Consider the following 72,089-nt stretch of genomic DNA (forward strand, 5'->3'; position numbering starts at 1 on the left):
TCTCATGCTAGATGATTTGCCATGTATTGAGTGCAACTACGCCTTTAGTATTCCTAATGAGATTGCCCCCATAGCATTCTCGTATATATTTGGAGATTCGGACATATTTCCTGTGAAGCATGCTTGTCTTACCCCTTTGCACCATATACCTAGTTCCATGAATATTGCCATTGTTGCATCATATTATTCATGCACTTGTGCTTCTAATGGTTATGTGCAAAATAAGAGAACCATCATGATGGATGATGTGTTTATCTACCATGCGCATACGTTCTTTCTTTTGTTGTGTGCATGTGTAGGATACTTGGACTTCGTGTCAACTTCCGTTTCACATGAGTTGACCATTCGAGCTCTTGAGAGCGAGCCTCATACATTCGACCACGACTCGCTTCTCCAACACCTTTGCTACCTCTTCGGCATTGTGAAGAATGCACAAGGACATGCCTTCAAGGTGACATCTTTCTTGAGCATGGCTATTGCGGATCATACTACTTGTGTTGCTTGCACCATGAGACTTATTGTTCATCATGATATATATGTCGTGTGTGTTGCATCCAATTCTTGGACTACTTGCTCCTCTCATATGTTTGGTTGCAACAATGTCATCACTCACATATGCCATGTCCCATCGATTGATACATGCTTGCCTTGATTGCCTCACACATGATGAACACTTGCTCTTTCTATTGTGTTGAGTGCCACACTATATTCACTACACCCCATGCACATTATGCTTGGATTGTCTTGCACTTGACCCATGTGTTTAGACACCTCATTCTACTTGGTGTTGTGAATGATTCCTATGCCTACCATAGACCTTTTGTTGAGCACATTGCGCATTCTTGCTATGATCTTGAGGTTGATGCTTGTTCACTTGTCACACATATTAGCAACTTTACCTCCATTTGCATACTTGTTTCCATGATGTCCTTGATTGTGCTCACCTTATATGCTTAAATGTCATGCCACACTTCTTTGTCAAACCATATGCTATGCTTGATGACAACACTTGTTGGGTGAATCACCTCTTGAATGCTTGGTTTTGCTCTTATGCCAACCACATTTGTTTTTCCAAGTGCTTGTTATCTTTGCTCCTTTTGAAGGATTTACAAGACGGTACGACATCGGAGAGTGCCCATTTGGAACTACAAGATGATGAATGCTTGGTGATCCTCCACCACTACACGGAAACATCATCTCTTTCCCATGGTGATTTGGATTTCGATCCGAGGTCGGATCTTTCCCAAGGGGGAGGGGATGATGTGGAGCATCCTATGGACATCACCATGTCAAGAGTCCATTTGGCAAGTGACACGTGCCACATCTACTTCATACATACAAAGGTGAATCATCTCCTTTACACGTGTCCACTTGTACCTCTCGAGGATGGTATACTACTTGACCCCTCTCTCGTATGCATACATAGGTGTGAGCGGAGCTACACATTCATCAAGGAGGAGTCCAAGAAGAAGAGAACATCTACGCCATCCAAGAGGGAAGCCTGGAAGCGGAGAAGGAAGCGCCAAGAAGAAGGCAGCAACTCCCAGGCAACCCCGTGCACACGGGCCCCTCCGACCCCGTGCCCACGGGCCTCCCAGGCTGGCGGTCCTGAAGTCCCCGTGCGCACGGGCGTGTACCGTGCCCATGGGACCCGTGTCCACAGGCCCAACGGACCCCGTGCGCATGGGATCTTGCGTCAAGTCTCTGGATACCACGTGCGCACGGGCTCCACTTACCCCGTGCGCACGGGGCCCCCTGTGTGTTGCTGCGGGCTTTGCCCATGTAATCCCCATTTCGCCCCTGCTTACCCCTTCCTCCCTTGGACCTATATATACTCCTTCATCTCCTCCATTTAGACTAAGCTAAGAATAGATCTAAACACTAGATCTTAGCTCATGTATCTCCCCTTGTGGGATTCCTCTTGAGAGAGAGACACTCCATTGGAGTTCAAGGCCTCCATTGGAGAAGATCCCTAGTGGATGAAGACCCCTCTTGAGGGAAGGATCTATCTAGATCATCAAGCCCTCATCTCCTTCATAGGATTTGGGATGAACTCTACCATGTATCTTATTTCCCTTTGATTGTTCTTGTACCTTGTGGATCTTGTGTGATTGATTGTCTAGTGGATGTGTGATTGGACTTGTTCTTGAGTGTTCCTCTTGTTTTCCCTCTTGTGTTCATCTTGTTCTTGGGGATTCCCCCTCCAATTCGTGAAAGATCTCCACTTAGGGTTCCACCCTACACCATTTTGGTATCAGATCCATGGTTTCTCACGAAATTGGAGCCCCCCTCTTTGTTTTCTAGCCTAGTTTTGTTGATTTCGTCCTAAATTCGAAAATTTCGTCCTAGCTCCGCATCAGCGTGGCTCCATCGAGGGCCTGGTACGGCCCAGCTTCAGCATCAACAACTCAAGACCCTCGCGAGGCGGACGACACCAAGACCTCCACGAGGAGCGGCCTCCTTAGGCTGGCTCCTGAGGAGTGGAGGTCTCTATGCAAGCCTCACCTCGTGAGGTTCGGATGACGTGAGCCATGACGACCAAGGCCAGGCGGGCGCGAGTGGGCGTAGTGTACCCATTTCCTCTTTGGTGCTAAGGAGGAAAGCGCAGGGATAGAGTCCCGAGGAATCAACCACTAGTTTCCATTCCGGTGCAACAAGACCAAGACCGCCAGGACGGCAGGACGGAGGTCATTGCCGAGCCCACCATGGCATCACGACCAGAGACTTTTGCAGTCGAAGACTACTTTTGTCAGGATAACATGTACTATTTGTATCCCTTCAAACTTGGCCATTGTGGGATCCCTTCCTGCCTTCATTTGGGAAGAGGACCAAGGCCACTATAAATAGGGCCTAGCCATCACCATAAACCGGATCCGAATCACGGAGATCTTCCTCTCCCACCAGCTCAAGAACACTCTGATACGTCGATTTTGCATCATGTTTTCATACTATTATTTATGATGTTTTTATACATAATAATGCTTTTGCGAGTAATTCTAATGCCTTTTCTCTCATAATTTGCAAGGTACACACAAAGAGGGAGAATTTCGGTAGCTGGACATCTGGACCTGGAAAAGCTATGTCGGGCTACCTATTCTGCACAACTCCAAACAAGCTGAAACTTCACAGAGATTTTTTATGGAATATATGATGAATATTGGAGAAAATAAGTACCACAGGAGGCCCACCTGGGCGCACCGAGGAGCCCAGGCGCACCCTGGTGGGTTGTGCTCACCCAAGCCCACCTCTGGTGCCCATCTTCTGGTATATAAATCATTTTGACCTAGAAACAATAAGGAGAGGACTTTCGGGGCGGATCACCGCCGTCTTGAGGCGGAACTTGGGCAGGAGCACTTTTGCCCTCCGACGGAGCGATTCCGCCAGAGGAACTTCCCTCCCGGTGGGGGAAATCATCGTCATCATCATCACCAACAACTATCCCATCTTGGGGAGGGCTATCTCCATCAACATCTTCAACAACACCATCTCATCTCAAACCCTAGTTCATCTCTTTTGTTCAATCTTGATTACATCTTGTAGTTGATTACTAAATGGTTTATTTGGTGAAAGATTATATGTTCAGATCCATTATGCTATTTAATACCCCTCTGATCTTGAGCATGTTTATCACTTGTGATTAGTTACTTTTTTTCTTGAGGTCACGGGAGAAATCATGTTGCAAGTAATCATGTGAACTTGATATGTGTTCGATATTTTGATAGTATGTATGTTGTGATTCCCTTAGAGTTGTCATGTGAACATCGACTACATGACACTTCACCATATTTGGGCCTAAGGGAATGCATTGTGGAGTAGCAATTAGATGATGGGTTGCGAGAGTGACAGAAGCTTAAACCCCAGTTTATGCGCTATTCTGTAAGGGACCGGTTGGATCCAAAAGTTTAATGCTATGGTTAGGATTTATTCTTAATACTTTTCTCGTAGCTGCGGATGCTTGTGGGAGGGTTAATCATAAGTAGGAGGTTTGTTCAAGTAAGAACAACACCTAAGCACCAGTCCACCCACATATCAAATTATCAAAGTAGCGAACACAAATCGAACCAACATGGTGAAAGTGACTAGATGAAATTCCCGTGTACCCTCAAGAACGCTTTGCTTATTATAAGAGACCGTTTTGGCCTGTCCTTTGCCTCAAAAGGATTGGGATACCTTTCTGCACTTTTGTTACTACTATCGTTACATGCTTGTTACAAATTATCTTGCTATCAAACTACTCTGCTACTTACAATTTCAGCACTTGTAGACATTACCTTGCTGAAAACCACTTGTCATTTCCTTCCGCTCCTCGTTGGGTTCAACACTCTTACTTATCGAAAAGAGCTACAATTTATCCCATATACTTGTGGGTTCTCAAGTCTATTTTCTGGTGCCATTGCCGAGGAGTGAAGCGCCTCTGGTAAGTGGAATTTGGTAAGGAAACATTTGTCTAGTGTGCTGAAATTTATTGCCACTTGTTACTATGGAAAACAATCCTTTGAGGGGTTTGTTCGGGGTATCTTCACCTCAACCGCAACCACAATTAGCTACCCCTCAACCCACTTCACCTACTGAAAATATTGAATATGAAATTCCTTCGGGTATGATAGAACAACTACTAGCTAATCCTTATGCAGGAGATGGAACAGAACATCCTCATATGCACTTGATATATGTGGAGCAAATTTGTGGATTGTTTAAGCTTGCAGGTTTTACCTGGAGATGAAGTTATGAAGAAGGTTTTCCCTTTATCTTTGAAGGGAAAAGCATTGGCATGGTATAGGCTATGCCATGATATTGGATCTTGGAATTGGAATCGATTGAAATTGGAGTTCCACCAAAAAAATTATCCTATGCATCTAGTTCACCGTGATCGGAATTACATATATAATTTTTGGCCTCGTGAAGGAGAAAGTATCGCTCTAGCTTGGGGGAGGCTGAAGTAAATGTTATATTCATGCCCCAATCATGATCTCACAAGAGAAATTATTATACATAATTTTTATGCTCGGCTTTCTCATAATGATCGATCCATGCTTGATACTTCTTGTGTTGGTTCTTTTATAAAGAAGACTATTTAATTCCGGTGGGCTCTTTTGGAAAGAATTAAATGCAACTCTGAAGATTAGGAACTCGACGAAGGTAAAGCGTCAGGTATTAAGCTAAAGTATGATTGTGTTAAATCTTTTATGAATATCGATGCCTTTCAAAAGTTTAGCACTAAATATGGACTTGACTCTAAGATAGTAGCCTCCTTTTGTGAATCATTTGCTACTCATGTTGACCTCCCTAAAGAGAAGTGGTTTAAATATCACCCACCTATTAAAGAAGAAATTAAAGAACTGATACTAACTAAAGAAGAAACTATACTTTATAATGTTGATCCAGTTGTTCCTACTGCTTATATTGAGAAACCGTCTTTCCCTGTTAGAATAAAGGAACATTCTAAAGTTTCAACTGTGGTTAACAAAAGCTATATTAGAACACATAAACCTGATGAACAAATCAAGGTAGAGCCTAGCGTTGCTATGGTTAAAGATCTCCTGGAAGAAAATATTGATGGGCATGTTATTTACTTCTGCAATGAAGCTACTAGAATTGCTAAACCTGATAAAGAAGGTAAACGTAGACCTGTTGTGGGCATGCCTGTTGTCTTAGTTAAAATAGGAGATCACTATTATCATGGTTTATGTGACATAGGTGCTAGAGTAAGTGCCATCCCCTTTACCCTCTATCAAGAAATTATCGATGACATAGCACCCGTTGAAATAGAAGAAATAGATGCCACTATTAAACTTGCTAATAGAGATACCATCACACCACTTGGGATTGTTAGAGGTGTTGAAGTCTTGTGTGGGATAATAAAATACCCTTATGATTTTCTTGTTCTTGGCTCCCCACAAGATGACTTTTGTCCCATTATCTTTGGTAGACCTTTCTTGAACACCATTAATGCTAAGATACATTGTCAGAAACAAACTGTTGGTGTTAGTTTTGGTGATGAATCTCATGAGTTTAATTTTTCCAAATTTAGTAGAAAGCTTCATGAAAAAGAATTGCCTAGTGAGGATGAAATAATTGGTCTTGCTTCTATTGTTGTACCACCTACTGATCCTTTAGCTCGATATTTGCTAGGCCATGAAAATGATTTACATATGGATGAAAGAAATGAAATAGATAAAAATTTCTTTGAACAACGTCCTCTGCTTAAAAAAAATTTGCCTATTGAAACTCTAGGAGGTCCTCCTCCACCTAAAGGTGATCCTGTGTTTGAATTAAAACAATTGCCAGACACTCTGAAATATGCTTATCTTGATGAAAATAAGATATATCCTATTATTATTAGTGCTAGCTTTTCAGAACATGAAGAAGAGAGATTATTGAAAGTTATAAGGAAGCACCGAGCTGCTATTGGATATACTCTTGATGATTTAAAGGGCATTAATCCCACTCTATGTCAACACAAGATTAATATGGAACCTGATGCTAAACCTGTTGTTGATCACCAACGTCGGTTAAATCCGAAAATGAAGGAAGTGGTAAGAATGGAAATATTAAAACTTCTGGAAGTAGGTATAATCAATCCTATAGCTGATAGTAGATGGGTAAGTCTTGTTCATTGTGTCCCTAAAAAAGGAGGTATTACTGTTGTTCCTAATGATAATAATGAACTTATTCCACAAAGAATTGTTACAAGCTATAGAATGGTAATTGATTTCAGAAAATTAAAGAAAGCAACTAGAAAAGATCATTACGCTCTGCCTTTTATTGATCAAATGCAAGAAATATTAGCTAAGCACACACATTTTTGCTTCCTTGATGGATACTGTGTGGTTTTTCGCAAATACCTGTTTCCCAACCTGATCAAGAAAAGACCACTTCCACTTGTCCCTTTGGAACTTATGCTTATAGACGTATGCCTTTTGGTTTACGCAATGCACCTTCTATCTTTCAAAGATATATGACTGCTATATTCTCTGACTTTTGTGAAAAGATAGTTGAGGTTTTCATGGATGACTTCTCTGTTTATGGGAAGTCTTTTAATGATTGTTTAAGCAATCTTGATCGAGTTTTGCAGATATGTGAACAAACAAATCTTGTCTTGAATTGGGAGAAGTGCCACTTTATGGTTAATGAAGGCATTGTCTTGGGTCATAAAATTTCTGAAAGAGGTATTGAAGTGGACAAAGCTAAGGTTGATGCAATTGAGAAAATGCCATGTCCTAAAGATATCAAAGGTATTCGTAGTTTCCTAGGTCATACTGGTTTCTATAGGAGATTTATCAAAGACTTTTCTAAAATTTCTAGGCCTCTCACGAATCTTTTGCAAAAGAATATTCATTTTGTTTTTGATGATGATTGTTTAGAAGCCTTCGAAACACTCAAGAAAGCCTTAATTTCTGCACCTATTGTTCAACCACCTGATTGGAACTTGCCTTTTGAAATTATGTGCGATGCTAGTGATTATGCTGTTGGTGCTATTCTAGGACAAAGAGTTGAGAAGAAATTGAATGTTATTCATTATGCTAGTAAAACTCTAGACAATGCTCAACGTAATTATGCAGCTACCGAAAAAGAATTCTTAGCAGTGGTGTTTGCTTGTGATAAATTTAGATCTTACATTGTTGATTCAAAAGTAATTGTTCACACCGACCATGCTACTATTAAATATCTTATGGAAAAGAAAGATGCTAAACCTAGACTTATTTGATGGGTTCTTTTGCTACAAGAATCTGATTTACATATCACCGACAGAAAAGGAGTTGAGAACCCCATCGCCGATAATTTGTCTAGGCTTGAAAATGTTCTTGATGGCCCACTACCTATTGATGATAGTTTTCCTGATGAGCAGTGAGCTGCAATAAATGTTGTTCATAACACTCCTTGATATGCTGACTATGCTATTACATTGTTGCTAAATATTTATCACCTAGCTTTACATACCAACAAAAGAAAAAATTCTTCTATGATTTAAGACATTACTTTTAGGATGACCCACATCTTTATAAAGGAGTATATGGTATTATTAGACGTTGTGTACCTGAGCATGAATAGGGACAAATCCAACGGAAATGTCCCTCCGAAGCTTATGGAGGGCATCATGCTGGAGATAGAACTGCTCACAAGGTATTGCAATCCGGATTTAATTGGCCTACTCTCTTCAAGGATGCCCGTAAGTTCGTCTTATCTTGAGATGAATGCCAAAGAATAGGTAATATCGGTAAGCGTCAAGAAATGCCTATGAATTATTCACTTGTTGTTGAACCATTTGATGTTTGGGGATTTGATTACATGGGACCTTTTTCTTCCTGTAATGGGTATACACATATTTTGGCTGCTGTGATTATGTTACTAAATGGGTAGAAGCTATTCCAACTAGTAGTGCTGATCACAGCACCTCTATTAAAATACTTAAGGAAGTTATTTTCCCAAGGTTTGGAGTCCCTAGATATTTAATGACTGATGGTGGTTCACACTTTATTCACGATGCTTTTTATAAAATGCTTGCCAAGTATGATGTTAACCATAGAATTGCATCACCTTATCATCCTCAGTCTAGTGGTCAAGTTGAACTTAGCAATAGAGAAATAAAATTAATTTTGCAAAAGACTGTCAATAGATCCCGAAAGAATTGGTCTAAGAAATTAGATGATGCACTTTGGGCTTATAGAACAACATATAAAAATCCTATGGTTATGTCTCCTTATAAAATGGTTTATGGAAAAGCTTGCCATTTGCCTCTTGAGTTAGAACATAAAGCATATTGGGCAATGAAAGAACTCAATTATGATTTCAAACTTGTCAGTGAAAAGAGGTTATTTGATATTAGCTCATTAGATGAATGGAGAACCCAAGCTTATGAAAATGCCAAGTTGTTTAAACAAAAAGTCAAAAGATGGCATGATAAGAGAATCCAAAACCGTGAGTTTGGAGTCGGCAAATATGTTCTTTGTACAACTCTCGTTTCAGATTCTTTGCGGGAAAACTCCTCTCCAAATGGGAAGGACCCTAATGTCATCGAGGGGGTTTATCGTTCCGGAGCCATCAAAATAAATAATGCCAAAAGGTACTAACCCGAAGGTAATTAGTGGGCAACGAATAAAACATTATATCTCAAGTACACCCATTAATGTTGAAAGTAATATTATCCAAACTTTGACACCAGAAGAACACATAAAAGAGTCCTTAAGTAACACTCTAGAATTGTGAAAATAAGGAGGTACATGGTACGGTAAGTAAACGGACTATGAAAAATCCGCAAAAATATTTTTTGTCAGTTTTGGGATATTTAGAAAATTAGGAAAATAAGAAACTTCTAGGAAGCATACCCTGGTGGGCACAAGACACCTGGGCGCGCCTGGCTTGTGCCCGCCTGGGGTACCTTCTAAACTCTGTTTTTCTACAATTTGCTTGTTTCCCAAGATAAAAAATATTTATATACCCCCCGAACCTGTTGACCACCGTATCGCGGAGAAATCTTCTATTCTCTTTTGTTGTTGTTTTCTATCAGATCCCATCTACCATGGCCGCTTCAAGCTCCTCCAAGGACAAGTTATTCAAGAACGTCATCAACCCATATTTGTCGGAGGTGGTGCAGCACCCTCAGGTCATCCAGATAAATGAGGGGGTGCTTCACCTCCGTGATGTGCCCGGTCCTAAGGGGATGTGAACTGTGGAGGCTAGGCTTGAAGCTATGGAACAAGATGTCTTCCGCTGCAAGGGGATGGTGGAGCGTGGACTCAATGCCAATCACCTCATGATCGCGGACCTTTCCCATGACCTCAAGGTGGATGGCAAGCCCATGAAGGACATCGTCTTCACCCTCAACGAGCAAATCAACTTCATCCAAAGCCAAATTTACGATCTCCAAAACCAAGTCTTTGAATATGAGGCAAGGTTTAAAGGTATGAGTTTGGCTGCCAGTTACAGAACCCGTGAGACTCACTCTTCCTCTTGTGATGGTGGACCTCTGTCATGGAAATCCGAGGACAAGATCCATTCTTCATCACCAAAAGAAAATTGAGTATCGGGTATGGCACTCCACTTGGCTCCCGCCAAGCTTGGGAGAGGTGCCCCGGTATCATATCATCCACACTATCTTTTGCCTTTACTTATTTTAGTTTGATCCATAGTTATATTTTGCTTTAGATGAATAAAAGTTTAGTCCGATCCTTTCTTTTCGAGAGTTTGCTTAGTGATATCTCCTTGTAATCGTGTGTGAGATATATAATAAAGTTCAGTTTGAGTTTTTGCTTTATTTACTTTCATGTTGTAATAAAAAGAAAGGAAATAAATAAAATTAAAAGAAATAAATCAAGAAGATCATATGCTAATCTTATGGTAGGTGATTACCACATAAGGAAAAGTGTAAGTAGGAAATTTTATTAGAGATTGACAAACATAGCATTAGTCAATGATGCAACTCATGAAAGAATTAATAAGGGAAGAGAAGATTCACATACAAATATACTATCCAAGAAATCTTTTGTGATTGTGAGCCCCCATCAAAATATTATATGCCAAAATTGTTGACGTTGGACAAGGAAGACAACTTAATGGTTTATGTTTGTTCATATTCACAAAGAAGTCATATTGTCATAGATCCTTTAACATGTGGTGCTTGCCCCTATCTTTGCTAGCCAAAAATTCCGCACAAAGTAGAGATACTACTTGTGCATCCAAAAACCCTTAAACCCAAATCTTATTTTCAAGAGTCCACCACACCTACCTAGGGATTGAGTAAGATCCCACAAGTAAGTTGTCATCGGTGCAATAAGGCAAAAAATTGCTTCTAAAAGTGTGAGATCATTTAGCGTAAGAGAAAATTGAGCGTTGTACAAACTTGTGATGGTGAAGAATAAAAGCGACAGACTGCATAATAAAGATCGCTATCACAATGGGAAATACCACGTGACGTTCTTTTACACTAAGAGGTTGAGCATACTAACAAATAAGCGCATGGCAACCTCTGCTTCCCTCTGCGAAGGGCCTATCTTTTACTTTTATGTATTTACTTTTATGCAAAGAGTCAAAGTTTTCTCTATATTCCTTTTTATTTTCTCCTTTGGCAAGCATCATGTGGTGAGGAAAGATCTAGGCACATATGTCCAGCTGAATAATGGTAGCATGAGTTATTATTGTTGACATCACCCTTGAGGTGAATATGTTGGGAGGCGAAACTATAAGCCCCTATCTTTATATGTGTCTAGTTGAAACGTTTTGCTAATGTGTATGACGTGAGTGTTAGCAATCATAGAAGACTATGTGATGTTTGAGTATGTGGACTTGCCTAATGGCTCCGATATGTGACCCTTCCTGAAAAGATGATGAATTGGAGTTGCAAAGTTGACTGAGAACATAGTTTGTTGGTTTCTAATAGAGTTTCTGCTTTATACTTCGATAGTGTGATGAATTGTCACTTATTCATGAGAAGTCTATGATAAAAGCCTTGTGTTTAAGTTTGTTGTTGTTATAATAATCTACATGATGCTTCTATGTCCGTATTTTGTTTTTATCGACACCTCTCTCTCTAAGCATGTGGACATGTTTTTCGATTTCGGTTTTCACTTGAGGACAAGCGAGGTCTAAGCTTGGGGGAGTTGATGTCCATTTTGCATAATGCTTTCATACTGTTATTTATGATATTTTTATACATAATAATGCTTTTTAGAGTAATTCTAATGCATTTTCTCCCATAATTTGCAAGGTACACACAAAGAGGGAGAATTCCGACAGCTGGACATTTGGACCTGGAAAAGCTATGTCAGGCTACCTATTCTGCACAAATCCAAACAAGCTGAAACTTCACGGAGAATTTTTATGGAATATATGATGAATATTGGAGCAAATACGTACCAGTGGAGGACAACCAGGTCGGCACAACCCACCTGGGCGCGCCAGGGAGCCCAGGCGCGCCCTGGTGGGTTGTGCTCACCCAGGCCCACCTCTGGTGCCCATCTTCTAGTATATAAGTCATTTTGACCTAGAAAAAATAAGGAGGGGACTCTCGGTACGGACCGCCATTGTCTCGAGGCGGAACTTGGGCATGAGCACTTTTACCCTCCGGCGGAGCGATTCCGCCAAGGGAACTACCCTCCCGGAGGGAGAAATCATCGTCATCATCATCACCAACAACTCTCCCATCTCGGTGAGGGCTATCTCCATCAACATCTTCAACAACACCATCTCATCTCAAACCCTAGTTCATCTCTTGTGTTCAGTCTTGTTACCGGAACTATAGATTGGTGCTTGGGGGTGACTAGTAGTGTTGATTACATCTTGTAGTTGATTACTAAATGGTTTATTTGGTGGAAGATTATATGTTCAGATCCATTATGCTACTTAATACCCCTCTAATCTTGAGCATGTTTATCACTTATGAGTAGTTACTTTTGTTCTTGAGGTCACGGGAGAAATCATGTTGCAAGTAATCATGTGAACTTTATATGTGTTCGATATTTTGATAGTATGTGTGTTGTGATTCCCTTAGTGGTGTCATGTGAATGTCAACTACATGACACTTCACCATATTTGGGCCTAAGGGAATGCATTGTGGAGTAGCAATTAGATAATGGGTTGCGACAGTGACAGAAGCTTAAACCCCAGTTTATGCGCTATTTTGTAAGGGACCGATTGGACCCAAAAGTTTAATGCTATGGTTAGAATTTATTCTTAATACTTTTCTCGTAGTTACGGATGCTTGCGGGGGGGGGGGGGTTAATCATAAGTAGGAGGTTTGTTCAAGGTAAGAACAACACCTAAGCACCGGTCCATGCACATATCAAATTATCAAAGTAGCGAACACAAATCGAACCAACATGGTGGAAGTGACTAGATGAAATTCCTGTGTACCCTCAAGAACGAGGGGAACACAAATCGAACCAACATCGTTAGAAGAAAGAGGGGATGCCTTCTGGGGCATCCCCGTGCTTAGTTTCTTGGGATTCCTTGAATATTACCTTGGGGTGCCTCGGGCATCCCCAAGCTTAGGCTCTTGCCACTCTTATTCCTTCATCCATCGTGGTCTCACACAAAACTTGAAAACTTAAATCACACAAAACTTAACAAAACCCTTGTGAGATCCGTTAGTATAATAAAGCAAATCACCACTTCAAGTACTGTTGCAAAATCATTCGGATTTTTTTGCATTGTAGCTACAGCCATTAAGCTAGGCATATAGTGCTTAAGTAATTGATCCACTCGGATCCCAAGGTATATTAAAGACAATTTTAATTAACAATGATTTGTGATTTAGTATTGAGCACAAAGTAATATATATCATGCAACTACGAAGTCTAACTCTCTTCCTATGCACCGGCATGCAATAAAAGAACAACTCATGCACACATAGTAAAGGCCGATACATGGCATAAACAGTTTTTTGCAATTTTATCGTATTGGAAACATAGAGAGGTGGAGATGTAGTTCCTCTTTCGTAATAATTGCAAGTAGGAGCAGCAAGCACATGCATATTATATTTATCAAAATCATCATGTGCAATAGTAGAACGCAACCCATTAATATAGTCCTTAATAAGTGCAAGCTTCTCCGATATAGTGTAGTTGGGAGAATTCAAAAGGATAATAGGACTATCATGTGTGGGTGTAATAGCAACAATTTATTCTTGACATAAGGAACTAGAGAAATTTCATCACCATAAGCATAATTCATATTGGTATCATGGCCACAAGCATATCAAGCATCAAGCTCATCCAAAAGGGATATTTAAAACGAACCCGAGGGATCATAGCATTCATCCTTCAGTAAGCATGAAGGGAAATTAAACATTGTATGGATAAAGAGTTACCCTCATTAGAAAGTAGGCACGGGTGTTGAATCCACTCTTCATTATTTTGTTCTTCGCTCTCCTCCTCATCTTTTTCATCTAATGAGCTCACAGTGTCATCAATTTCTTCTTTGATAGATTCCTGCAAAATATTAGTCTCTTCTTGGACAGCGGAGACTTTCTCAATAAAGTCATTAATATCTGCATTATATTCATAATTCTCATAGAAATATTTAAGTATAGCATAATTTCCAGTTCTATAAACAACATCATCAAAATTTTCACACTTTCCAAACAAAGATTCAATTTCATAAGCACCCTTAAAAGCAACAAATTCTTCTATTTGTTCCACATCATAGTAATCATATATACCATTAGCATAAGAAGACAGGGCTTCATTATCGTTAAATTTGCATGAAAAGGGAAGGTGTGGAGCCTTCATCCTAGAGCAACAAGTATAATCATATCTCAAGCATAAATTCCAAGTATACCAATGCAACATATGAATTTGATCCCATAACGGTTTCCCCTTTTGAGTCAAGCGATAATCCCTAAAGTATTGACGTTGGTCCAACGTGTCTCCCATTATCAGGTTGAATGTGGTTTTCTCAGGATTATCAAAGTAGTGTTTAACATTTTCCACATAACGAGCATCGAGGGTTTTAGGAGGTTCCCCATCTCCATGAGTAGCAAGTACACCTAATTTTTTGGTATTTCATGTTCCATATCCATAACTAAAGATATAAAACAACTAAGAACAACAAATAAAATCTACTTAGTGATAAAGAAAACAAGCACACATGAGAATATTCACCCCACGCTATTGCTCCTTGGCAAGGGCGCCAAAAAAGGGTCTTGATAACCGACAAGTATAGGGGATCAATTGTAGCCTTTCTCAATAGGTAAGAGTGTTGAACCCAACGAGGAGCTAAAGGTAGAAGAAATATTCCCTCAAGTTCTATCGACCACAAATACAACTCTACGCATGCTTAGCGTTTGATTTATCTAGAACAAGTATGAAACTAAAAGTACTTTGTAGGTGTGATGGGATAGGTTTGCAAGATAATAAAGAGCACATAAATAAAACTAGGGGCTGTTTAGATAAAGAAACAACTAAGTTAGTATAGCGAGTGTGGAAAAGTGGTGGTAGGAGTTGCGGAATTGTCCCTAAGCAATTGACTACGTTACTAGACCGATAGCAAGTTTTATGTGGGAGAGGCCACTGCTAGCATATCATCCCTTACTTGGAATTCTATGAACTTATAATTGGAACTATTAGAAAGCATCCACAACTACTAATGTTCATTAAGGTAAAACCTAACCATAGCATTAAGATATATTGGTCCCCCTTCAATCCCGTATGCATCAATTTCTATGCTAGGCTGAAGCTGTTGTCAGCCTTGCCTTCCAATACATATTCCTATCAACATACAACTAACCCTATGGTCTGATCCACACACACGCTCATATGATAGGCACCAAAGGACAGCAACATAACCACAAGCAAATTAAACCAATCATAGCAATTCACCGATCACCGATAGGACAACAAAAATCTACTCAAGCATCATAGGATGGCAACACATCATTGGATAATAATATGAAGCATAAGGCGCCATGTTCAAGTAGAGGGTACAGTGGGTTGCGGGAGAGTGGACCACTGAATATAGATGGGGGAAGGTGATGAAGATGTTCGGTAAGATGACGGAGGTGTTGGTGTAGATCGCCATCACACGATGATTGCCCCGGTGGCATTTCAGCGCCACCAGGAGAGGGGGGAGAGAGCCCCCCTCCTTCTTCTTCCTAGATGGGAGGAGGATTCCCCCTCTGGTCCTTGGCCTGCATGGTGGCAGAGGGGCGGGAGCCCCTCTGAGATTGGATATCTCTCTCTATTTCCTTCTATTTTTGCGTTCTTGGATTCTGGCCTTTCACTGTTTCTTAAATTCCCAGAGATCCATAACTCCGACTGGGCTGAAATTTTAACACGATTTTTATCCGGAAATTATCTTTCTTGCGGCTAAAAAAGGGCACCAACCACCTTACGGAGTGGCCACAAGCCTCCTGGCCACGCCCAAGGGAAGGGGCGCGCCTCCAGGGCTTGTGGGCCCCTCGGGCATCGTCTCGCGTTGATTCGAATTCCCAAAAATCACATATATTCCCAAAAAAACTCCGTAAGTTTTTATCATGTTTGGACTTCATTTGGTATGGATATTCTACAAAACAAAAAACATGCAGCAAACAGGAACTGACACTGGGCACTCGATCAATATGTTAGTCACAAAAATAGTATAAAAAGTTGCCAAAAGTATATGAAAATTGTAGAAGATTGGCATGAAACAATCAAAACTTATAGATATGGCGGAGACATATCATACCACCACTTCTACCACGACACATGGTATAACACCACCCATAACAAATTTGGATCTTATGCATGGATTGACTCACATTATGATTACCTTGTTGCATCTTGTATTTCTATGTCATCCATGATATATGAGCTTGTGCACTTCCTTAGCAAATTTGTTGTGATCTTCCTTGATGGCATATTCATACATAATGATCACATTGCCCACCATCAATTGCATGATAACATAATCAAATGGAGTATCCATTGCCATATTCATGCTATTGACAAACCGTCTCATTATGAGATCATTTTGAACAATGGTAGAATTTTTAGCTTTGTGCACCATGCCAATTACCACAACTTTGTGAGCGCAACAAATGCTTTTGCTCCCATGAATGCTTTTCATATCATTCTATATCATCTTGATACGCTTCATGCGCATTGCCACGTACAATCTTGCCGCAAAGACTCATATTTACTTGATGGACACCTTGTGTGCGCTAACCATTGTATTTCCAAGTGTCGCTTGTGTTTGCTCCTTTTCCACGTATACAACTTTGGAGACACCTTGGAGTACTTGGATTGTGCATGTCTTCAACTCTGTCGAACTACAAGTTTGTCCACGACGACCGTTTCCATGGTGATGAGGATCACGATCCGAGGTTGGATCTTTCCCAAGGGGGGGGGGAGATGATGCGGAGCATCCTACGATCATCCCCTTATACACTACGGCTACTCCCCAAGCCCCAAGAGGACATACGATAAGACCTCAACCATAAGCATTTGACACAAGGTGAACTCGCTCCTCTCCGAACTGTCACTTTCCACATGTGAGACATGGCTACTACCTCAAACATATTTGATATGCATGATCAGGAACCAAGAGGAAGACCATGGGACAGCTAGGAGCATTGGACAAGACGGCGAGGACACCAAGCACGAGGAGCAAGAGAAAGGGCTGATAGAAAGTCACAGCCACCGGACGACTGGTCCATACTGAACATATGATGCCTGGAGGTTCATCCAGCCAGGAGAACTACAACCGAAGGCCAAGTCTACAGCGACCGGATGACCAACCAAGACCGGACGTCCGACCACCTTCAGCAATCGGATGACCGACACCGACCAGAAATCCAAAGCCTCATGTCTAGAGAAGAATCGTCAGAAGTCCGGCCTCCTCCAGACGATTGGATGCTTGTGAGCGACTGGATGACCGACACATGTCGGACGTCCGACTCTGGCTGTGCGCAGCCACTCGGGTTTCCACCCATGTATCCCTCTCCCACTTACCATTTCGTGGCCTTAGACTATATATGCTCCTCCCCCTCCACCATTTGAGGGTTAACATTAGTTTAGCTCATTTCTATGTGAGCTTTGCTCCTTTGCCACTCCTCCTCTTGAGAGAGAGAGTCCACTCCCATGGATTTCAAAACCTCCATGTGAGAAGATCCCTGGTGGATGAAGACCCCATCTAGGGAAGATCCATCTCGGATTCAAGACCTCAACTCCTCACAGATTGGGAAGAACTAGCTACCATTGTATCCCCCTTTGTTGGATTTAAATAATGTATCTGTCTTTGTGTTCTTGGATCTAGCACATGTGTGATTGGATCAAGTCATTTTGAGTGTTTTCCTCTTGGGTGTTCTTCGGGAATCCCCCTCCAAATCGTGAAAGATCAGCCCCTAGGGTTCCACCCTACATCAGGGTCTCCGCTTGAGGTAGTAGCCATGTCTCACATGTGGAAAGTAGTAGTTCGGAGAGGATCGAGTTCACCTTAGTTTCAATAGTCCTTGCTCGAGCTCTAGTCATTGGTCCATGTGGTGTCGTAGGAGATGAATGTAGGTCCATGGGGATAACTATAGGATGCTCTGCATCATTTCCCTTGCCGGCGGCCTTGGCTTTCTTACGGATATGTTCGGCCTTCTTGGCCTCTTCGGCCCTGGCCTTGAGGAATGCAGCCTCGTCATTTTTGGCGGGGTGAACCATTTCATTCTCCACCCTGACAGCCTTCTCCTTCAAACCGGCAAGCCATTCATTCACCTCCTCCTGGGAGGGCTCTATCCCATGGTGTCACACTTCGGCATCTTGGCCAAAATGTCACCCTTGGCGGAGTTGTTGTAGAGTGGTACCACTTTCTCCGGCAAGTGGAATTCACAGCCTCTATTGGACAGCTGGCAGATGAGCAGGTAGTGTTCCATTACCAACAAGTTGTTGCCAGGCCCAGTATGCAGGCGCATCGGGTCGGTGGTGTTCTGGTACTCCCATGCTCTTTGGCCCCTCTGTGCTGCAGTGGGGCAATTCGTTGGCGGGTAAAATCGGCCCCAAGCATCTCTATGGTCAACCCGACAGCTTTGAGGATGTGGATCCTGCGCCATTCTTAGTTTGGCATCGTTGGGTCCAACAATGCTCTAAGTATTCCCTGATGAGGACATCAATACCATTGTTACACCCACAGCCCCTGCTTCTATACATACTGGACCAATCGCTAGAGCTCGCGCACGCCAATTGAATTACCAGGCACTTCCGTTTCTGGGTAACAATTCTAATGTTCATTAGAATATGATGTTGCCTAAATTGGATACTTTTGTGTTGATTACTAATGAAAGTCCTATCATGGACAAGAGGGATGAACACTGGAGTAGAAACAAGCATGGAGATGAAGGCGCGCTTGAAGGGAACCAAAACGGCATTTCTAGTGCAGATTTCAGTACTTTGAAGCCTCCTTGATGACATACAAGGACATGGACGAAATATACAAGATGCCCTGTCATAAATTTCGTCCATAGCTTATAATACGTGATGTGCCACCTTATTTTTGGGCCAGGCCCATGTAATTTCGAAATACTTGAGTATAGGCTATTTTTAGAGTCCCTATGTGTGGGGAAACAAGAGTTAGGGATGGTTTCATACCCCTCCTCCAAGGGTCACAAAATGTCCCCCTCTTCCTCCATATATATAGCCCTTAGGGCATCATTTAGACTTTGGGGCTTGTTTAGATTAAAAGTTTGCCATAGCTGCAACTTTGCATACTTCATTTGTGTTCAACGACTAGACCAAGACGTCACAGAACCCCACTTGAGCAATAAAGCTTTCCTCTTTTATTCATAATATCCAGATTGCAACTTCAGTTTCTTGCTTGTTCTTCGTTTGCTTGCAGGAAATAGACCCTCGTGGTCAGGTTGATCGTGCTCCAGTGTGGTCCATAACCTCTTGGAGTTGGTTTAGCGATTGATAAGGCGCGACGTCCTCACACGTTTGTAGTCGGATCATCAAAGTCTACTCCACCAAAAACAATAGCCAACATCTCATCGAAAGACAGGACACCTTTGCCTCTATCATTCCCCTTCCCAATTCTCTGGGTCCAGAGGTGGCAGAAGGACGGAATTTCATCTTGCTGGTCCTGCTTGATCTAGCACCAATCTGCCCTCCACTCGTTCCACTTGATTTGCACTTTACCGCCAAGATAGTGCTCCTTCATCTGCACTCTTGGGATCCAAGTGACACTCCCAGAGAGAGTGTCGTTCTGAATTCGGGGGATGAAGTAGTGCCAGAACATATCAAGATTGGGTGCTATCCCCAAGAAGTTTTCGCACAGGTGTGCATAAATGGACTTGAAGGTGATGAGGACATCAATACCATTGTTACACCCACAGCCCCTGCTGCTATACATACTGGACCAATTACTAGAGCTCGCGCACGCCAATTAAATTACCAGGTACTTTCATTTCTTGGTAACGATTCTAATGTTCATGAGAATATGGTGCTGCCTAAATTGGATACATTTGTTTTGCTGACAAATGAAGGGCCTAGCTTGGACAAGAAAGATGAACCTTGGAGCAAGTTCAATCATAGAGATGATGGCGTGTGCAAGGGGAACAAGAACGGAGTTACAAGTGATGATTCCAGGACTTTGAAGCCACCATAATGAGTGCATGAAGCCTTGGACGAAATATATAAGATGCCACTTCATAAATTTCGTCCAGAGGCTATCCTAGGTGTTGCGTCACCTTATTTTTGGGCCAGGCCCATGTAATTTCGAAATACTTGATTATAGGCTGTTTTAGAGTCCGTATGTGTGGGGAAACAAGAGTTAGGGTTGGTTTCAGACCCCTCCTCCAAGGGCCACGAAATTGCCCCATCTCTCCTCCATATATACAGCCCTTAGGGCACCGTTTAGACTTCGGGTTTTGTTTAGATTAAAGTTAGCCATAGCAGCAACTTCGCGTACTTCATTTGTGTTCAATGACCAGCCAAAGGCGTCATAGAACCCCACCTTGATCAATAAAGCTTTCCTCTTATAGTTGCAATATCCAAATTGCAATCTTAGTTTCTTGCTTGTTCTTCGTTTGCCTGTAGGAAACAGACCTTCGTGGTCAGGTTAATCGTTCTCCGGCATGGTCAATAACCTCTCGGAGTTGGTTTAGCGATTGCTAAGGCGCGACGTCCTCGCACATTCGTAGTCGGATCGTCAAAGTCGGCTTCCACCAAAACGATAGCCACCATCTCATCGAAATACGGGACACCTTTGCCTCTATCAAGTGGTATCAGATTTCCAGGTTGGCTGGTGAGATTTTACAGTTTTTTTGGTAGTTTCGATCGAGTCTGTTCTTCATACCTATAGTCCATGAAAAAGCCAAAAAAATTAGGGTTAGTTGATCCTATCTGAACCAATCTGAGCCTTTGCATAATCTTTTCTGTATTTGCTTTGTTGAATTTGCGGTTGCATCGTCGTGTCAAGTTGCTGGTCTTAGCGTCTAGTCCTTTAGAGTTTCGAGTTCTGTTCACAAGTTGTCACTCCGCCCCTGCATCATCATCGTCACCGCTGCCATATACCACCACCATTGTCACTGCTACCATATACATCCATCGTCATCACAGCTGCCATATATCACCATCGTCATCACCGCTGCCGTATACCACATATCCACTGCCATCACGATAACCCGAGTCCACCTCCATCACCGATTCACCACCAGTCCGTGTTCCACCGCCCTACATATATCTGCCACCAGTCCGAGTTTCCATCAGATTCTTCTCCGCCACCAGGCCTAGTCCGAGTCCAGTATTTGTTGCTTTGTTTTTGATTTCCATATCACGCCATACTCCGAGTCGTGACAGAGAAGGAATCTCAAACTTCCGTGTTACCCGCAGTAGAAAAATAGTTCCAAGTTCAAAAAAACTAAGTCTGTAAAATTATGGCTAGGCAGTTTTTAGACCATTTGTAGACTTTTTCAAAAAAAAATTGTTGTGGAGCAAAAAAAGAGGAAAAAAGTGCAAAACAAAAAGTGAAAAAAGAAGAAAAATATTCAGAGTGTGCTTCTCCCTTGTTTATGTGCAGCGTCGTGATTTTGTTAGTGTTCTAGGCTCGCGTCTCTAGCACCGTCTAGCCTAGGACCAGCACAGTACCGTCGTTGTGCGTTAATTCAACTTTGCATCTCTGAATTGATTATTGCTGACCCTTTTTGTTACCATATTATAAGCCTTCCCAGCTCCACATACATCTACATCGTGCGTTTGACTCTCCCTGGTAATCGCTCTATCCAAGCTTTGAGAGTTTTGACTACGACGGTTGCCGATCACCGCCTGCTGCTGGGTAAGAACTAGTAAGAATTTGAGATTTTCTTGATGGATTTGTGACACCCACCACCATCTCTTGTTAGTAGACTTTAGGATCATATTCTTGTGTGTTTCTATTGCTACTAACCATGGCAGGCTCAAAAGCCGACGAGACTGACTGGGAGAACATGAAGAATAAGGAGTTGCATGATAAATTTCAGCAAATGATGAGTGGACTGGTGCAAGATGTGCTAAACATATTTGAATAGGCCATGGAGAAGATAGATGGCATGGAGAAGACGTACGAAACAAAGCTCGATAACAAGTTTAATGAATTGCTCGCGCGTCTTCCACCACCACCACCGGATGCACCTAACGTGCAATGCTGATGACGAGGAGGATGATTATGCGGGAGATTACGAGGATGAGGTTGATCAAAATCAGAACTACGTGCAACCACTAGGTCGTCCACATGCAAATAAAAACAATGGTAGGGCTCCCCCTCAGGTACGAGATCATGACCATCTCCCTAAGCTAAAATTGAATATTCCACCATTTGAGGGTAGATACGTTCCTGATATATATCTTACTTGGGAGTTAGAAACCGAACAACGTTTTACATGTTTAGAATGTCCCAACGAGAGACGTGTTGCTGCTGCACTTTGTGCTTTCACTTGTTTTGCTTGTGTGTGGTGGTCTGAACATCGTAGATTATATCCAAATAATATTCCAACTACTTCGGTTGCTTTGAAAACTGCTATGCGTACTCGTTGGGTTCCACCATATTATCAACATAAATTTCTTCAAAAATTGCAGCGTTTAAGACAAGGAAAAAATTATGTAGAGGAATATTATCAAGAATTACAAATTGGCATGATTAGATGTGGTATTGTTGAGGATAATGAAGCTATGCTTGCATGTTTTATGGGTGGATTAAATAGAGAGATTCAGACCATTCTACAGTATAAGGAGTATAATAATATCACTCGTTTATTCCATCTTGCTTGTAAAGCTAAACGTGAAGTGCAGGATCGATAGGCATTGGCGCGAACTAACTTTTCTGCAGGTCGATCTACATCATGGACACCATGTGCATCCTCTACTTCCACTACACCAGCACCTCCATCATGTGCCACCTCTAGTTGTGATACAAGAAAGCAGGCACAACCACCACTATCTGCCAAGAGCACACCTGTCGGGCCTGCGTAGAGCTCTTCTTCTTCCATGGCATCAACAGGGCACACAAGTGATATTATTTGTCGTCGTTGTAAGGGAAGAGGACATTTTGCGAGAGAATGCAAATCTCAGCGTGTGATGATTTCTACTGAGGATGGTGGGTATGAGTCCGCTAGTGACTATGATGGGGAGACTTTGGCTCTTATTACACATGAAGAACACAGTGGAGATGATTCTGATCATGAGACGCAATACATGGCCGCTGAAGATGCTGACAGGTATGAGTGTTTAGTTGCTCAACGTGTTTTGAGTGTGCAGGTTACACAAGCTGAGCAAAATCAGAGGCATAATTTGTTCCATACAAAGGGAGTTGCGAAGGAACGTTCAGTTCGCGTCATCATAGATGGAGGGAGCTACAACAACTTGGCTAGCATGGAGATGGTGGAGAAGCTATCTCTCACCACAAGACCACATCCACATCCTTACTACATCCAATGGTTCAACAACAGCGGCAAGGTTAAGGTAATAGGTACTGTTCGTGTGCATTTTAGTATCTCTACATATGCTGATTATGTTGATTGTGATGTGGTACCTATGCAACCATGTTCCTTATTACTTGGTAGACCATGTCAATTTGATAAAAATTATGTACACCATGGTAGAAACAATCAGTATACTCTTGTTCATAAGGACAAAAATATTACTTTGCTTCCTATGACTCCTGATTCCATTTTGAAAGGTCATGTTAATAGAGCTACTAAAGCAAACAGGAGAAAAATAAGAGTGAAAATCAGATTTTGGCAAACGAATTTGAGCAACAAATGAAACCTAATAATAAACCATCTCGTGTTTCTTCTGAAATTAAATTGAAAAGTGCATGTTTACTTGCCACAAAATCTGATATTGATGAGTTAGATTTCAACAAATCTATTTGCTATGCCTTTGTGTGCAAAGAGGCATTATTTTCATTCGAGGACGTGCCTTCCTCTTTGCCCCCTGCTGTCACTCACATTTTGCAGGAGTTCGCTGACGTCTTTCCACAAGATGTGCCACCAGGATTACAACCTATTCGAGGGATTGAGCATCAAATTGACTTAATTCCCGGTGCATCGCTACCCAACCGTGCACCATACCGTACCAATCCAGAGGAGACGAAGGAGATTATGCGTCAAATACAGGAGCTGCTCAACAAAGGTTATATACACGAATCTCTTAGTCCTTGTGCTATTACTATTATACTAGTGCCTAAAAAGGATGGTACGTCGCGTATGTGTGTTGATTGTAGAGGCATTAATAATATTACTATTCGTTATCGTCATCCTATTCCTAGGCTAGATGATATGCTTGATGAATTGAGTGGCTCTACAATATTCTCCAAAGTTGATTTGCGTAGTGGATACCATCAAATTCGTATGAAATTGGGAGATGAATGGAAAACAACATTTAAAACTAAGTTTGGATTATATGAGTGGTTAGTCATGCCTTTTGGATTAACTAATGCACCTAGTACTTTCATGAGATTAATGAACGAAGTTTTACGTGCTTTCATTGGACGATTTGTGGTAGTTCACTTTGATGACATATTGATTTATAGCAAATCTTTGGAGGAACATTTGGAACATTTACATGTTGTTTTTATTGCTCTACGTGATGCACGTTTGTTTGGTAACCTTGGGAAGTGCACCTTCTGCACCAACCAAGTATCTTTTCTTGGCTATGTTGTTACTCTACAGTGAATTGAAGTTGATAAAGCCAAGATTGAAGCTATTGAGAGTTGACCACAGCCCAAAATGGTCACACAAGTGAGGAGTTTTCTTGGCCTCGCTGGACTCTATAGGCATTTTGTGAGAGATTTCAGCACCATTGCTGCACCTCTCAATGAGCTTACAAAGAATGATGTACCTTTTGTTTGGGGTACCGCACAGGAAGAAGCCTTCACGGTATTGAAAGATTATTAGTTGACACATGCTCCTTTACTCCAACTTCCTGATTTTAATAAGACTTTTGCGCTTGAATGTGATGCTAGTGGAATTGGATTAGGAGGTGTGTTATTACAAGATGGCAAACCTGTTGCATACTTTTTTGAAAAATTGAGTGGGCCTAGTCTGAATTATTCTACTTATGATAAAGAATTATTTGCTCTTGTTTGGACTTTAAAAACATGGCAACATTATTTATGGCCCAAAGAATTTGTTATACATTCTAATCATGAATCCTTGAAACATATTAAAAGTCAAGCTAAACTAAATTGTATACATGCTAAATGGTTTGAATTCATTGAGACTTTCCCTTATGTCATTAAACACAAGAAGGGTAAAGAAAATGTTATTGCTGATGTGTTGCCTCGTCTCAATACTATGCTTTCACAACTTGACTTCAAAATATTTGGTTTGGAGACCATCAAAGATTAGTATGTGCATGATGTTGATTTTAAAGATGTAATGTAGAATTGTAAAGAAGGAAGAACGTGGAACAAGTTTGTCGTTAATGATGGATTTGTGTTCCGTGCTAACAAGCTATGCATTCCAGCTAGCTCCGTTCGTATTTTGTTATTGTAGGAGGCGCGTGGCGGAGGATTAATAGGACACTTTGGCGTGAAGAAGATGGAGGACATACTTGCTACACATTTCTTCTAGCCGAAGATGAGACAGGATGTTGAGCGTTTTGTTGCTCATTGCACTACATGTCAAAAAGCTAAGTTACGACTCAATCCTTATGGTTTATATATGCCTTTGCCTGTACCTAGTGTTCCTTGGGAGGACATATCTATGGACTTTGTTTTAGGTTTACCTTGAACAAAGAAGGGAAGATATAGCATATTTGTTGTCGTGGATAGATTCTCGAAAATGGCACAATTTATACCATGTCATAAAAGCGATGATGCTGTTAATGTTGTTGATTTGTTCTTTCATGAAATTATTCACTTGCATGGTGTGCCAAATACTATTGTTTCAGATTGTGATACTAAATTTCTTAGCCACTTTTGGAGATGTTTATGGGCTAAATTGGGGACTAAACTTCTTTTTAGTACTACTTGTCATCCCCAAACTGATGGACAAACTGAAGTAGTCAATAGAACATTGTCTATTATGCTAAGGGCTGTTTTGAAGAATAATAAGAAAGTGTGGGAAGAATGCTTGCCTCATATTGAATTTGCTTATAATCGTTCATTGCATTCTACTACTAAGATGTGCCCTTTTGAAATTGTGTATGGTTTCCTACCTCGTGCACCTATTGATTTATTGCCTATTCCATCTTTGGAGAAGGTTAATTTTGATGCTAAAGAATGTGCTGAATTGATTTTAAAAATGCATGAGTTGACTAAGGAAAACATTGAGCATATGAATGCTAAATATAAACTTGCTGGAGATAAGGGTAGAAAACATATTGTGTTTGCACCTTGAGATCTTGTTTGCTTACATTTGTGTAAGGATAGATTTCCTAATTTGCACAAATCAAAGCTAATGCCACGTGCTGATGGTCCTTTTAAGGTGTTAGAGAAAATAAATGACAATGCATATAAACCTGAGCTGCCTGCAGATTTTGGGGTTAGTCCCACTTTTAACATTGCAGATTTGAAGCCTTATTTGGGTGAGGAAGATGAGCTTCTGTCGAGGACGACTTCATTTCAAGAAGGGGTGGATGATGAGGACATCAATACCATTGTTACACCCACAGCCCCTGCTGCTATACATACTGGAACAATTACTAGAGCTCGTGCACGCCAATAAAATAACCAGGTAATTTTGTTTCTTGGTAATGATTCTAATGTTCATCAGAATATGATGCTGCCTAAATTGGATACATTTATTTTTCTTACAAATGAAGGGACTAGCTTCGACAAGAAAGATGAACCTTGGAGCAAGTTCAAGCATGAAGATGATGGCGTGCGCAACGGGAACAAGAATGGAGTTACAAGTGATGATTCCAAGACTTTGAGGCCACCATAATGAGTGCACGAAGACTTGGACAAAATATACAAGATGCCACTTCATAAATTTCGTCCGAAGGCTATCCTAGGTGCTGCGTCACCTTATTTTTGGGCCAGGCCCATGTAATTTCGAAATACTTGATTATAGGTTGTTTTTAGAGTCCGTATGTGTGGGGAAACAAGAGTTAGGGTTGGTTTCAGACCCCTCCTCCAAGGGCCACGAAATTCCCCCCTCTCTCCTCCATATATACAGCCCTTAGGGCATCTTTTAGACTTTGGGTTTTGTTTAGATTAAAGTTCGCCATAGCAGCAACTTCGAGTACTTCGTTTGTGTTCAACGACCAGACAAAGGCGTCACAGAACCCCACCTTGATCAATAAAGCTTTCCTCTTATATTCGCAATATCCAGATTGCAATCTTAGTTTCTTCCTTTTTCTTCGTTTGCCTGCACGAAACAAACCTTCATGGTCAGGTTGATCGTGCTCCGGCGTGGTCAATAACCTCTCGGAGTTGGTTTAGCGATTGCTAAGGCGCGACATCCTCGCACGTTCGAGTTGGATCGTCAAAGTTGGCTTCCACGAAAATGATAGCCACCATCTCATCGAAAGACGGGACACCTTTGCCTCTATCAGTAGGTGATAGCATTGGGAGTGAAATCTAGCAAGTGAAATCCATAGGATTGCATGACCTCTACGAAGAAATCTAAGAAAGGTGGGCAGAGCCCACCATAGAAATACCCAGCAAAGAAGTGGAATTGGTTGTCCGCTGGGTCAGGCGACCCCGGGAGGACTTGTGTAGCCGGATGGTTGTCAATCTTGCTTGACCAAACATACATGTATTTCTTGATCAGATCATCGGTCGTCAGCACCGGCGGGAAGATGGCATTCTCCCACCATTGTTTCTCCCTCTTGAGCTTCTTCTTCTCCTCCTTGGGGCCCACTACCTTCTTCACTCTCTTCGAGGCCATGGCGAGTGCGGGCGGGGGTTGAGGAATGATGCGGTGGAGCAGCAGCAAAAGGAGCAAGCTTTCTTTGTTTTTGAGCGAGGAAGAAGAAGTAGGAGGCGGCTATTAGATTGGAAGAGAAAGGGGGTAAATGAGCTTCGAGGCCATGGCGAGTGCGGGCGGGGGTTGAGGACTGATGCGGTGGAGCAGCAGCAAAAGGAGCAAGCTTTCTTTGTTTTTGAGCGAGGAAGAAGAAGGAGGCGGCTGTTAGATTGGAAGAGAAAGGGGGTAAATGAGCAGTGCCTCTCGTGGTTTCCTTTTTATGGGGAAGACGCGAAGGCTGGCTCTTTTCCATCCTACGTGGTTGTGCTTTTCACGCACTACCCCTGGCAGCTGTTTTGTTCCACCTCTCCCACATTTCGTGTTTAATGCGCATCGTGGGGGCGTGGTAAAAGAGAAGATTATGATAGTTATTCTCTGCCACGCATGCCTGTGCACTGTTTGGGCCTAGCCCAACGATGCCTCACATGCGTGCATGGCCCAGGCTTGGGGGCTCCTGTCGGTAAATTAGGGGTCTCTTAGTACCCCCCCCCCCCAGACTTGTGCACATGCAGTTGCAGCCCTCAAGACGACAAGGCCTTGCCGAAGGATAACTCAACCCAAGAATCAACTCTTGGACACCAACACTGTGAAGAATACCTCCAGACAACTGATCAAGAAGTACTAAGTTAGTTTTGAAGATCAAGACTCCGGTTGCCGTCAAGCTTCGCAAAGGTAAGCCAGGACCCGACAAGCTTCTTGCCAAAAAGTTCTCCCTCTCGCCCTTCGGCCGCTCCACCTCATCGACCAGTTGATGGCTTGTCAATATTAGGTGTCGAGAGGGAAAGCGGCCTGAGGGGAGTCAATAGGATGCGTGTCGGCATGTCGCATGCAGATCAACTTTATTGACACCCGTCTGGTGGACGTGTCAAGAAGATAGGCTCATACACATCAATGGCACAAAAGGAGAGACACCTTTTGCCAAAGGATTGCAATCCATTGGCGACGCATTAAATGCCCTTGTCCTAGTCCGGCAGGATATGGTTGGATAGCATGAAGACACCATTCACATATATGTAATGACCATGCTTCCATTGTGGTGACCACTTTTTCATCTATAAAATGAGGCATAGCTACCTTGGCACGGGTCGACACCCTACTCATGTTTGCACAGTAGTTGCACCTTGCTCACGTTTTTCCGGCAAGCTGCTCTCGTAACTTGAGCCACAAGTCAAACCACCCAAAGACAGGAGTAGGGTTTTACACCTCCACAATGGCCCGAACCTGAGAAAACCTCGTCGTGTACTATTGAATTTGCTCTCTGTGCTCGTCGATCACCCTAGCCGAACTGCAAGGGGATCCTCACCGGTCCCATAGATCGTCGTACCCAGACAATATGAGTTTTTCTTGGAGCATCCTGTACCATAGTTTTGGCTTTGTTTGCTTTTTAGTTTGTCACAATCATCATTTGTTGGACACATTTCGAGAGGGACACGCACTTATCATGATTTGTTAGAATACTCTATGTGCTTCACTTATATGTTTCGAGCTAGGCAATTGCTCTAGTGCTTCACTTATATCTTTTAGAGCACTGTGGTGATTATATTTTATAGAAATGATTGCACTCTCATGCTTCACTTAAATCTTTTTGAGAGTCTGTTAAGTAGAAATTGGGAATATGTACGGGTTATAAGACTAGTCCGAGAAGGATATGTATACAAGGGGGATATAATAAAAACTTTCATGTAGATTACTAAATATGAAATGCATGATTTAATGATAGGGATTTTTACATCTGTGCCCCTGGTTCCCTAGCCATACTCATTCATCCCCACGCTCTTAACTTTTCCTCACTTTTCCCCACTCCCTTGCCCGAAACCCTCAGAACTGGTCACAAATAGTGGATGTCGTTGGGTTAGTGCTTTGACCATTAACTCTGACGAGTGGGGCCACGCTGACTATGTCACCCGTTGGACCTGATGAGTGGGGTCGCGGCGGACAGTGCCGCTTTTAGCCCGTTGAGCCGTGGTTAGACTGTTGGGGTGTGTGCATGCTACAACGGCAGAAGCCTGTTATGCATGCACAACATGTCCAGCTAGCGTGCTATGCATGCACGTAGCTACCCTACTTGCATGCGTCGCTGCCCGTCGCCATGATGTGTTGACCGGCCTCTTTTTCCCGCGAGCCGCCACGGATGCAGTGACGGTAGCTGCTGCTGGTTCGTATCATTTCGCATGCGTGTCTCCTCGATGTAGAGCATTGTTTCACACTTTTTGATCCACTCGCATCTATTCAACGTGGCAATTAAAACCTGTTGGCAATTAAAGTGGCATATCGATCGATGCGGCTTGTTTGAACGTATCAAATCCAAAGCGCGGTCGGTGCCACTCCCCTTCCCTTTCCCTTTCCCTATTTAAACCACCACCCCTCCACCTATTCTCCACACATCCATTTGCGTCGCCCCCTTCTCTTCTTCACCCAAACCCAGGGCACTATCAAAGCGAGGCGAGGATGCAGTACAACGGCCCCACCTTCGAGCTCCCACCGACCGTGACGGAGAGACGGTATCCGGCTGGCGTCGTCATGGAGAGGACGCTCCGCATGTGGCGTTCTCACACTTGAGGGGTGCAAGGGGGTTTTCCCAATGGTTCCTCTGTGCGGGCTTCGCCCACCTCCCGGCGAGCTCACGGGTGATGTTCCGACTGGATGATGTGCGTCCAAACTCCAGGACTCCGCCGATAGGGCTCACCGTCACCTTCACCAACAGATTTGATGTGTACTACCTCCTCGACAAGGTGTTTTGGTGCAGATGCAAATTCATCGCATTCACAACCCACAACATCTTCACAAACTTCGACTGCATCTTCCCCACCCACGACGGTATGCACAGCCTCCCCTACTACATCGCCCGAGACAGCATGGAGAGGAGGAGGAGTGAAGAGGAGGCGCAGTGAAGATGGTGGTGAAGGCCCGGTCTTTTGAGCTTGTCTTGCCCTAGGGTGTTAGGGCTTTTTATATTTTATATATTTCTATCTTAATTATTTCGTTGGTTGTACCGTGAACTTTTAATATATGTCGTGTAATCCCATAAGAACTATGTTATGCTTGCTACCCTTATTTGATATGTCGTTGGTTATCTGTGTTTTGCTTGCTATTTCTATTTAATTTGATGTGAGATATCGCTAGATGGATATGGTGATGTACACGAGCCCTTCTGCTAAATCAATCAATGAAAGGGTATCCCTTAATGAAAACCAGCAAGTTTTGGGGTTAGCCTTTTAAAAATGGTTGGAGGGTAGTCCATTCGTCTTGTTACATTCATGGTGTCTCTTTGTGTAGGTCAAGTTTAAATGGCCCATTTAGAGTACGGTCAAGTTTTTGCACGCGCGGATAATGGACTAGTTGAAGTGTCAAAAAGGAAACTAAAGCTAGAAAAATGAGCCATGTTGATGTTGAAAAGAAGAAGAAGAAGAAGAAGAATAAGAAAAGCTAAATTTTTTTGAATTGTTGGTGGCCCTATTTCGTATATTGTATGAACAAAAACAAGCTAATTTTTCAATAGTTTCTGGTCTATGCTATGGTTTAGGGCACCCTATGTTTTATGTAAGAAGTATGCTATGGTTGCTACTTACTATGTTATGGATGTATGCTTGCTACGTGAGATCTCGGTATATGGATATGGTGTCGTAGCCGAGCCGTAGACATCTGCTTCAATTGAATCATCCGCTTCAATTTCTTGTTCATCTTCTTTATTTCCCCCTTCATATCTGCATCCCCAACTATCAGAGCAGCACTTTCAAAAACCAAATTTGTTGGTCCTGACGGCAGATTGAGCTCCCGGGATCGGGCCCCATTGAATTGAATCCGCTTAACGTAGTCATCCAGCCATTCAAAATGTGTGCGTTTCTTCATGATCTGAGACGAAAACATGAACCTTAAATCCTAGATCAAAAAATAATTAAAAGCAAATAGAAAAAGAAGTCAGAGAAAAATCATGAGATCTAACCTGCCCCTCTGGCTTGCTCTCGCATTTCACGAACTCGCACCCATAGTTGCCATTCTTGACCTCCTTCAAAGTCAACCATATCAGTGGTGTGCTGCATGGGAAGTCGGGACATTGCTCCATGGGAAGTGGACCATATTGGGTCCACGAGGGGCGGGAGGCTGAAGTGGAGCTCGACATATCGCCCAAAGTCGCCGGAGAAGAAGAAGCAGAGGAGTGGCTCCTCTCGTCCCGGAGAAGAAGAAGCAGAGGAGGAGTGGCTCCTCTAGTCACTGCAGAATAAGCACCAGAAGAAAGGGAAGGCACAACCAACAAGTCTGGCAGATCACCTCTCGCGGATCGCCCCATGATCCAACGATGCGGAGCCGTCCATGTGATCCAACGGCGCGGAGCCTGCATGCAGCCTGCCCTCGGAATTCCTTCTAGAAGACCACATCTGAGGGCTATCGCTTGGCGCTAGGGTATGATCAGACGGCTGACGTTCGGAGCTAGGGTTAGGTGAAACCCCGTGGGGTTTAGAGGGGTTTTGAGCTGGTCAACGGGGTTTCAAAGGCTTTGACTAAGCATAACTAATTTAAAAAATCGAAAAAATATCAAACCTTCACCGTTCGTCATTTTATAGGACACACTAATGAGGAAAAATACTAAACTTGGTATACGTACATTTAGAGAAAAAAACCTAGCTAGCACGATCGAGGTCAAATGAGCACCATTAATTAAAAAAATCTAAAACCTGTGCACAATGTTGTATTGTGTGACATGTTACCAACCAAAAATCATAAACTTTGTCTATGGACATTTTTGTGAAAAACATGCACACATATGAGCTATCATGTACAACGTTTCATAGTGACCAAGGAGAGGAGGTAGGGTTTCCCTTCGGTTTTTGAAAATTAAAAAAAAATATAAAAAAACACCAAAGCTTGATTTCAAAGTGAATAAGAAGGATCTGCACTTAGTTTTCCTTTTTCATATGGTAAACGTGTTTTAAATGGTTTTTCTATTAAAGTATATATTTTTTCAAAAAATGTAAAAATAGAAAGATTAATTCAATAAATAGTGATTCTTCGAATCTACACTATATAGATTGAATTGGTGTTAATAAAAAATATTTGGCTCATTGGGAGTAGGTCCAAAAAAACTTGATTACAAATGGGGTTGTTTACCACGTTTGGAGCACATTTCTCATGACTATAAGTTTTACCACACAAAAGAGATTGGATTGATCACCTAACATTTATAATTGTTCAGCAAACTGTGCAACTCACACCATAGGGGAATGGACTTCAAGTGTTGGTTCAAATTCAAAGTTTGCCTAAAATTCAAATTTTGCCTCAGTAGTTCAAATTCAAAGTTTACAAATAGAACTATTACACCTTACAAGTTTTCACAGTAGTTCAAATTGACGACAAAATCCTTATTACAAATCCTTAAAGTTTGAAGTTTATGACTTGCATTCAAATTCAAATCTTTGCCTTGCTCCTTGTGTTCCGGGATTGATTAACCGTCTTGCTTCTGGTTTCCCCGGCTGGGATATTTTGTGCTTTTGAAAGCTTTGTCTTGTTGCTTCTGATCTTCACTTCTGGTGGTGGCGGTTTTGTTGAGCTTTGACTGATCGAGCAAGTGATGACCAGTTGAGGGTCATCTGTGGGTTCAGTAATCTGTAAAGGAACTTCAGAAAAAATAAGTTCCTCCTCTCTTATAGCTTCAAAGCCTTCATAAGCCATGGTTTCAAATTCCGCATTAGATGGTTGTTCAACCGAAGTTTCTTCCTCTCTAGGTCTTTTCTGTCTTGTGACTCTAATTATCCTAGAGCTGGGTCAAACAGAAATAAGCTTAGCCATCAATAAAAAGATAACAAATGCAAAAAAATGGAAAGATTGCACACATACCAAGCTGCTACTTCAGTTGCTTCATTCTCTAAACTTGGTGCATTCTCCTCTAAACTTGCTGCATTCTCCTCTGCTGTTGCATTCTCCTCTGCATTTGCTGCTGCCCATTGTTCCTCTTCTCCAAACGATGCATCAACTGGATTGGTACAACGCCTAGCATTATGCCCTAGGATACCACATCTTTTGCACTTACGCTATTTTTTTACATGACCCTCTTCACCAGCTCTTATCCTGATTTTCCTTGGTCTTCCTGGTGGTCTAGTCAGTAAAGGAGAACAGAGTATGAATCCTGGGTCAACTATGTTCCATTGGTCTTTTCCCAAGAGTGAGGCACATTTTCAGCATAAGTAGCCCTAAATTTGGCAACAGGGAAATATTCAGAGCAATACTGATCTACTTCACCATCTTCACCTCCAATAACAATCATGAGATGTAGGGCATGTATGCACTGTTTCTTGCGGATCTGCCATTGCCTACAACTACATTCCTTAGTTGCAAGGTTCACTGGATATCTCCATTCCCTATTTTTACTGTCAGTGTATGTCACCTCAGCCTTGTATGTCGACGTTTGAATGCATTTCATCCTTAGCCCTCTTGCCTTGGCATGCAATGCCTTAATCAGAGATGGGAGCATAAGATGGCCAACATATTGTGTTTCTGCAATTCTTTTATGAAGAGCCATATTTACCATGATCATCTGCCTGATCTTATGAAATACTTGCCACAACAAAAGCCCTTTCACTGACTTGAACTTTGCATTCAAACACTCAACGAGGTTATTGGTCACATAGTCTACTTTGCAGATTTCATTGAATTTGCTTCTTGACCATAGCTTTCCATGATGTTCATCCATGTACTCCTTCACCAAAGGATTATGAGCATACAACACTCTCAAATGGTGCTCATGCTTCCTCAAGCTGCATGTGTATGATGTTGGCCATAGATTCTCAAAATAAACTTTGCCTTTCAATTTCTTTTTAAAATTCTACGCTAGGTGTCGCATACATTCCCTATGTTCCACTCCAGGGAATACAATTTCTACTGCAGTTTCTAAACCCTTGCAAGCATCTGTGTGTATAACTAAACCTGAGGGTGTACCTATAATGTTGCGCAACTACTGCAGAAACCAGACTCAACTATCCTCACACCAAATGCAACTAAGAATAGCCAGTTGTGTCCGTCAACTACAGAAGCTGCTGCTAGCTGGCCTCTACATCTTCCATTCAAAGCAGTTGCATTGACGGTCAAATAGGGCCTACAACCATTCATAAACCCCTACCAGCAAGCCTTGAAACAAACAAAAGCCCTCCTGAAGCACTCCTTCTCCATTGCCTTCCCTTTTAATTTGTACTTAAATGTATGCTTGTCAATCTCTACAACACTCTCTGGACTAGCCGTCTCCACTTCATCTTTGAAGGTGTAAAGCAACTGAAAACTCTCATTCCATGGACCATTAATCCTATCAAGAGCCCTTTCCTTAGCATAGAAAATCCTCATGTACTGTATATTAATCTTGTACTTCTCAAATAGCTTCACATGGAGTGTTGTTGGACCAATTGTTGGTGTTTCCCTCACCCAATCCCAGATTGCATCTGCCACCCACCTAGTCTTTGCAAGCTTAGATTTGTACTTTCTCCCTCCCCCTCCAGGTGGGCAAGTGTGCCCGTGTGGGTTGCTTTTTATCTGAAACAAAATGAAAATGATGTCAAATACAATTAAGGAACAGTACACATGAACTGAATATAGAATGGATAAATAATCTAATAAAAAGATTCAGTTGTAATACCTTAATCAGTGTGCTCTTTAGCATAGTGGATGCATGCAAGCTCCACCTACACCTGTCATACGGGCAATGAATAGTGAATCTTCCTGGCTCACTCCTATCAACCTCATAAGAGTTTTCAATGAGAATGCAATATGTAGTCACTGCATTACGACAGTCCACCATCGATTCGAATACGGTTCCTGGAGTAAGGTCAGGATTCTCCCTGTTCCACTCAATTGTTGGCATGTCCTCACCATCATATTCTTGTAAAACTAAGGAGTCGATGTTCTCCTCCCTCTCTTCATCGTCAGTGTCATCAAATCTAGCATGGCTGCTAGGCTCCTCTCGATATTCATCTTCCACTGCCTACTGACTGACTCTATCTACCAGTTCAGGGAATAGAATCTCATCCTCATCATCATGTCGAGGCACTTCCTCGTCAGGCTCTGCATCTACTTCTACATCAGGTGCAAATCTAGGACGGCTGCTAGGCTCCTCTCGATATTCATCTTCCACTACCTACTGACTGACTCTATCTACCAGTTCAGGGAATAGAATCTCATCCTCATCATCATGTCGAGGCACTTCCTCGTCAGGCTCTGCATCTACTTCCACATCAGGTGCAGAAGGGAGAGGAGAAGTGGCAGAATTAGCAGCAGCCGACATGTTATGGCTTTCAGAACCACTAGGTTTACTTGGTCTTGACCTACAAGGAGTGTGAGGATGCTCGCTATTAGCAGAGACAGATGATGTTTGAACACCCTTCGGGATACATTGTTTGCGTGCCTGAAGCACACCGATATGGATTTTACCGAAACCGATGTCAGCATTCAAACTAAATAGCAATCCCAGATGCTGAACACAAGTTAATGGGACAAATCTCTGCTCGGTACTGTCAAAATATCTCAATTCAACAGCATTGGCAGGGCTCCATGGATACTCACAACAAAGTGCATCATGGAAATCCGTGAACAGAATGCTAGTTTCTACCACTTTAGGATAGAAATATCCGAAAATCATACACGATTTAGTTCCATGCAGCTTGTTGGTTTCCATTCTAACCGCCAGCCAAAAAGTAAGTGCAAGATCAACCCTATTCGAGTGAAATAAGATAAAGGGCGCAGTTAGGCAGAAAATTTTCAGATAAATTGCACTGATTCATGCCAACGGTGGTCAAATACAGCCTAATTTACGGATCTCCTAATCAATTTGAGAGTAAAACGATGCTTACCCAGGTGGTATCCACGAATTATCAGCCTCTGATTCGACCAGATCATCTCCACGGTTGATGGGCCGGACGGGGTGCCCCCCCGACATCACTTCCTAATCCTAGATGGGGAGAGAGGGTAGATGCGGTGGAGGCGGCACGACAGCGGCAGAGGCGGCACGACAGTGGCGGAGGGGCCGGCGCAGAAGCGACTGGATCTGATTCAGGTCATAGTGAGTGTCAGTTTCGTGGCCCCACTGGTTAGCACGTAACGGTCAAAATGTGGACTCTGCCCTACGCGGCCCCACTGGTTAGCACGTAACGGTCAAAATGTGGACTCCGCCCTACGCGGCCCCACTCGTCAGAGTTAACGGACAAGCCATTGACCCGACGGCAATGTTCGCTGTGACCAGTTCTGAGGGTTTCGGGCAAGGGAGTGGGGAAAAGTGAGCAAAAGTTAAGAGCGTGGGGATGAATGAGTAGAACTAAGGAACCAGGGGCACAGAAATAAAAAACCCTTAATGCTATTAATGTGGTAATATGAAAGGATATTGGTTCATGACCATTCACTGGTACGCGTTGGTGCTATACAAACGGTTTTTAACCCCTTTCCGCGACGACATTTGGAACCGTCGCCAAGTGAGTGTGGACGATAGGGGGATCCTTCCCACATGGCCCAGGAACCGTCAGGGATAGGCCCTCCTGGCACACAGGCTGGGGAATAATGAGCTCGTGTGCGATCGGGCGAGGCATCGAAACCCAATCGTTTCTGTTCGTATGTACATCCCACACGGTGAATCCCAGAAAAACATTACCGTTATTATTTATATCACACACAGTCAATCCAAGGAATACGTTTCCATTCTTATGTACATCCCACACAGTCAATCCAGGGAAAACGTTTCCGTTCGTATGTATATCACACTCAATCAATCCAAGGAATAAGTTTCCGTTCTTATGTACATCCCACGCGGGCAACCCAGGGAAAATGTTTCCGTTCGTATGTACATCCCACACAGTTTTATGTATAGGCTCATGTGTGAAAGGTGTAACTATCACACACGCTCTGTCTTGGTTAACCGTTTGCTTTTATCAACTACATCACACACGATTTGATGAAGAAAACTGTGTGGCATTGGGCTATCCATCACAAGCGCTTTTAATGCCAGAACCGTTTGCAAAGTTCCATGACCCATTTAGCAGGTCTATTAGTTTACAATTAATAATTCCAGTATTATGCAAATTTACATTTCATAATGAACAGTTGTTTGCCAATTTCATATCACACACAAAAATATATTCTAACATCACAATATGATAGCTACCTAAAAACAGCACAGTACAACATATATCTAGTTCAACTTCATACAAACAATATTAGAACAATATATACATTTCCCTAATCGCGATCATCCAGGCACGCCTTATCCACCTCTGCTTTTAGTTCAGTAAGAACCTGTTTTGCACTATCCAACTGGGAAAGTGCCTCCTCCTTCGCCAACACCATCTTAGCAAAGTATGATTTAAAAAATCTGAGCTCATTCTCCACCTTCCTCTTTTTATCCCGCATCTTCAAATATTCTTCAGCGTTGACAACACTTTCTCTAAGCCTACCTATGTTCTCTTCCTCATACATGCTCCTAAGATTTGCTAGGCACATCTTCAAAGACTATGGCCACTCTTGATCAACCCATTCCAAGTAAGAACACTTCTGTTCATCCTATAATATATAAAACTAGATCAGTAATAATTGTAAGGGAAATGGGTTTATAGTAAAAAAGAAAATCACCAATACTTATTTTGAAAAACTGAAGAAACAGGTTAATTATGACATATCTTCTCAAAAAGATCAATGTGCAAATGAATTAATTGCTACTGAGACAACAACCAAATTCTAAAACATTAGAAGCTATAATTAACTACAACAACGTTACAAGTTCTTAGTCATGTACTATAAATAATAAATTGAACATTTTAAGAGGAAGATAAACATTAGCGACAATGTTTGGATGACAGCAAATTGATACTAACAAGTGTGTACATGCACAAATTTAGTAACATAGAACTAATAGTGTTAAGACCGTCCAGTGTGTATGCCAAAACCGGTGTAAAGACAATTGTTGCTATAGTTGGCACTAGTGGCCTGCACTAGCGAGCTGATGCAGCAAAAAAATAGGGACCCGGACTCCGGAGCACCTAGTTGCTCCGGTGCCCAGTTCCTTCGTGCCATAAAGATTTAATATGTTACTGCTTCACTGCTCGGATGTGTGGACCAAAGTTTGCTGCACCAACTGCCGAACCGGTGCCAAATAATTTTCTAATGGTCGGGGAGAAAGGGGGGTGGGGAAGGGGGGCGGGGTGGATATTTTGGCGGTAGTACAAAATTTTGGAAATGTGGAGGGAAACTTTGCGCGCGGTGCCGCCGGACACCATTCACTTTGAAAGATTGTGTGCATCGCAAACGACTCTTCTACTTTACGCGCATGGGATGAGTTTGATAATTTGAATTTTGGTGGAAATTTCCCGGGATACGTCATTGCATAATTTAACACCACTTGCTAATTTGGGCACACAAAAGAGCATATAGCACATAGACCACACTTACTGAATCGAGCAATTTTAGTAATTAAACAGAGCCAGTTGACCTAAACGTTTCTCTAACAAAAGACCTGCAGTAAAAACAAAGCCTAAGTACGCATAATTTTAACAATTCCGCCGCCGCACCGGCCTATGCATTGCCTGTGTGAGATGAGAGGTCGATGACTTGTCCTGGCAAAATGCCTCCATTGGTGGACTCCGCGTCCCCCCTGCTGAAGTCAACAGCGCCCTCGTCCTCATCCTCGGTGCCATCCACAAGGTTGTAGTACTCGTAGTAGTGGTTGCGCCAGAGCTCGCATTGGTACTCCACCACCAATTCCTCGATGGATAGACTCTTCTCTACCTCGACCTCGGCCATGTGCAACTCCTCCTCCCGGCCCTCCTCGATCTCCGTCGCCTCCTCTCGACAGACGCGGATGCGTGACACTCTCGGTGTAGGTGGCCGCGCTCTCGGCGTAGGCGGCGGCGCTTGGGGAGGACGCGGCCATCGTACGGGCCTTCATGAAGCGTTTCCACGACGTCATCTCTGCAAGAAGGGGGTGCGGGAATGGGGATCGTGATTCGTGGATTCAGGGGTTGCCGGTACTTGAGCAAACGAGCCGACGAAGCTTAAGGAGGAAGACTTAAATAGAACCAAAAAATTTCATCGTTCCTACAAAAAAAATTGTGTGTGATGTTGTGGATATTTTTTATTAGCTGTGAAAGACGAATTTGGAGTAAATTGGCAACGGATGGTGTTTTAAATGTACGAGAAAATTTGTAGTACTAATACAACTGTCATGTAAATTTTTTGAAAATTTCAGGGGGCATTTGACCTTTTAAGACATTTAAGTGATTTTCTAGCCATTTAATGACCGCAATTCCAATTTGAACTGCATTTACATGCAACAGCTAACCATAACAGTTTGAGAAGTCATATTTTGTGTACTAGTGTGTGATTTAATTCCATGTGCAGTAAATTGGAAGGAATTTTCAAACATATTGGTCTAACGGCTATGACACAATTAAGCATGGTGTGCCATGGCATTTAAATTCCAAAAAAATAAAAAATATCAGAAACACATGAAACCTTGCTTGATGTAATGTCATACCACCAAGATGATGTGGTAAAAAAATGACATGTTTGACGAAAGTTTGGACACACACCCCTCACAAACCGAAGCAACTCCCAAGAAGAATCGTGTTTCTGAGAGGGAACAATGCATGTTTGATGACAAATGGGAGATAGCTTCCCCTTACAGCCTTCAAATTTTTTTCTACATTTAACGTGCACTAATACAACTATCATGTGAAAATTGGAAATTTTCAGGGGCCATTTGACTTTTTAAAGACATTTAAGTGATTTTCTAACCATTTAATGACCGTAATTCAAATTTGAGCTACATCTACATGCAACGGCTAACCATAACGGTTTGAAAAATCATATTTGTGTACTTGTGTGTGAGTTAATTCCATGTGTAGTAAATTGGAAGGAATTTTCAAACATATTGGTGTCACGGGCACATGCATGGAGTGCCATGCCATTTAAATTCCAAAAAAATGATCAGAAACAAATGAAACCTTGTTTGACGTAATGTCATGCCACCAAAATGACGTGGTAAAAAAATTGGCCTGTTTGACAAAAGTTTGGACACACACCCATCACAAACCAGAGCAACTCACTAGAACGCTCGTGGTTCCGAGAGGGAACAATGCATGTTAGACGATGAACGGGAAATAGCTACCTCTTATGGCCATCAATTTTTTTCTATGTTTATTAACGTGCACTAATACAACTGTCATATGAAAATTTGGAAAATTTCAGGGGTCATTTGACCTTTTAGAGACATTTAAGTGATTTTCTAGCCATTTAATGACCGTAATTCAAATTTGAACTACATCACATGCAAGGCCTAACCATAACGGTTTGAAAAATCATATTTGTGTACTTGTGTGCGAGTTAATTCCTTGTGCAGTAAATTACAAGGAATTTTGAAACACATTGGTCTCACGACATGGACACATGCATGGAGTGCCATGGCATTTTAATTCCAAAAAATAAAAAATGATCAGAAACACATGAAATCTTGCTTGATGTAATTTCATGCCACTAAGATGATGTGGTAAAAAAAATGGCATGTTTGAGGAAAGTTTGGACACACACCCCTCACAAACCGAAGCAACTCACTAGAAGGCTCGTGTTTCTGAGAGGGAACAATGCATGTTTGATGACGAACGGGAGATGGCGTTCCCTTACGGCCTTCAAATCTTATCTACTTTTAACGTGCACTAATGCAACTGTCATGTGAAAAGTTGGAAACTTTTAGGGGTCATTTGACCTTTTAAAGACATTTAAGTGATTTTCTAGAAATTTAATGACCGTAATTCAAATTTGAACTACATATACATGCAACAGCTAACCATAACAGTTTGAAAAATCATATTTGTGTACTTGTGTGCATGTTAATTCCATGTGCAGTAAATTAGAAGGAATTTTCAAACATATTGGTCTCATGGAATGGAAACATGCATGTAGTGCCATGGCATTTAAATTCAAAAAAGATAAAAAATGATCAGAAAAACATGAAACCTTGCTTGATGTAATGTCATGCCACCAAGATGATGTGGTAAAAAAATGGCCTGTTTGATGAAAGTTTGGACGCACCCCCCCACACACACACAAACCGGAGCAACTCACTAGAAGGCTCATGGTTCCGAGAGGGAACAATGCATGTTTGATGATGAACGGGAGATAGCTTCCCCTTACGGCCTTCAAATTTTTTCTTCATTTAGCGTGCACTAATACAACTGTTATGTGAAAAATTAGAAAATTTCAGGGGCCATTTGACCTTTTAAAGACATTGAAGTGATTTTCTAGCCATTTAATGACCGTAATTCAAATTTAAACTACATCTACATGCAACAGCTAACCTTAACGGTTTCAAAAATCATATTTGTCTACTTGTGTGCGAGTTAATTCCATGTGCAGTAAATTAGAAGGAATTGTCAAAAATATTGGTCGTATGGCATGGACACATGCATGGAGTGCCATGGCATTTTCATTCCAAAAAAATTAAAAAAATGATTAGAAAAACATGAAATCTTGCTTGATGTAATGTCATGCCACCAAGATGATGTGGTAAAGCAATTTGCCTGTTTGATGAAAATTTGGACACACCCACCTCACAAACCGGAGCAATTCACTAGAAGGCTCGTGGTTCCAAGAGGGAACAATACATGTTTGATGACGAACGGGAGATAACTTCCTCTTACGACCTTCAATTTTTTTTCTACATTTAACATGCAGTAATACAATTGTTATGAGAAAATTTTGATAAATTCAGGGGTCATTTGACCTTTTAAATACATTGAAGTGATTTTCTTGCCATTTAATGACCATATTCAAATTTGAACTACATCTACATGGAACGGCTAACCATAACGATTTGAAAAATCATATTTGTGTACTTATGTGCGAGTTAATTCCATGTGCAGTAAATTAGAAGGAATTTTCAAACATATTGGTCTCACAGCATGGACACATGCATGGAGTGCCATGGCATTTTAATTCCAAAAAATTATCAAATGATCAAAAAAACATGAAACCTTGCTTCATGTAATGTCATGCCACCAAGATGATGTGGTAAAAAAATTGGCATATTTGACGAAAGTTTGGACACACACCCCTCACAAACCGGAGCAACTCACTAGAATGCTCATGGTTCCGAGAGGGAACAATGCATGTTTTATGACGAATGGGAGATAGTTTCCTCTTAAGGCCTTAAAAAAAATTCTACGTTTAACGTGCACTACTACAACTGTCATGTGAAAATTTGGAAAATTCTAGGGGTCATTTGACCTTTTAAAGACATTTAAGTGATTTTCTAGCCATTTAATGTCCGTAATTCAAATTTGCACTACATCTACATGCAACGGCTAACCATAACAGTTTCAAAAATCTTATTTTGTGTACTTGTGTGCGAGTTAAAAAATCATCAGACGATGTAAATATCTGGTGTTCAAAAAAATGTAAAGATCTGGCAAGACAACCGCCCCCATACGATTGGCACTCAATTTCGTGTCTTGAGATTTGGTAGGTGAGTGGTGGGGGTCATTAATCAGACACGATTATGTATTGGAAACCGTCATCTATTAAGTTCACACACAGATTGTGCTGCGGGAATCATGTGTAATTCAAACTACAGTACTTGTAAATTCCGGTGACCGGCGTGTGTACTGTTCCCGTCAATCTAGATTCCGACCGCCAATAAATACTACCTTGCACACGTTGTCCCGCCTGCATTATCATCTACATCCTCCCCTTGCTCGTCCTCTCTCTCTCAAATCTCTGCCATGGCGTCGCCGGTCTGCCCACGCGTCAATGAGGAGTCGCCGCCTCCAGAGGACGCTCACTTGAATAACAGCGACGAGGACCCCTACACGCCACCGGATGAGGTTGCACCGCCCCCCCCCCCCAACTTTGTATTAGTTTCGGGGCCAGTACAATCTTTTTGTGTGGAAGTCGCTGCCGCCAACTGAGAAAGCCAGGCAAGTGGCGTTCAAGAAGGAGGCGGAGGAGGAAGCCAGGTACCAGGCGGTCTGTGGAGCTCGTGATGCCACCTAGAAAAAGGAGGAGACGGAGCTTTGGGGGCGGACGCGTCATTGTGCAGAGGAGGTGTACGAAGACGAGTACTTCGCGAGGAAGGTCAAAGGCATCGGGCGCCACATTGCTGCATGGAGGTGGGCCGATAAGCTCCAGCGTGCCACCGACGAGGAGCTCCGGTGGGCGCCCAACAAAATGGCAAGATCGTTTGCGCTCGTCTGCCAGCAACAAGCAGATCGGTACATCATGTGCTACGAGGTGGAGGAGGCGGAGGACTGCCTCCGCACAGGGAAGACACCGCACGCCAGGGAGCTGTTGGCAAAGGGCTACTGGGATACTGGCCCCAAGAGGGATTATTAGTTTTAGTATTGTTCATTCTCAATTATATGCATTGTACCTAGTAGTTAAGTCTCATCACGTATATGTGATGATATTATATATATTCTGCGATGAACTAATAAACAATTAATATATATATATTTTTATCTGTTTTGTATACTAATTTGAAACTAGCTGTTATCATCCACATATACAGAATGCAAAGCGTATATACACACATTGAAACAGAACATATAAGAATGGAAAACAGAGTACACACATTGAAATAGAGTAATAAACAAAGCTATACTATGATTGTTGTGAATACATAGCTATCCACGTCGAAACGACTCAAGAAAATAAAACGCATCCATGAGACCATGACCAGCAGCCCTTGCCTACGATAGCTCTCAGCTCCGCCTGAACTCGTGCAGGCGTTCGTCCAAACAGTTGACACTCCCGCAGTACATCTGGAGCACGATCTCGAGCTCCAAGTTGGCTATTTCATCGGAGATCACCAGCTCGAGGATGTGACGGCCATGTTCCTCTACTGTGCCTAGGTGGACACCTGGGCCAAGGAGACAGTCGAGCCTACCGACCAGTGCGTTGGCATCGAGCGGGCCGCGGACAAGGCGAACGGCGCGACCCATGCGAACGGCGTGGTAGGTTTCCAGTGCAAGTACGGTGCGGCAGGCCTCTGGTGCAAGCACGGTGCAGAGAGCCTCTGCCCACTCCTGGCGAGGAATGGGGGTACTGACGAGACGTGTACCCAGATGCGACGCCCTGTTGACATCACGCAAGCGTTGATGGATCCGCTCTTGCTATGCGGCGTGCCGCGGCTCTTGCTCTACAGCGCTCCAACAGTCTCGCCGTGCGGCGAGCCGCATCCTATCAGCTTGGACGCGCCTAGCTTGCTCTGTGGCGCGCCATCGATCATGTTGTGCGGCGAGCTGCAGCCTCTTAGTGCTGACATGCCTATCTTGATCCGCGGTGTTGAAGTGCCATGCACCAAGGGTCTGCTCAACCTCGGCGATGATGCACATCACGGCGTCGTCCATCACGTTGCCAGGGAGCTCCTCGGCCTTGACGGGCCGTGGCGCCTGCTTGTTTTCCTCATCGACGAGGTTGATGGCAAAGGCGGCGCTTTGGTGGGTTGGCATGCTTGGAAAAGGTGGATGTGCTATAAGCTATGCTTGTTGCCTCCGTGCATCGCGCGCCACCTAGATTTTTGCGCAATATCGCTGGGTGGCGGGAAACTGGTGAGGAAATGGTAGGAAACGGTGGCGTGTTCATAAAACGCCATCAATTAATTGAAACTTAGCATATAAGGAACGTCGAGCTAGCACAGGAAGTAGATGATGATCAGATGAACACGGACCACACTAGGGAACCCGATGGTGATGAATTCATCAATCGCAAATGGTTGTATACTAGCCAGCATTTGCCCACAACACACACGGCTTATTCCGTCACAAACAGGCCGGATGGATCAATTGTATGCCACATATCGCACATTGTCAAAAAGTAATGCGGTAGACCTTCTTTAACATGTGTTAAAAAAACAAGGACCTAGAGGTTAATTTAACTAATGGGATGGATCATACAGGTCATTTAATTTGACCTGGATGACCCATCCCATCAGTTAATTTAACATCAAGACAACTTCCCATCCAGTCACCCATCTGGTGGCTGCTCCAGCCCGAGCACAGTTAACTTGAGAGTTCTCGTAGATGAGCTATTGGTGGAATAGCTAGTCCTTGCTGATATAGGATGCCTCTTCGCATCCTTATTGCGTACCCGGATGACCGCCCATCGCCCAATGGCCAATACATGTTGTGTAGACAGATCATATCACATACGCATACGTCTTATTAGAAACAATCGTGTATGTTATTATCGGTCTTCGCACACATTTCTGATTACACACCTGTTTGTCGCGTATCACACATCTTGCTATATTGAACCGTTTATGTTCTCTTGTCTTAACACAAACAATTCATCCGGGTGAACTACATGTCGTATATCGCACACAACTTGATCTGACTGACCGTTTCTTTTGTGTTGCCTAATCACAAACAGTTCATCTGAGTGAATCTTATGATGTATATCACACACACCTTCATCTGGCTTCCCGTTTCTTTTGTTCCTCCGCATCGCAAACAATTAATTGAACTGAATCATATGCCCTGCATCGCACACGCAACTAAAATCTGAACCGTGTTTGATGCATCCATCATCGCAAACGTTTTGCACCTTTTGACGGTTTTTTACACCACCATTTGTGATTATTGCATCGCACACAGTTTCATCGAAGGGTCTCTGATCGTATTGTCATGTTAGCAGCATCCTGCAGTAGTGATTGGTTAGTAGAAATATCGATATTAAAGATTGTTATTATCTTCTCATCTAAGTGTTGGCTGTTGTTATAATTGGGGGTGCACGATGGTTAAATCCTACCACCTCCTCCCTAGGTGCATGCGATTAGTACCTTGCTTCAAGGGCTAATAGGCTTTCACAATAAGTATGTGAGTTCTTTATGACTAATGTGAGTGCATGGGTTATACGCACTCCTATCTTTTTGCAATTTGCTAGCCTCTTCGGTATCGTGCATTATCGTTTCTCACCTTGAGAGTTGGTGCAAACTTCGCCGGTGCATCCAAACCCCGTGGTATGATACGCTCTATCACACATAAGCCTCCTTATGTCTTCCTCAAAACAGCCACCATACTTACCTATTATGGCATTGTCATAGCCATTCCGAGATAAACTGCCATGCAACTTCCACCGTTCCATTTCCATGACACGCGTGTTCATCGTCATATTGCTTTGCATGATCGTAGAGCTAACATGATATTAGTGGCTCAACCACCATTCATCATTATTATACATATATGCTAGATCATTGCACATCCTGGTACATTACTAGAGGCATTCACATAAAGTCATATTGTTCTAGTTATCAAGTTGTAATTTTGACTTGTAAGTAAATAAAAGTGTGATGATCATCGTTATTAGAGCATTATCCTAGTGAGGAAAGGATGATGGAGACTATGATTCCCCCACAAGTTGGGATGAGACTCCGGACGAAAAAAATAGGCCAAAAGAGCCCAACAAAAAATGAGAGAAAGAGAGAAGGGGCAATGTTCCTATCCTTTTTCACACTTGTGCTTCAGAGTAGCACCATGTTCTTCATGTAGAGAGTCTCCTGAGTTATCACTTTCATATACTAGTGGGAATTTTTCATTATAGAACACGGCTTGTATATTCTGATGATGGGCTTCCTCAAATGCCCGAGGTCTTCATGAGCAAGCGAGTTTGATGCGCACCCAATTAGTTTTAGTTGAGATTTCATACACTTATAGCTCCTAGTGCATCCGTTCAATGGAAGTCCCTACTCCTCGCATTGACATCTCGTTGATTAGCCTCGTTGATTAGCCTTGTTGATTTGAGACTTTTTTCCTTTTTTGTCTTCCCTTACTGATCTCTATCACCACATTCTATTCCATCTATAGTGCTATATCCATGGCTCGCGCTCATGTATTGTGTGGGGTTGAAAATGCTAAAGCGCATTAGAAGTACGGTCCAATTGCCTGGCTTGACACCGCGGTGCTCATGGTTTATATTTATGCGGTGAAGGCGGAGTCATGCCATGCTAACATGATAAAATGAGTGGGGATAACATGTGTTAAGGATCGTATATTTTGAAAAGGTAATGATTATGTTTCTTATATTCATGGATATTATTATGTTGATATCATTACTACATCATTTCTCAATGATTATACGGTAAAGATATTACATGATACACATGTTAGGTAGCATTTCACATCAAAAATTCTGTTGTTATCATTTACCTACTCGAGGGTGAGCAGGAATTAATGATGTAGGGTGGAACCCTAGTGGCCGATCTTTAACGATTTGGAGGGGGGTCCCACGAAGAACATGAAGAACACGAGGGAAATAGAGCGGAAACACTCACATTGACTCGATCCAATCACACATATGCTAGATCCACAAACACAAAGAGAGATACATGATCCAAGTCCAACAAAGGAGTATACAAATGGTAGCTAGTTCATCCCAATCCTTGAGGAGTTGAGGTCTTGAATCCACGAGGGGATCTTCCCTTGATGGGGTCTCGAATCCACCTAGCATCTTCTTCGTGGAGGCCTCGGTCTCAATGGAGTATGTATCAAGTGGATGAGCAAAGCTCTATCTCTAAACTGAGCTAAACCAATGTTGACACTAAAATGGTGGAGGTGGAGGAGTATATATAGTCTAGGGCCACGAAGGGGTAAGTGAGGGGCGAAATAGGTACTTGGGCTTTGGCCCGAGTGTCTGCTCGCAGGCAGGGCTGGAAGTTCCAGGAACGGTCGGAAGGTCCGGGCGCCGGAAGTTTTGGGAGAGGGTCCAGGCTTGGTTCATGCTATCCAGAGTGTTGGCACAGTCCGGTACGTTGTTGGTGCAACAGGGCCGGAAGTTCCGGGTGCCGCAGGTTCCAGGCGAGCTTCCGAGCAGGATCCGGGATGGACAGATAGTTGGCGCATCTGGGAGTCGCCTGGAGTGTCGAGGGCCGGGGGGTCTGGGCTGGCACTACTGCAGGATGCTGCTAACGTGACACTACGATTAGAGACCCTTTGAAAAAACCATGTAGAATGCATTAATCACAAATAGGGATGTAAAAAATCATCAAAAAAGATGCAAAACGTTTGCGATGGCGGAGACATCAAACACAGTTCAGATTTTAGTTACGTGTGCGATGCGGGGCATACGGTTCAGTTCAATGAACTGTTTGTGATGAGGCAGAACAGCAGAAATGGGCGGCTAGATGAAGGCGTGTGCAACATACGGCATACAGTTCACTCTGATAAACTGTTTGTGATGAGGCGGAACAACAGAAATGAGCAGCCAGATGAAGGTGTGTGCGATATACGGCATACAGTTCACTCGGATGAACTGTTTGTGATTAGGCAACACAAAAGAAATGGCCAGCCAGATCAAGGTGTGTGCGATATACGGCATAGGAAACAGTGTTCTTTAGTGTGAATATTGTGCTCTGTTGGGCACACAAGTATATGGATCATAGCCTTGGGCGAGCAATGTGCCCGCACGCGTCGTGCTAGCTCGATGTTCCTTCGATGCTAAGTTTCCATTAATTGATGGCGTTTTATGAACACGCCACTGTTTCCCGCCATGTCCTCACCGGCTTCCCACCACTACCCAGCGATATTGTGCATAAACCTAGGCAGCGCGCGACACACGGATGCAACAAGCACAGCCTATAACACGTCCACCTTTTCCAATCATGCCAACCCACCAAAGTGCCACCTCTGCCATCAACCTCCTCGACGAGGAAAGCGAGAAGGCACCACGGCCCGTTGAGGCCGAGGCGCTCCCTAGCAATGCGATGGACGACGCCGTGATGTGCGTCATCGCCAGGGTTGAGCAGACCCTTGGCGCATGGCGCTATGCCATGGATCAAGATAGGCATGTCACCGCCGAGAGTCTGTAGCTCGCCGCACAACATGATCGATGGTGCACCACAGAGGAAGCTAGGCGCATTCACACTGATAAGCTGCGGCGCCACACAGCGAGACCGTTGGAGCACCGCAGAGCGAGAGGCGTGGCGCGCCACACAGCAAGAGCAGATCCATCGGTGCTTGCCTGCTGTCGACGGGGTGTCGTAGCTGGGTACACGTCCCGTCAGCACCTCCATTCCTCGCCAGGAGTGGGCGGAGGCCGTCTACGCCATACTTGCAACAGAGGCCGTTCGTCGTGTACTTGCACCGGACGCCCGCTGCGCCGCTCTCATGGGGCATGTCGTTCGCCTTGTCCGCGGCCCGCTCAATGCCAATGCGCTGGTCGCTAGGCTCGACCACCTCCTTGGCCCAGGTGTCCACCTGGGTGCAGTAGAGGAACATGGCCATCGCATCCTTGAGCTGGTGATCTCTGATGAAATAGCCAACTTGGAGCTCGATATCATGCTCCAGATGTACCGTGAGAATGTCGACCGCTTGGACGGACACCTACACGAGTTCAGGCAGAGCCAAGAGCTATAGTAGCCAAGGGCTGCTAGTCATGGTCTCATGGACGCGTTTTATTTTGTTGAGTCGTTTCGACGTGCATCGTTGTGTATTCACAACAATCATAATATTGTTCTATTTATTGCTCTGTTTCAATGTGTGTACTCTGTTTTCCATTCTTATATGTTTTGTTTCAATCTATGTGTATATGCTTTCCATTCTGTATATGTAGATGATAACAGGTAGATACAAATTAATATACAAAAACAAATAGAAAATGGAATTCATAATATATATATTAATTATTCATTAGTTCATCATGGAATATATATAATATCATCACATATATGTGATGACACTTAACTACTAGATACAATGCATAAAATTGAAAATGAACAATACTAAAACTAATAATCCATCCTAGGGGCAGTATTCTGGCAGCTCCTTGGTGCACGACGTCTTCCTAGTGCGGAGGCAGTACCCCGCCTCCTCCGCCTCACAGCGCTTGACGTACTGATCTACCTCTTGCTGACGGACGAGCGCGAAAGATCTTGCCATTTTGTTGGGCGCCCACCGAAGCTCGTCGTCGGTGGCACACTGGAGCTTATCGGCCCACCTCCATGCAGCGATGAGGCGCCTAACGCCTTTGACCTTCCTCGCGAAGTACCCGTCTTTGTACACTTCCTCTTCACGACGACGCACCCGCCCCCAAAGCTCCACCGCCTCCTTTTTCCAGACGGCATCACAGGCTTCAAAGGCCGCCTAGTAACTGGCTTCCTCCTCCGCCATGTCCTTCTTAAACACCACTTGCCTAGCTTTCTTAGTCGGCGGCAGCGACTTCCATAGACAAAGATTATACTAGCCCCAAAACCACTCCAAAGTTGGGGGGTCCATCGCAACCTCGTCCGACGGCGCATAGCGGTCTTCCTCGTCGCTGCTCTTCGACTGAGCGTCCTTGGGGGGCGGCGCCCCCTCATCGACACATGGGTAGATCGGCTGCGCGATGGCAGAGATTTGAAAGAGAGAGAGAGAGAGAGAGAGAGAGAGAGAGATGGAGAGCGAGGAAGGATGTAGATGGGAATGCAGGCGGGTCGACGTGAGCAAGGTAGTATTTATTGGCGGCCGGAATCTAGATCGACAGGAATAATACACACGTCGGTCGCCTGAATTTACGAGTACTGTAGTTTGAATTACATACGATTCCCGTAGCAAAGGCCGTGTGTGAACTTAATAGCTGACGGTTTCCAATACAAAACCGTGTCTGATTAATAACCTGCGCCACTCACCTTCCAAACCTCGAGGCGCAAAATAGAATGCCAATCGTGTGGGGCCTGGTTGTTTTGCCAGATCTTTACATTTTCTTTTTTGAACACCAGATATTTACATCGTCTGATCATTTTTTAATTTTTCTTGAATTTAAATGCCATGGCACTCCGTGCATGTGTCCAAGCCGTTATGGTTTGCCGCTGCATGTTGACGTAGTTCAAATTTGGATTACGGTCATTAAATGGCTAGAAAATCACATAAATGACTTAAAAAGGTCAAATGACCCCTAAAATTTTCCAAATTTTGACATGACAGTTGTATTAGTGCATGTTAACTGTAGAAATTTTTTGAAGCCCATAAGAGGAAGCTATCATCGATTCATCATCAAACATGCATTGTTCCCTCTCAGAACCACGAGCCTTCTAGTTAGTTGCTCCGGTTTGTGATGGGTGTGTGTCCAAACTTTTGTCAAACAGGCCAATTTTTTTACCACGTCATTTTGGTGGCATGACATTACGTCAAACAAGGTTTCATTTGTTTCTGATCATTTTTTTGGAATTTAAATGGCATGGCACTCCATGCATGTGCCCGCGACACCAATATGTTTGAAAATTCCTTCCAATTTACTACACATGGAATTAACTCGCACACAAGTACACAAATATGATTTTTCAAACCGTTATGGTTAGCCGTTGCATGTAGATGTAGCTCAAATTTGAATTACGGTCATTAAATGGTTAGAAAATCACTTAAATGTCTTTAAAAGGTCAAATGACCCCTGGAATTTTCCAAGTTTTCACATGATAGTTGTATTAGTGCACGTTAATGGTAGAAAAAATTTGAAGGCCGTAAGAGGAAGCTATCTCCCATTCATCATCAAACATGCATTGTTCCCTCTCGAAACCACGAGCCTTCTAATGAGTTGCCCAGGTTTGTGAGGGGTGTGTGTCCAAACTTTCGTCAAACATGCCAATTGTTTTACCACATCATCTTGGTGGCATGACATTACATCAAGCAAGGATTCATGTGTTTCTGATCTTTTTTAAAATTATTTGGAATTTAAATGCCATGGCACTCCATGCTTTGTGACATAGCGGCGAGACCAATATGTTTGAAAATTGTATCCAATTTACTGCACATGGAATTAACTCACACACAAGTACACAAATATTATTTTTCAAACCGTTATGGTTAATCGTTGCATCTAGATGTAGTTCAAATTTGAATTACGGTCATTAAATGGCTAGAAAATCACTTAAATGTCTTTAAAAGGTCAAATAACCCCTGAAATTTTCCAAAATTTCAAATGGCAGTTGTATTAGTGCACGTTAACTGTAGAAAAAAATTGAAGGCCGTAAGAGGAAGCCATCGCCCGTTCCTCATCAAACATGCATTGCTCCCTCTCGGAACCACGAGCCTTCTTGTGAGTTGCTCCAGTTTGTGAGGGGTGTGTGTCCAAACTTTCGTCAAACATGCCAATTTTTTACCACATCATCTTGGTGGCATGACATTACATCAAGCAAGGTTTCATGTGTTTCTGGTCTTTTTTAACTTTTTGGAATTTAAATGCCATGGTACTCCATGCTTTGTGTCATAGCCGTGAGACCAATATGTTTGAAAATTCCTTCCAATTTACTGCATATGGAATAAATTCGCACACAAGTACACAAATATGACTTTCCATATAATTATGGTTAGATATTACAAGTACATGTAGTTCAAATTTGAATTACGGTCATTAAGTGGCTAGAAAATCACTTAAATGTCTTAAAAGGTCAAAGGACCCCTAGAATTTTCCAAATTTTCAAATGATAGTTGTATTACTACTACATATTTTCTAGTACATTTAAAACACCATCCATTGCCACTTTACTCGAAATTCTTCTTTCACAGGTAATAAAAAATATCAACAACATGACACACAGTTGTTTTGCAAGAACCATTTGCAATGAAAATTCATGGGTCTATTTAAGTCTTCCTCCATAAGCTTAGCCGGCTCGTCTACTCCAGTGCCGGCAACCCCCGAATCCACTAATCCTGATCCCCATTCCTGAAACCCCTTCTTGCAAAGATGACGCCATGAAAATGCTTCGTGAGTGCCCGTACGGTGGCCGCGTCCTCCCCGAGCGCCGCCCCTGCGCCGGGAGCGCGGCCGCCTACGACGAGAGTGTCGTCGCATCTGCATCCGCCGAGAGGGCATCTGCGGCAGACGACAGGTTAGCTGCAGCAGCCAAGATGGTTGCAGCAACTGCTGTGATGGCGGCTGCAAACGCCGAGAGGGCTCGAGCTATCGTAAGTGACGCTGATGTCGCCCTGGCCCGAGTCGAGGCCATCCACGCCAAGATCAAGGACGCACATGCCAAGATATTCTAGGCCACCTCGGAATCCAACATGCAACCCACGTTTGAAAAGGTGGCGGTGACCATGGAGCACCTACTGCCTCATGAGATCACCGAGAAGGAGCTAGAGATTTAGGAGGAGGCGGAGACTGAGGAGCACTGGCGGAGGAGTTGCGTGTGGCCGAGGTCGAAGTAGAGAAGAGTCAGTCTGTCAAGGAATCAGCGGTGGAGTACCAATGCGGGCTCTGGCGCAGCCACTACTACGAGTACTACAACCATGAGGGCGGCACTGAGGACGAGCACGAGGACGAGGATGCGGTCGACTTCAGCAGGGGGACGCAGAGTCCAGCAACGGCGGCATGTCGCCAGGGCAAGTATCGACGTATCATCTCACACCAGCGATGCATAGGCCGGCGCGGCGGTGGCTTTGATAAAATTATGCGTACTTAGGCTTTGTATTTAATGTTGGTCTTTTGTTAGAGCAATGATTAGGTCAACTGGCTCCGTTTAATTACTAGAATTGCTCGATTCAGTAAGTGTGGTCTATGTGTTGTACGCTCTTTTGTGTTCCCAAATTAGCAAGCGATGTTAAATTATGCAATGACGTGGATGAGGACAGTACCCAGGGAAATTTCGACCAAAATTTGAATTATCAAACTCATCCCATGCGCGTAAATCAGAAGAATCGTTTGCGATGCAGACAATCGTTCAAAGTGAATGGCGTCCGGCGGCATCGCGCACAAAGTTTCCCTCCACATTTCGAAAATTTTGGCCTACCGCCAAAATATCTACCCTCTCCCCCCTTCCCCACCACCCTTTTCTCCTCGACCACAAGTCACATTTCCCTTGTTTCCTGCTTCCTTCCTTCTGAAGCTATAGCCGCTTCCTCGCTTGCTTCCTCGCTCTCGCCATCTCGCATGCTACCGTCAGGGTCGCCATGGTCTTCTTCAATGACCTCTCCAGTGGTTCCTCCTCCTCCTCTGACTCCTTCACCACCCAGGTATGCCTCTCTTCTCTCTCTCAAGTTATGACTTGGAATGAAGGATTTTAACCCGGCGGTTGATTTGATTCATTTCTTCCTCTTGTAGCTCCCTAGGATCATCAGTTGCAAGGAATGGAGCGGGGTGGCTGAAAATCTGTCTGCTCATTGTCACCATCAATCTCCATGCATGAAGCTAGTTGCATTTGAATCTGTGGACAGTGGGTGGAAGTTTCTGGCATGTGTAGAGAAGGTTAGCCCCACCTTCATTCTTCCAAATTATTTGTTAGATGTGATTCAGACACTGTCACTGTGCTATCTTATTTTGGATGTTAAGAGAGTGTCACAGTTTGTACCTAATATATAAAAATGTTGCCTTCTCATCAGCGGTGCCATTAGAAAATTATTTGGCACCGCTTCAGCAGTTTTTGTAGCCAACTTTGGTCCACACATCCGAGTAGCCAAGCAGTAAAATACTAAATCTTTATGGCACAAAGGAACTGGGCGTTGGAGCAACTAGGTGCTCTGGAGTCCGGGTCCCTGATTTTTTTCCACTGCATCACCTCGCCAGTGCAGGGCACCAGTGCCAGCTGTAGCAACAGTTGTCTTTATACCAATTTTTGCATACACAGTGGACGATCTTAATGCTATTAGTTCTATGTTACTAAATTTGTGCATGTACACACCTGTTAGTATCAATTTGCTATCATCCAAACATTGTCGCTATGTTGTTGCAGTTATATTTAGCTTCCTCATAAAATGTTCAATTTATTATTTATAGTACATGACTAAGAACTTGTAGCGTTGTTGTAGTTAATCAAAATATGTATTTGGTGATTTTCTATGTTGCTAGAAACCCATTTCCCCTCCAATTGTTACTGATATAGTTTTAAATATTATAGGATGAACGGAAGTGTTCTTACCTAGAGTGGGTTGATCAAGAGTGGCCACAGTCTTTGAAGATGTGCCTAGTAAAGCTCTGGAGCATGTATGAGGAAGAGAACAGAGGTAGGCTTAGAGAAAGTGTTGTAAACGCTGAAGAATATTTGAAGATGCCGGATAAAAAGAGGAAGATGGAGAATGAGCTTAGATTTTTTTAATCGAACTTTGCTAAGATGGTATTGGCGAAGGAGGAGGCACTTTCCCAGTTCGCCAGTGCAAAACAGGTTCTTACTGAACTGAAAGCAGAGGTGGATAAGACGAGACTGGATGATCTCGATTAGGGAAATGAATATATGGTTCTTATGAAGGTGAACTAGCTATATTCTGTACTATGCTGTTTTCAGGTTGTTATCGTACTATGATGTTAAAATATATTATGTGCTTGATATGAAATTGGCAAACAGTTGTTCGATATGAAATGTGAATTTGCGTAATATTGGAATTATTAATTATAAACTAATAAACGTGCTAAATGGGTCATGGAACTTTGCAAACGGTTCTAGCAGTAAAAGTGCTTGTGATGGATAGCCCAATGCCATACGGTTTTCTTCATCAAATTGTGTGTGATGTAGTTGAATAAAAGTAAATGGTTAACCGAGGAAGAGCGTGTGTGATAGTTACACCTATCACACACGAGGCTATACATAAAACTATGTGGAATGTCTATACGAACGGAAACGTTTTCCCTGGATTGACTGTGTGGGATGTACATAAGAACGGAAACATATTCCTTGGATTGACTGTGTGGAATGTACATAACAAATGAAAACGTTTGTTTGGGACTGACAGTGTGGGATGTACATACGACTGGAACCGATTGGGCATGTATAATCATATTTGGTCGCTCGCCCATCGTACTCGACCTCATTTTGTCGAGCGAGTGTGCTAGGAGGGCCTATCCCCAATGATTTCTTGGTCGTGTGGGAAGGACCCCTCAATCACACACACTCACTTGGCGATGGTTCCAAATTCCATCGCGGAAAGGGGTTAAAAACCATTTGTATAGCACCTCATTGTACCAGTGTGGCCGAAAGGTCCTGGGGCGGAGGTTCCGAGTTGTGGCCAGAAGTTCCGAGCTTGGCAAAAACTCTGCACAAGTCTTGATGCTAGCCATTCTTCCTCCTTCAGTCCTTGGTTCCTGAGCATTTTAGTGTCTTTGCATTAGGTAGCAACCATGTCTCGCGTGAATAGAAAGGAGAAGGACTTAGGAACAAGTTCACCTTGTGTCCAATGGCATATGCTCAAGGTCGAGGTCTCGTCATAGTGTACTTGGGGATGAACATAGGACGCTCCGCATCATCTCCCCCCCCATTGGGAAAGATCCGACCTCGGATCATAAACCTCATCACCATGGAAGCGGTTGTCATGGACGAACTTGTAGTTGGGCGTAGTTGAAGACATGGCGCAATCGAAGTACTCCAAAGTGTCCCTGGAGTGGTATACATGCAAAAAGAGCAAACACAAATGACACTCAGAAATACAATGGTTAGCGAACACAAGGTGTCCATCAAGTAAGCATGAGTTCGTCCGATAAGATTGCTTGTGACAAGGCACATGATGCTTAGCCAAATTATACAAAATGATATGCAAAGCATTCATGAGAGCGAATTCATTTGTTGTGCACAAACAGATGTTGTAAATGTGATTAATGCGACTGTTGTGCAAAATGATGTCATAATGGGACGGTGTATCGAAAGCATGAACATGGTAATTGGTGCTCAATGTGACTATGTGATCAAGCAATTGATGACGGGCAATGCGATCATTATGTATGAATAATCTATTAAGGAAGACCACAACAAATTTGCTAAGAAAGTGCACAAGCTCATATATCATGGCTGACATAGAAATACAAGATGCAACAATGTTGGTGTACAAAAGTAGGGGCTCTCCTTTTGACCCCTTTACTTGTGCACGGGCAATCAGAGCCACGCGCCGCGGCGACACTAAGCAGGGCAGAGGAGGGAAGCCGAAGCACAAGACAACCAAGGCGACGCTAAGACCAGAAGCGCGGGAGGGCAAGAGGATGAGGTGGGCTCCCTCGGCAAGGTCCTTGCCGAGGCGGCCCCTATAGCCCCGGCAAGAGCCTTGATGGGGCAACTTGCCCGAAGCCAGTAGAGCGAGCTACCCTTGAGCCCAAAGGTTCCGAACGCCGTCAACAACTACATTGGGACCAGGGATCGGGAGGCACCTCTGTGGTGGCATGCAAATCTTCGTCAAGATCATAAACACGGGATCGGATGTAACATCCCAAATTTGCAATTTGGAATGTTATACACTAGATCATCATGCATAACATATTTCCTTGCATTTTGGTTGATCCTAGAAATTTCACGCAACTCAAGGACCTTCGGAGAGAATTGGAGATTTCGTTATTTTCATATTTGAGAGTTTTCTCAAATTTGAAAAGAGGATCATTTGATTTATTTTATTTCATCTTCAAATTATTTTTCTAATATCAAAAAAAATGAGAGAGGGAATAATATGACTTTCCCAAATTTGGAATAAATAATGACTTTCCCAAATTTAGGAGAATGAAGATTTAATAAATAAATCAATATTTTGGTATTTCCAGAGTTTGTTTGCTTTTTATTTGATAGGGAAAAATGCGTGTTTCAAAAATTGCATTCTAGGCCCGGAGAAAAGTTCTTTTTGTTCGACTCATTTTTAGGAGTCGGGGAAAATTTACTTTAGGAATTTTGGAGTTCGTTTAGATTTTCTTTTCTTTGTTTTTCTGCGCGCGGAACTAAAAAAGAGCCAGCGCCCGCCTGGGCCAAGGCCCAGCCGGCCGGCCCAGCCGCCCTGCGCGCCAGCCAGCCCTGCCGCCAGGCCGAGTCCTAGAAGGACTCTAGGCCGCCGCCGCCTCCTATTGCTTGCCCCTTCCCCAAGCAAACCCCCCCTCCTAGTATAAATACCCAAGCACCCCCCCCCTCTCCACCCCAAGCCGCAGCCGCCGCCGCCTCTAGCCGCGCCGCCGCCGCCTAGCCGCCGCCGCTGCCTTTGCACCCCGCCGCCGCCGGAGTTCCGCCTCGTCGAGGTAGCCCCGCGCCGCGCCTCTCTCTTTTTCCTCGCCCCGGTTCGGTTTTTCTTAAAAGAACAGTTCCGATTCTTTTCCGTTTTCTTTCCGGTTCTTTCTTTTCGGTTTCTTTTCCGAAAACCCTAGATCGGTTTTCGTTCTTCTTTCGGACCGTTCGTCTCAACGAACGTGATCACCATTTTCCCGGTTAACGACGCCCGTTCGTTTAACCGTTCGTCTCTTTCTTTTCGTCGGATTTATTCCGCGATCGCGATCTCAGATCCGATCTTCGTTCTAGTCTTTCTTCCGCTCGTTTATCGGAATCAGGTGATTCAAGCGCCTGGAGTTTCGTTTCGAAACCGCCGTTCCGTCTAATCAACTTAAACAAGTTTTTGCCCCGGTAAAATTTGACCTAGTTTCAACTTGCTAGAACCGAGGTTTTTCTTCCGCCGTTTGTTTTTCCGTTTGCTTGTTCGGTTCGTTCTTTCTTTGCAACCGGAGTTCTTAAGTTGAACTTTCTGGTTCGTTCTCTTGTTCGAGTTTTACCTGTGCATTAGATGAGTACTTATTGTGCTGTGTTGTTTGTCTGCGATAGATCACCCGGATTGCGCCGCTTGTTACTTCGAACCCTAGGTCTCGCGGATCATCAGCAAGGCAAGTAACACTTTGATCATACCTTTTCTACAACCCATGTTTTATTGCATTAGATCAATCCTCACACATTGCATGATTAGGATCTAATTAAATTGTGGGATGGGAAGTAGATGAGGTAGTACCTATTACCTGTTTATTATGAAACCTTTGGGAGTTACTTCTACGTTTGCTTATTATGCCATGCTATGCTAGTAGACGTGGATTGGGTGAGTGGCTAGTAGACGTGGATTGGGTGAGTGATATCCATGACAGATGTGAGTATTGTTAATTAATGGTTTATCTAAGGTGGCAACTTAAACACACATCTGGGTGGATTGAGGCACCTGGTTTCTATCAGGACTTGCCTGTTTTATTTTGGACCGCCACCCAGGCTCAAAGGGATCATAAGATCATTCATGCTAGTAACTTCCGTGTGCAGCCACAAGCCATTATGGGCTCTGGCATAGTTGACTAAGTTGTGCGAACTCTTACAGTGGTAGACTAGCAGATGTAGGGGATGTAGGTGTACCGGTCTACCCGATCGTAAGGTGCTAGCGCTTCTGAAAGACTATGTCTCGGTCATCCGTTTCTCAAACACCATGTAGTGCGAGAAATCCATCGGAGGCGATCGAGTCTTGTGGGGAAAAGTGCGCAAACCTCTGCATAGTGTACAAACTAATCATGATTAGCCGTGTCCCCGATTATGGACAACTTGAGTATCTAGTACTTGAATATCATGTGAATCTCATCATGTTACTCAAATTAATATTGTTGGGTTTTAATTGTTCACTTAATTGGGATTGGAATGCTGTCAACCATTCTCGATGTTTCACAACCACCATGATAGTTAAATAAATTTATTCCTTTGCAGTAGGGAAAAACTGGCTTTACGCAAAAACTGTAACCATAGAGCTTTCCACCAGCCATATATGCATGTAGTATAGCTGTTTCATTCCATTACTCTCTATGTGTTACATTGCCAGCATATTCCATGTGCTGACCCGTTTTTGGGCTGCAACTTTCATGTTGCAGACTTTTCAGACGACGAGTAAGGTGCTTTTAGGTCATGGTTCTATACTCAGTGATGCCGTTGGAGTTGATGGACCCATTTATCTTCCGATTCTTCCGCTGTTATCGTTATTAGATGGCCTTAAGCCATATTTATTGTAATAAGTTCTCTTTGAGACAACGATGTAATAAGTGTGTGATTGCCACTTTGCTATAAATCCTTCGATGTATTGTGTGGTGTCAGCATTACTGATCCAGGGATGACACCGGAGCACAGTACACTTGATCCATTCGGGTCGGGTCGCCACAGAGATGCAAAGTCGGGTTCACTTGGATCCGAATCGTTGTCGTCGATGATGATGTAGTTGTCCGGACATGCGACGTACTCGTCTTCCTCCGGTTCAAATTTCTAGATGACCACCAGATAGTAGTAGTATTCCCCCATGTAAACACAATAGTTCGAGCACTTTTGCGATAGTTAGACCGATTGTAAGCCCTTGTTTGATTGATTGGAGTGATTTTGTGTGCATTTGCTCATGTGCATTGGGGTAGTGTTTTCCCTTTAGACCTCACTCTATTCTTAATTCTCGTCTTTTCCTAAACCCTCAGATGCCTCCGAGACGTGATAATGGATTCCCACCGGAGCTCACTCAGTTGATCCAGCAGCAGAATCAATTGATGCAGATGTTAGTCCAGAACCAGCAGAACAACAACAACAACCCACCACCACCACCACCTGTTGACCACTTAGCCCGTTTTCTTAGGCTGAATCCGCTGGCATTTTCTAGTAGCACCGAGCCAATAGTAGCAGATGATTGGCTCCGCAAGATAGGAAGGGAGTTGACCACTGCAGGATGCACGGATGGTGAGAAAGTGAAGTTTGCCGCTCACCAGCTTGACGGACCCGCGGCAGCATGGTGGGAGAATTTCACAGCCACTTACCCAGTTGACACTGTCACATGGGATCAGTTTCAGCAAGCTTTCCGCACTGCCCATGTTTCAGCAGGAGCTATGGCCATGAAGAAGCGTGAGTTTCACAACTTACGCCAAGGAGGAAGGACAGTTGGCCAGTACGTTGACGATTTCAGCAAGTTAGCACATTATGCCCCAGATGACGTTGCTACGGATGCAACTAAGCAGGAAAAGTTTCTGGAAGGACTGAATGATGAACTAAGCATGCAGTTGATGGTAGCGAGTTTCAACAACTACCCGGAGTTGGTAGATCGTGCCATCATGATTGAAGGGAAGCAACAGCAGATTGAGAACCGCAAGAGGAAGTATGGACAGGGGAAGTATAACTCTGGAGCCCAGCAGAAGCCCCGTTTTGCCCCTAAACCGGGATTTCAGTTTCAGCACACCCATGGAGGAGGTAGCTCGCACAACCATAATGGCCACAAGAATGGTAATGGGAATGGAGGAAGCAACGGCTAGAACCGCAGCACCCCATCAACCCCAGCCAAGAAGGATTTGAGCTACGTCACTTGCTATAAGTGTTCGAAGCCAGGGCATTATGCAAATGAATGTCCTGAAGGCCAAAATGGCAATGGAAGTTCTGGGAAGAAGCCGAACCCTTTCAATAGGGGACAGGTGAACCACGTTAATGTGGAGGAGATTGAAGACCAGTCTGATGTAGTAATCGGTAAGTTTTTGGTTAAGTCATTTACCGCACTCGTTCTTTTCGATACTGGTGCATCGCATTCATACATATCAAGGGGATTTGTGGAAAAGTATAGCCTGCCCACTAGGATTCTTAAAACACCTATGCTAGTAAGCTCGCCAGGAGCAGAGTACATGGCTAGACAAGGATGTTTCCAAGTACCATTAAGTATAGGAAGGCATGTTTTCCCAACGGATTTAATTATTCTGGAATCCCAAGGTCTGGATGTGATTCTTGGTATGGATTGGCTGTCGATGTATGGAGGAAACATCGATTGCGCCAGTAAGACAATTTTGCTTACCACACCAGAAGGAAGAAGGATCAAGTATGTATCCCGGCATGTGCCAAACAGGACACAAGTAAACTGCCTAACAGGAGTTGTGCAAGAGGAAGTACCAGTGGTGAAGGATTTTCCTGATGTATTTCCTGAGGAATTGCCAGGCATGCCACCAGATAGAGACATTGAGTTTTTGATTGAGCTATTGCCAGGTACAGGCCCAATATCGAAGCGACCATACCGGATGCCAGCAAAGGATTTGGTAGAAATTAAGAATCAGATTAAGGAGTTATTGGATAAAGGTAACATTCGCCCAAGTTCTTCGCCTTGGGGATCACCCGTACTTCTAGTGGAAAAGAAGGATGGATCATTAAGGATGGTTGTAGATTATCGGGGATTGAATGAAGTAACCATCAAGAACAAGTACCCACTGCCAATGATCAACGATCTGTTTGATCGGTTGCAAGGAGCTAAAGTGTTTTCCAAGATCGATTTGCGATCAGGATACCATCAATTGAAGATTCGGGAGCAGGACATACCTAAGACAGCATTCACCACAAGATATGGACTGTATGAGTATACCGTTATGTCATTTGGATTGACTAACGCACCTGCCTATTTTATGAACCTGATGAACAAAGTGTTTATGGAGTTTTTGGATAAGTTCGTCGTAGTGTTCATTGATGACATCCTGGTTTATTCAAAGAATGAAGAGGAGCATAAGGAACATTTGCGTTTGGTCTTGGAGAAACTAAGGGAACATTAGTTATACGCCAAATTCAGCAAATGTGAGTTTTGGTTGAAGGAAGTTGGATTCCTCGGACACGTTATATCCGGAGAAGGGATAGCAGTTGACCCCACAAAGGTTGAGACCGTAACCGAATGGGAAGCACCAACGACCGTTGGAGAGATCCGGAGTTTTCTTGGACTCGCATGATACTACCGGAGATTCATTGAGAATTTCTCAAAGATTGCAAAGCCTATGACTGAATTGTTGAAGAAGGATACTAAGTTCAAATGGACAGAGGAGTGTGAGGCTAGTTTCCAGGAGTTGAAGAAACGCTTGGTTACCTCACCAGTATTGATTTTGCCAGATCAGACCAAGGATTATGAGGTGTATTGCGATGCTTCACGTCGAGGACTTGGAGCAGTGCTTATGCAGGAAGGAAGAGTTGTTTCGTATGCTTCACGGCAGCTGAAGCCTCATGAGTTGAATTATGCCACGCGTGATTTGGAGTTAGCAGCCGTAGTTCATGCATTGAAGACATGGAGACATTTCCTCATTGGAAATCATTGTGAGGTGTACACGGATCACAAGAGTTTGAAGTACATTTTCACGCAGAAGGAGTTGAACCTCAGACAAAGGAGATGGTTGGAGCTCATCAAGGATTATGACATGAGATTGCATTACCATCCCGGAAAGGCTAATGTGGTAGCTGACGCATTGAGCCGTAAGAGCCATGTCAACACCCTAATGATGGGGAAAATACCCAAGGAGTTAGCAGAAAACCTTCATGAGCTATGTTTGGAAATAGTTCCGAGAGGCTATGTAGCAGCATTGGAGATTCAGTCAACATTGATGGATAAAATCAGAGAAGCTCAGAAATCTGACAAGGAGATTGCTGCTATAAAAGAGAAATTGAGCGAAGGAAAAGCAAAGGGATTTCGTGAGGATGAGCACGATACCGTATGGTTTGAGGACCGTGTTTATGTGCCAAATGACCCGGAGATCAGGAAGTTGATTTTGCAAGAGGCACATGATTCACCGTATTCGATTCACCCAGGGAATACCAAGATGTATTTGGATTTGAAGGAAACATTCTGGTGGACGGAATGAAGAAGGATATTGCAGCATATGTAGCAGTTAGTGACGTATGTCAGAGAGTAAAGGCAGAGCATCAGAAGCCAGCAGGATTGTTACAACCATTGCCGATACCCGAATGGAAGTGGGATAAGATAGGCATGGATTTTATCACGGGACTACCCAGGACGAAAGCAGGCTATGACTCGATATGGGTAGTAGTTGATCGTTTGACGAAGGTAGCAGATTTTATTCCAGTTAAGACCACTTACACCAGTGCTAAGTTGGCGAAGATATACATGACTAGGATCATTTGTTTGCATGGAGTTCCAAGGAGTATCGTATCAGATAGAGGAACCCAATTTACCTCAAAGTTTTGGAATCAGTTGCATGAAACTTTAGGAACCAGACTGGAGTTCAGCACAGCTTTTCATCCACAGACGGATGGACAGACCGAGAGAGTCAATCAGATTTTGGAAGATATGCTGAGAGCTTGTGCACTAGATTATGGATCTAGTTGGGATGATAACTTGCCGTATGCGGAGTTTTCTTATAACAACAGTTACCAAACTAGTTTGAAGATGGCACCTTTCGAAGCTTTATACGGAAGGAGGTGCAGGACACCGTTGTCATGGGACGAAGTTGGAGACCGTTAATTCTTTGGACCAGATTTGATTAAGGAGTCTGAACGGAAAGTTAAGTTGATTCGTGATAGGCTCAAGGTAGCCCAGTCCAGGCAGAAGAGCTACGCAGATTCTAAACGCAAGGAGACAGTCTACGAAACCGGAGACAGAGTTTATCTCCGAGTATCCCCACTTCGAGGAGTTAAGCGCTTTGGAGTTAAGGGAAAGTTAGCACCGCGTTTCGTTGGACCGTACAAGATCTTGCAACGTATGGGAGAAGTCTCTTATAAGTTGGAATTACCAGAGGGACTGTCAGGAGTTCATGATGTATTCCATGTTTCTCAGCTGAAGAAATGTCACGCCGAGATGGCGGAGATACCGCTAAGAGATACAGTGCCACTTGAAGCAATTCAGTTGAAGGACGACTTAACGTATGAGGAGAAACCAGTTATGATTCTCGAGTTTGCCAGCAGAGTTACTCGCAGCAAGGTTATCAAGTTTTGCATAGTTCAGTGGAACCACCACTCAGAGGATGAAGCCACTTGGGAAAGAGAAGAAGATTTGCTCAAGGACCACCCTCACCTATTTTCTAGCCAACCCGAATCTCGAGGGCGAGATTCATCTTAAGGGGGGTAGGTTTGTAACATGCCAAATTTGCAATTTGGAATGTTATACACTAGATCATCATGCATAGCATATTTCCTTGCATTTTGGTTGATCCTAGAAATTTCACGCAACTCAAGGACCTTCGGAGAGAGTTCGAGATTTCGTTATTTTCATATTTGAGAGTTTTCTCAAATTTGAAAAGAGGATCATTTGATTTATTTTATTTCATCTTCAAATTATTTTTCTAATATCAAAAAAATGAGCGAGGGAATAATATGACTTTCCCAAATTTAGGAAAAATGAAGATTTAATAAATAAATCAAATTTTGGATTTCCGGAGTTTGTTTGCTTTTTATTTGGATAGGGAAAAATGCGTGTTTTCAAAAATTGCATTCTAGGCCCGGAGAAAAGTTCTTTTTGTTCGACTCATTTTTAGGAGTCGGGGAAAATTTACTTTAGGAATTTTGGAGTTCGTTTAGATTTTCTTTTCTTTGTTTTTCTGCGCGCGGAACTATTTAAAAAAAAAGAGCCAGCGCCCTCCTGGGCCAAGGCCCAGCCGGCCGGCCCAGCCGCCCTGCGCGCCAGCCAGCCCCGCCGCCAGGCCGAGTCCTAGAAGGACTCTAGGCCGCCGCCGCCTCCTATTGCTTGCCCCTTCCCCAAGCAACCCCCCTCCTAGTATAAATACCCAAGCACCCCCCCTCTCCACCCCAAGCCGCAGCGCCGCCGCCTCTAGGCCGCCGCCGCCTAGCTGCCGCCGCCGCCGCCTCTTGCACCCCGCCGCCCCGGAGTTCCGCCTCCGAGGTAGCCCCGCGCCGCGCCTCTCTCTTTTTCTCCCCGGTTCGGTTTTTCTTAAAAGAACCGTTCCGTTTCTTTTCCGTTTTCTTTTCCGTTTTTCCGGTTCTTTGTTTCGGTTTTTTTCCGAAACCCTAGATCGTTTTCGTTCTTCTTTCGGACCGTTCGTCTCAACGAACGTGATCACCGATTATCTCCGGTTTACGAACGTCCGTTCGTTTAACCGTTCCTCGTTTTCTTTCTCGTCGGATTTATTCCGCGATCGCGATCTCAAATCCGATCTTCGTTCTAGTCTTTCTTCTCGCTCGTTTATCGGAATCAGGTGATTCAAGCGCCTGGAGTTTTGTTTCGAAACCGCCGTTCCGTCTAATCAACTTGAACAAGTTTTTGCCCTGGTAAAATTTGACCTAGTTTCAACTTGCTAGAACCGAGTTGTTTTCTCTGCCGTTTGTTTTCCGTTTCTTTGTTCGGTTCGTTCTTTCTTTGCAACCGGAGTTCTTAAGTTTGAACTTTCTGGTTCGTTCTCTTGTTCGAGTTTTACCTGTGCATTAGATGAGTACTTATTGTGTGCTTGTTGTTTGTCTGCGATAGATCACCCGGATTGCGCCGCATTTTACTTCGAAACCCTAGGTCTCGCGGGATCATCAGCAAGGCAAGTAACACTTTGATCATACCTTTTCTACAACCCATGTTTTATTGCATTAGATCAATCCTCACACATTGCATGATTAGGATCTAATTAAATTCTGGGATGGGAAGTAGATGAGGTAGTACCTATTATCTGTTTATTATGAAACCTTTGGGAGTTACTTCTACGTGTGCTTATTATGCCATGCTATGCTAGTAGACGTGGATTGGGTGAGTGATAGCCATGACATATGTGAGTATTGTTAATTAATGGTTTATCTAAGGTGGCAACTGAAACACACATCTGGGTGGATTGAGGCAACTGATGTCTATCAGGACTTGCCTGTTTTATTTTGGACCGCCACCCAGGCTCAAAGGGATCATAAGATCTTTCATGCTAGAAACTTCCGTGTGCAGCCACATGCTACTATGGGCTCTGGCATAGTTGACTAAGTTGTGCGAACTCTTACGGGGTGGACTAGCAGATGTAGGGGTTGTAGGTGGTACGGTCTACCCCACATCGTAAGGTGCTAGCGCTTCTGAAAGACTATGTCTCGGTCATCCGTTTCTCAAACACCATGTAGTGCGAGAAACCAAACGGAGGCGATCGAGTCTTGTGGGGAAAAGTGCGCAAACCTCTGCAGAGTGTACAAACTAATCATGATTAGCCGTGTCCCCGGTTATGGACAACTTGAGTATCTAGTACTTGAATATCATGTGAATCTCATCATGTTACTCAAATTAATATTGTTGGGTTTTAATTGTTCACTTAATTTGGATCGGAATGCTGTCAACCATTCTTGATGTTTCACAACCACCATGATAGTTAAATAAATTTATTCCTTTGCAGTAGGGAAAAACTGGCTTTATGCAAAAACTGTAACCATAGAGCTTTCCACCAGCCATATATGCATGTAGTATAGCTGTTTCATTCCATTACTCTCTATGTGTTACATTGCCAGCATATTCCGTGTGCTGACCCGTTTTCGGGCTGCAACTTTCATGTTGCAGACTTTTTAGACGACGAGTAAGGTGCTTTTAGGTCGTGGTTCTATACTCAGTGATGCCGTTGGAGTTGATGGACCCATTTATCTTCCGAGTCTTCCGCTGTTATTGTTATTAGATGGCCTTAAGCCATATTTATTGTAATGAGTTCTCTTTGAGACAACGATGTAATAAGTGTGTGATTGCCACTCTGCTATAAATCCTTCGATGTACTGTGTGGTGTCAGCATTACTGATCCAGGGATGACACCGGAGCACAGTAGACTTGATCCATTCGGGTCGGGTCGCCACATCGGATGAGGATTCGAAGACGACGACCCTCGGCGGGATCCTAGCCGAGGAAATCCACAAGACCCCCGGCAAGACCCTTGCCGGGGATGACAGCAATGCCGCGGCAAGACCCTTGTCGGCCCCCGGCAAGACCCTTGCCGAGGGCATCAGTAGGGCCACTGCCAGACCCGCGCCAGCCAGGACTCCGCCGCCGTTTGCATGCAGCTGCCAACCTAACCAGCTGGGCAGGCACCTGCGTGGCAGCATGCAGCTTCCAGGCCAAACCAGCAAGCACCTGCGTGGCGGCATGCAGATCTTCATGAAGGCCCTACCACCGCGCCACCTCAGCTGCCTGCCTGCCTACATGGCGCTGCATGCATTGCTGGTATGGGCGCGTGTCGAAGCGAGGCGAAGCGGCGAAGGACGGGATGGGCCTCGTTCCCGTCCCCGATAAAGCTAATGGACACCTACGTAGTGCATTTAATGAACTTTGTCCCATAATGTCGTGCGATAAGATCGCGCACTGTAGGCCTTTCCACCTCCTGTGTGCCACTGTGGCAGCCCCTTTTTCCTATGTAGCGACCAGACCTCAAACAGTCTGATCTCTGTGCTCCGGTGTCATCCCTAGATCAGTAATGCTGACACCACACAGTACTCGGAGGATTTATAGCAGAGTAGCAATCACACACTTATTACATCGAGTGTCTCATAAGAAAGCTTATTACAATAAATATGGCTTAAGGCCATCTAATAACGATAACAGCGGAAGGCTTGGAAGATAAGTGAGTCCATCAACTCCAACGGCATCACTGAGTATAGGACCACGACCTAAAAACTCCTTAATCATCATCTGAAAAGTCTGCAACATTAACGTTGCAGCCCGAAAACGGGTCAGCACATGGAATATGCTGGCAAGGTAACACATAGAGAGTAATGGAATGAAACAGCTATACTATATGCATATTTGGCTGGTGGAAAAGCTCTATGGTTATATATTTTTGTGAAAAGCCATTTTTTCCCTACTACAAAGGAATAAAATTTATTTAACTATCATGGTAGTTGTTAAACATTGAGAATGGTTGACAGCATTCTCAATCCCAATTAAGCATCAACATTAAACATAACCCAACAAAATTAATTTAGAGTAACATGTTGAGATTCACATGATAATCCAGGTACTAGATACTCAAGATGTCCATAACCGGGGACACGGCTAATCATGATTAGTTTGTTACACTCTGCAGAGGTTTGCGCACTTTTCCCCACAAGACTCGATTGCCTCTGTTTGGTTTCTCGCAGTACATGGTGTTCGAGAAGACGGATGATCGAGACATAGTCTTTCAGAAGCGCTAGCACCTTACGATCGGGTAGACCATACCACCTACATCCCCTACATCTGCTAGTCTACCACTGTAAGAGTTCGCACAACTTAGTCAACTATGCTAGAGCCCATAATAGCTTGTGGCTGCACATGGAAGTTTCTAGTATGAATAGTCTTATGATCCCTTTGAGCCTGGGTGGCGGTCCAAAAGAAAACAGGCAAGTCCTGGAATACCCAGGTGCCTCAATCCGCCCAGATGTGTGTTTAAGTTGCCACCTTAGATAAACCATTAATTAACAAAACTCACATCTGTCATGGATATCACTCACCCAATCCACATCTACTAGCATAGCATGGCATAATAAGCAAACGCGGAAGTAACTCCCAAAGGTTTGATAATAAACAGGTAATAGGTACTACATCAACTACTTCCCATCCCACAATTTAATTAGATCCTAATCATGCAATGTGTGAGGATTGATCTAATGCAATAAAACTGGGTAGTAGAAAAAGGTATGATCAAAGTGTTACTTGCCTTGCTGATGATCCGGGAGACCTAGCGATTCGAAGTAACAAGCGGCGCACTCCGGATACTCTATCGCAAACAAACAAACGAGCAAGCAATAAGTACTCATCTAATGCACAGGTAAAACTCAAATAAGATATATAACCAGAAGGTTCAACTTAAGAACTCTGGTTGGCAAAAAGAACCAAATCGAACAAAGCAACGAAAGTCAAACGGCGAAAGAAAACAACTTCGTTCTAGTAATCTGGATCTAGGGAAAATTTTACAGTAGCAAAATCTTGTGTAAGATCGTTAAATGGATAGAGGGTTTCGAGACGAAACTCTAGGCGCTTGAATCGCCTGATTCCAATAACCGAGCGAAAAGATAAACTAAAACAAAAATCGGATCAGGAATCGCGATCAGATAAATCGCGCATTTAATCCGAGAAAAAGAAAACTGACGAACAGTTAATCGAACGGACGTTCGTTAACAGAAACTAACCGGTGAACATGTTCGCTAAAACGAACGGATCGGTGAACGTCGGCGGCTATACCTCCGGCGAGGTACTCCGACGGCGGGGCGGGGCTCCGGCGGCGGCGGTGGCTATGCGGGGCGGCGTGGCGGCGCAGTAGCGGCAGCGGCGGCGGCGGCGTGCGGCGTGCGGTGGCAGCAGCGCAGGTGGCGGGGCGGCTGCGGCTTGGCGGGGCGGGGCGGGGTGAGGTGAGGGGCGGTGGGGCGGGGCGGCTTGGTATTTAAGAGAGGGAGGGGGTGCTGCCTTGGGGGAGGGGGCACGGCGGCGGCCCCGAGCCGGACTCGGGCGGCGGCGCGGCTCCGGTCTCCTGGAGGGAGACGCAGGCGGCGGGGTGGGCCGTCGGCTGGGCCTTGGCCCAGTCGGCGCACGGCGCGTTTTTTTATATATTCCGCTCGGAAAAAGGAAAAAAAGAAATACTAAACGGACTCCAAAAATTCCGAAATAAATTTCCACGGGCTTCTAAAATCAAGCCTCACAGGGTGAACATTTATTTGGGACCTAAATGCAATTTTGAAAAACGCACATTTTTCCTAAATCAAATAAAACACCGAAAAACAACGAAATAAAATCTTATTTGATTTTATTATTAAATCCTCAATATTTCTTTATTTTGGGAAAGTCATTTTATTCCCTCTCTCATAGTTTTGTAATAGAAATAATTGATGATAAAATAAATAAAATCAAATGATCCTATTCTCAAAATTTGAGAGAACTCAAATATGAAAATATCGAAATCCCCAACTCTCTCCGTGGGTCATTGAGTTGCGTAGAATTTCTAGGATCAACCAAAATGCAAAAGAAATATGATATGCATTGATGATCTAATGTATAACATTCCAAATTGAAAATTTGGGATGTTACAAACCTACCCCCTTAAGATGAATCTCGCCCTCGAGATTCGGGTTGGCTAGAAAATAGGTGAGGGTGGTCTTTGAGCAAATCTTCCTCTCGTTCCCAGGTGGCTTCATCCTCCGTGTGGTGGCTCCACTGAACTTTGCAAAACTTGATAACCTTGCTGCGAGTAACTCGGTTGGCAAACTCGAGAATCTTGACTGGTTTCTCCTCGTAGGTCAAATCGTTATCCAACTGAATAGTTTCCAAAGGCACTGTATCTCTCAACGGTATGTCAGCCATCTCCGCGTGACACTTCTTCAGCTGAGGAACGTGGAACACGTCATGAACTCCTGACAATCCTTCGGGCAATTCCAACTTGTAGGCCACTTCTCCCATACGCTACAAAACTCGATATGGTCCTACAAATCGTGGCGCTAACTTCCCTTTAACTCCAAAACGCTTTGTTTCCCGAAGTGGAGATACTCGAAGATAAGCTCTATCTCCAACTTCGTAAACTGTCTCCTTGCGTTTAGAATCTGCATAACTTCTGTCTAGACTGGGCTACCTTGAGCCTATCGCGAATCAACTTCACCTTCCATTCAGACTCTTTAATCAAGTCAGGTCCAAACAACTGACGGTCTCCAACTTCGTCCCATGACAACGGTGTCCTGCACCTCCTTCCGTACAAGGCTTCGAAAGGGGCCATCTTTAAACTGGTTTGGTAACTGTTGTTATAAGAGAACTCTGCATATGGCAAATTGTCGTCCAAACTAGATCCATAATCTAGCGCACAAGCTCTCAGCATATCCTCCAAAATCTGATTGACTCTCTCGGTCTGTCCATCTGTCTGTGGATGAAAAGCTGTACTGAATTCTAGCCTGGTACCCAAA

This window comes from Triticum urartu, chromosome 2 (assembly GCF_003073215.2).
Source record: "Triticum urartu cultivar G1812 chromosome 2, Tu2.1, whole genome shotgun sequence".
In the NCBI taxonomy this organism is placed as follows: domain Eukaryota; kingdom Viridiplantae; phylum Streptophyta; class Magnoliopsida; order Poales; family Poaceae; genus Triticum; species Triticum urartu.